General features: G+C 41.7%; 1 protein-coding gene across 1 annotated transcript; it reads left to right on the top strand.

Annotated features, from left to right (window-relative positions):
• The first annotated feature begins 16,225 nt into the window (after nt 1–16,225).
• Nucleotides 16,226–53,650, top strand: CPZ (carboxypeptidase Z). The gene is made up of 11 exons (XM_074903748.1): nt 16,226–16,313; nt 28,358–28,381; nt 30,661–31,035; nt 31,826–32,038; nt 34,927–35,123; nt 36,087–36,248; nt 43,076–43,234; nt 47,283–47,418; nt 48,477–48,616; nt 51,272–51,371; nt 53,180–53,650. The coding sequence occupies exons 1-11, from the start codon at nt 16,226–16,228 to the stop codon at nt 53,533–53,535; spliced, it is 1,950 nt and encodes a 649-aa protein (XP_074759849.1). The 3' UTR covers nt 53,536–53,650.
• The last annotated feature ends 18,439 nt before the right edge of the window (nt 53,651–72,089 follow it).

Genomic DNA, 72,089 nt, shown 5'->3' with positions numbered 1-72,089 from the left:
TGTCTAGGTAAAATGCATTTAAAAAAAAAAAAAAACCAAAATTCAAACTGAAGAAAACTACCCTGTAGTGAGCGGGATAGTGACTATGTCACCTGGAGGGCATATTTTCTGTTGTATTTAAGGCTTTTTTTCCTGAAATATTTATGTGTACTTGTGCATGCAGAATGAACAAGCAACGGTGTGTCTATCTCAAAAGCACGTAGCATATTTCAGGATTGTGAAGTGCAAATGGCTTGTTCAGTCTGGTTCTGGACGACACCTGGTTTGTGGGAAGTGTTAATTACACAAGTAAATTAGAGGTTCTGCTTTTTATTTTTGGAAAGCAGGTCCAATTAATATTTAATGGCTCAGCTGGAGACACAGCAGAGATGACCTTAAGAAAGGTTGTAAATATATTAATATCTTTCTGTGCCAGAAGCTTGAGAGAGCAAAATGTCACCTGGCATAGTATACACAACCAGCTCCTTCTCTGAGCTGGAGCTGCTTTTCCCTGTGGCTCATAAATGTGACACAGGCCAAATAATTGGTCCCACTTCTGCATATTCCTGGTGCTTCTCCCTTTAACAGCAGGTTTTCCTTGCCAGGACATGAGAGTGTGTGATGCAAACTAGGTGCTTCTGTTCTTTTCTGTAAGTGAGCAATGCATGAACCATGAGTTGCTCCCAGCCAGGCTCCTCATACATTCTCTATGCAAATGAAACATATTGCAAAGCACTTACGTTAGATGTCATAGGGTCCATATGGTTAAAGGTATTTTTGAGTGTTGAGAACTACCGATCATTCCAGTCCACTCACACCACTTTTTTTAACCAGATGCCTTCAGAAATGTTATAAACTTAACTGAAGCATCTTCATTTCTGAGTCCAATCCACTAACACAGTTGTGCAAGTTGCTGAGCAGCCCACTGTGGACAGTAAAGACTCTCCGAACAAAATCCAAAAACGCTCCCTTTGGGACATAACCAGAGTTATTTGTTGTGCATGTTTCATCCATTTCACTGCATCCTGCTGTTTAGACATGCCATACACAGGTTTGTATTCACAATTTTGGAGCAAACTATTCAGCATATGTTCAAGTTTCCAAGTTTCCTTTCCTAAACCAAATGGATTGAAATCGTGAAACACTTTCCAAGAAGACCCCTGTTCCTCATTCCTAACCCTAGAGTAGTTTACTTAACTCACATTCTCAATTTGATTTTTTTTTTCAGCTGAAGTCTTAGCACTCTAATTGTATTTCAGTGAAGCCTGACCTTAAGTGGCAGACTCATTACCACCTTATTTTCAGTTTTATAATTCCTGTCTTTACCACTCTGTTCGCTTGCTTGCAGTTGTCAGCCCTGACACACATTTTCAGAAAGTTTTATCGAAACCCATTAAATTGCTCAGTGGCCTTGCATAGGACTGGAGGTTTGGTTTGTGCGTACATCCTCAAGAGAATATTTAATCATGCTTTAGATCTTCTGTTTCATATTTGTCCTTAGTCGTGGTAAACCAAAATGTCGACTGGTGATACTTGACCTTTGTTTTACAAATTACTTCCAATCACTTCTTATAGGTGCATAGCTCAGACTGGTTTTCAGTTTGAAATCTGGCTTTTCAGCTAATCAGACTCTTACTGTTGTCGTTGATGATGAAGCCTGCTTTAAACATTTCAAATATCTTTTGGGCTCCCCACACAGTAGTCTGAATACTTGATTATCTTTTTTTTTTCTTACTACCTTGCTGGAAGCCAGTGAAATACTAGAACTGCTTTTCCCAGGAGACTGGAGGCACAGACAGATGAAAGACCACACAGCCAAGAAAGGATCAAATTGCATGAAACATGGTTTAGAAGATACCTGGGAATGGAAGATGCACGCTTTCATCCTGAATCTGTTCATTGATCTTTTGCTTAAAGTTTCTCAAGCGTTTAAAAATGTGCTTCTCATGATGGGCTGGGGATAACCCAGAGTTGAGTGGAGCTGTGTTTCTGGGAGCAAGCTATTTAGGATACACGAACAAGGTGTTCCTCCTCCCACCCTGAGGAGTTTGCCACAACAGCACCATGTAAAAAAGGAATGGCAGGCACCCCTTACTCATAAAACACAGCTGCACATGTTGAAACTACATCTCCCTTCTGTGCTTTTCTAGATGGAGCTTCAGTAGTCTTCTCTGGGTGTGACAACTCAGGCTGGGATCTCTCTTTTCCTTGGAGAATGTAATCTCGGCCAGGCTGGAGCTACGTAGAAAGGGGTCCTGCTGTCCTGTACAAACAAGAACTTGCGATGCTGCGCATGAGAGAGCACGGACTTGGTGCACATGATGATGACATTTAGTGGGTAGGGCACTTACTGCAAAGGGGGAGATGATACTCCTGTTCCTCTTCTGAGAGCTGCTTATATCCAATCTGTGTATTCACAGAATCACAGAATCATCTAGGCTGGAAAGGACCCTGGAGATCATCTAGTCCAACCGTTCACCTAGCACAGTTCCCACCTACAGCATATCCTTAATTATATTACATCTCACTCATTTTGTGTGCTGGGTTTGTGTGTGTGGTGGGGCTGTTTGGTAGCAGGGAGAGGGCTACAACAATGGCCCCTTGTGAGAGGCTTCTTGAAGCTCCCCTGGCTCCAAGTTGGACCCACTTCTGGCCAGAGCCAAATCTAATTAGAGATGGTGGCTGCACCTCTGTGATAATGTATTTAAGAAGGGGAATCTGGGAGGAGGATCTGGAGTTGTGAGTAGAACATCTGTGTGAACACTGAGGTCAATAGAAGAAAGAAAGGGGGGGGGGGGGGGGGGGGGGGGAAGAGACTCCCCTGCAGCCTGGGGCGAGAAGACAGAGCCACATCTCTGCTGCCCATGGATGTCCACAGTGGAGCAGATGCCCATCTGCAGCCCATGGAAGACCCACACTGGAGCAGGTGGCTGTGCCCAAAGAAGGCCAGGACGCTGTGGGAAGGCCTTGCTGTTGTAGTTTGATGCTGGGAGGACTGCAACATGTGGAAGAGATCCATGCTGGAACAACATGGGAAGCACTGTGGCCCATGAGAAGGGCTCATGTCAGAGAGAGTTCATGGAGGACTGTGTCCCATAAGAGGAACACCACACTGGAGAAGGGGAAGAATGCAAGGAGTCGCTCTGAGGAGGAAGGAGCAGTGGAACTGACCTCACTCCCCCATTCCCTGCCCCCTGTGCTGCTGGGGAAAGGAGGCAGAGATATTGGGAGCAAAGCTGAGCCAGGAAGAAGGAAGGAGGGGGGGGATGTGTTTTTAAGATGTGGTAATGCTTCTCACTGTCCTACTCTGTTAAATGTTATTCTGGTTAATGTTCAAATTCAATTGATGCTCTTTTTCTTCCCTTAATGAATCTGTCTTTTGCTGTGACCATATGGATGAATCATCCCTCTTCATCTTTATCTTGATTCCTGAGTCTTTTGCTTTATTCTTTCCTTCCCATTCCTGAGAGGGGAAGATGAGGAGGGGGAGGGTGTAAGCAGCAGCATAGTGCTGTTTCCCTCTGGGCTCAAACCACATTTTGGTAGTGAGCAGAGCCATAACTGAAGGGAAAAATATTTTAAGGGTAAGATACTGGCTTCACTAACTTCAGGTGGAGGTAAGTCAAGATTTGACTTGAAGGTTTTCATCAATAGTCCAAGTTGGAATTAGCAGAAATCTTTCTGAAAGACCATTTAAGACTAGCTCAGTTAAGAAGTCTACTCACTGAATGAATCACATGTAAAAAAAAATTAAATCCTTGTATTCTTGTATATCCTAGCAAAACACATTAATGGCACTGAATGGAAATGTAATCTAAGAGGTGTAAATTTTTCTTTCAGTGATAATATTCAGACTTGGACTCTGCTGATGAGGTTAAGCAGGCTGAAAATGGTATGGGGATAGAGGAAGCTGCACTCTAGTCCTCTGACAGTTGCTTACGCCTCTAAGTCCTGTCTTTTCCTAAGCTTTCTCATGTCTCTCTGTGTATACCCCTGCTGTCCTCTGATGGATACCTGTGGCATGCTGAGCATCTACAGTCACTCCAGCCAACTGAATTTGGCACTTATAAGCTCCCTTCTAGACCCAGAGAAGCACTGTGGCTGGTTCTGAAAAGTGAATCAAACCCATGGTTTGTTCCTTCCTTTTTAAAAATCCTGTTTATTCTTGTTATTAATAAATTCCCATCTACTCTTTTATTCTAATCTCTGGATTTAGAACTGAACAGACACATTTACTCTGTGTCTCTGCTAGCCTGTGCTCCTTTTGCAGCTGCTGAAAGCTCAGTCAATGCCCATGCTTCCTCCACCTTCACCACCTTTTAAAGTCTCTGCCTGCCCTCTGGTTTCTCATGTCACCTGAAAGCCAGGCTATTCTTCTTTCCTTGACGCATTCCCTCAGGCTTCTGTGGTGGCATTTCCACTCTTTTTTTTTTTTTTTTTTTTTTTTTTTTGTGGTTTTGGTTTTCTGGGGGGGGGGGGTGTGTTGTTTTTTAACTGGTTTTCCACCGACAGTCTTCTCAGTTTTTAACTTTGTGCAGCTGAACAAGATTGTAACATCATGCATTTTAAATAAACTAGAAAGAGAGCTGTGCCCCTCACTTTTTTGTGCCTGACAAAGCAGGAAAAGAAATGAAACCAAGAATCTTACTGAATCTATTTGTCCCTTGGGACTATAGTTTACCAATTTCTGCAGTTGGTGGCACACAGAGTAGTAATATGAAGACTGTCACATTTTCACTTTCAGATAAAATTACCAGATATCCATTTATGGCTGAATCAAGGTGTTAGGCATTAATTCCTCATCAAAATAAAATTCTTATTTTTAGAGTTTCAAGAAAACTTCCCATCTACTGTTTCAATAAGCCTCATGAAGAGAAGATTGGATGGAAATGCAACTTACCCAATGTGGATGCATAGTGGGTTTCTCTGGGCTTGTTCTGCACTGGCTGAATGTCTGTTCTTGCCCTGGCAGCTCATAGCCTCTACTTCCCATGCCAATGGTCTCAGATTCAGCCCTTAGAGTGGCAGACACCTTTTGACTTTCAACTGTACATTATATGAACCTGCAAAAAAGACGATAAATGGATCCAAGGACCTTTTACCTTGCAATTTCCCATACTGCTGCTGCATTGATTTGATGAGTCTTGAGGGTAGCTGTTGCTTGGCAACTTGAAGCTAAACAGGTCCAACATCAGTTGGAGTATGTAAATGGCTTGCTCTGAGTTAGTGAGGTTTCTTGACATCCTGACTTCATCACAGAGGAAAGCTGGAGGTTAGACTTGCCTCCTGGTGCAATGTAGTTTACTTCAAGGAGAAAGGAGGAGCTATTGAGAGCTGTTTCTATAACACAATAATCTGTAGGAAAATGGAAAAATTCAGATCCTTCAGGGATTTCTCTGGATATCTGTGTTCCAAAGGTGTCCTGCTCAGAAGTGGTTCAAAGGAAGGCCCTGACTAATCAACATTTGGACAAGCAAAGTTAATCTTTTTGATGAGCTACCTATTCTTTTTTGTTCCTTAATCATAGTAAAAGAGTAGAGGGTAACTCAGTGAAATGAAGAGTTGAAGAAAATTAGAAAAATACAAATCCCCACTTGTCACGGGGAGCTCACTTTGCAGTAGCTCAGGGAGCTAATAACATGGCTAGGGTGACTGATGACAGCTTTTGAGCTGCTAAGGATCTCGTCCTGAGCCTTGTAGGCTGAAGAAACTTATCCCATAGAGATTAGTTTGATATGTGGATGATAAGGCATTTCTCCTATCTGTACAAAACTTAGCACTTCTGGATCAGTTCTTTAACCAGAGCAATATCGTAATATCAGTAGCACTAGATAACTTTATGCTGGAAGAGGTTTTAATCCAAAATGCTGGCTTTTTTGAAAAATAGGGAGAAAGATTTGACTAACTGGTGGAACTGTTCTCAGAGTTTTGCCCATGGCTGGTATTGTTCCCAGAGTTTAGCCTGTGGCTACTAGTTAAGATCCTACAGACTTTCTGTTACTCACCCTGACTGCCCTGTTCTTATTCTCTTAACCGTTCACAACTGTGGCTTGGCCTGTCCTACACAACTTCTTATTTCCAGACTCCTGAATATCCAATTAGTCATTATTTGGCCATGGAAAAAAAAACATATTTAGCAGCTCAAATTATTTTTCACAATGAGTCAATGCTTAAGCCCCCATCTTATTTGTTACCTCCCTCCAAATCCCTTCCAATTTTTTAATGCCTTTCCTGAGATAAAAACACTCATGCTTTTAATGTCATTGGATACACAATAACATGACAGAAGGGTGGCACATAGCAGTGCTGTGCGAGACTCTAGCTCTCTAGCTGAACACTGGAACAAATCATACGAGGCATCTCTGAACCAGTGACCCCAACACTGACGACTTTCTTACAAACACCTTAGGGAGCTAAGATGCTGCATGTGAGTCTGGCACAGGGTATGCCCATATGGACTTGGATAAAGCTGGGAGAAGAGCCTCGAGGTCAGCTTGTTCTCTGTAGAGCAGGCAGGCTGTTTGCGATGCCTCTGCAGGGCTGAGTATCATGCTGCTGAATATGCTGGCTGCATGGCATTTTGCATGATCCCAAGGAAGGCCCCCATCCTGGTCTCTCCATATCCAGCACCTTTGGTCTTTGTCCTTTGTGGGCAATTCAGCATATCTTCAATCTGAGCACGGCAAGTGGAGCTTGCCTGAGTGCCACAGGCTAGAGATAATGTCTTCCAAAGATTATGTGAAAAATTGGGCCTTATAATATTTGGACTCTGTAGTTTCCACTGATAGTTTGCAAATTTTCTGAAAGAAGAAAATAAATACTGACCTAAAATTCCTTACCTGTTAAAAGACACTCTATTTAGAGGTAATTTAGGCTGTGCCGCTCTAAAGACTTGGAAGCTTGATATAGAGAACAGATTTTAAGACACTTAAATATGATCACAGCCCAGATATTTAGTCAGATGTGGATCGTCAACATACTGATATGTAATTTTAAAGTGCCTAAATATCTTTAAAAACATCCAGTTTTAACTAGTGTAACAGTCTATTTTCCCTGGCTTTCAGTGAGGCTTGGGTCTTGATTTGGCTCGGAAGTTAATTTCTGAAAGTGAAGTTGAAAACTTCAGCTCTCTCATGCCGATATCACCTGAAATGGCTACTGCTCCTTGCTATCTGAGTTTAACACTCAGGTTTCTGGGAAGTGTCAGCCTTGGAGGGCCTGATTTTTCTGGAGAGTGTTGAGGATCTGCCTTCAAGGAATTGGGGTCCCTTAAGTATTTTCCCTGCCGGGTGTCTACAAACAAAAGCACTCAAAGTCACTTTTCCAAAATGTTTCCCAGCACCTCTGTGAATGTGCAAAGCAAACCCTAGAGGAGTCCTTTTGAATGTTTTGGCATTAATGTTCTGTGAGACAGGGAGAAGAGATGAAGTAAAATGAGTCTCAAAATAGGACTGTCAAGTTCTTTTCTGGTAGAGCTTACATTAATTTTTAATACTCCATCTGTGATCAGAAGAAAAGAAAGACCTTTAGTTCTCAGCACAGATCTTTTTTGAGCACACTTATTTTTCCTTGTAGCAGTTATATATTCAGTTCTATGATTCACCGACTTATTTGTATTATTTTTCTTGCTTTATGGGAATCAGGCAGAGTCACCTTTGGGCCTCATCTTGAACAAAAAACACAAAATACATTACCAGTAACCCCTTAGCAGTAATCCTGCTTTGCTACTTTACAGGTGGGAGTAATAAGAGGCAGCCTTTGAGAGGATAACAAGGTCCTCATATCAGTTCTATCTTTTTAATGAATAAGCTGAAATAATATTGTGTGCTTATAGCAGGGTTTGGTGATCAGTGCATGTTAATTTGGACACGTTCTCCTGGATACAGAATCATATTTATTACTGTTGTCCCTTTGTGGTCTCATTCTACCATCTGGTGCCAGGTTCCCTTCCAGTTTTTTGTATCACTTGTGCCTTTGATCATGGCTGAGTTTTAACTAGACATAATTTTCTCCTGTCTTCAAAAGAAACTTCCTGAGTGGCTTAATTTCTTACTGATTAGCCCAAGAAGCACAGAGATCACATGAAGAGCGTGCAAAAAGAAAGACATGTATTCAGTTGAATCTTTCTGAGATGGTAGGGCCTTCTGCTTTAATTGCATTCCTCTGCAAAGTGAGGTTGGATGGGGCTGTGAGCAACCTGAGCTAGTTGAGGATGTCATAGCTCATTGCTGGGTGGTTGGTCTACTTGGCCTTTAAAGGTCCCTTCCAGTCCAAACCATTCTATGATTCTATGACAGGATCAGTTCAGTGGATCACCTGGAATTGGTATAAGGAACTAATTTTGTGGGTCATTGACTTAGTTAATCTGTGACAAATTTGAAGATGAAAAGAGAGTTTAAATATCACTGGTAGTGTTTGGATTGAATTTAAATGATTTAAATATTTTTCAAGAGCTGCAATTATTATTTTTTTTTTACATGTATTATATACAACCAAGGAGGAAAGAAATATCTGTGATTCTAATATTAATAGGGGGGAAAAATAACCCCACTCACTTAATGCTTGCTTTTGTTTCCAGCATATGAGGAAAAACTGGGGGAAAAGAAGTTGGCAAAACATGCCAAAATTACAAAAAATAAAAAGAAAATAATTATAGTCCAATTTTGGAGCCTTTGCAGGAAATTTAATTTTTGGAGTATGTCTGGACTGAGTTGCTCTGGGTAGGTCTGCCAGAACATTATTCCTCCTCCCTTCATGAGCTGGTACAAATATGGACTTGTTCAATAATGGTAAAAAATAACTGCTAGAGGCTATAGGGAATTTGTGAAGTATTTGAGACATGTAGAAAGTTGCAGTCCATGACCCATTCAAGGTTAAACTCTTAGGGTAGAGTGTGGGAAAACAGGAAAACTCTTGTTTGTGTGGTATTTTTTCTCTACTCTTAGTCTCTCCATCAAATTTCTGGTACTCAGTGTTTGTGTATGGTAGTTCCTAAAGCTGGTTTAATCTTGTGGGTCATAAGGGGAACAAACTTAAAGTTGAGATAAAAGGCACTGCTGAAAAAATTATCTGTGAGAAAATTAAAAGCTCACCAAGCATCATGTAGATGGTCCCAGAAGGCACAGAGAAACATCTGAAAATATCTGCTCCTCTTAACAAGTGTAGAGCTCAGAACAATCTGTCTACAGTAAAACAGGCATTTCTCTTATCCACATGAAAGTCAATTTGTTTATTTGTTTAGCAAACAAATGTGTTTTCCTCTTTTAACTTAGCACTGAGAAGCTGAAAGAGAAGCCCTCATGGGCCTTTCTCAGGTATCTGCTCTTGTATGAAGCACAGTCAGGGCATAGCGAGATAAAGTCTTGCAAAGATAGGTAGAATAGTTGGAATTTTTTTTAAAGAGTTGCTATTGCTTTGTAGGAAGTTGTTCATTCATTCTCTGTCTGTCCTGAGAGCAGCTCCTCTCCTCTGCCCTGTTCTGCAGAAACTAAAAGAGAAAAAAAAAAAAAAAAGGGGGGGGGATTTCTGATTTCTGATGTGCAAATGAAAATATCTCCTGGATTAGTTTAAACTACTGTAAAGTTCAAAATCTACACCTGCTGACTTTATCCTGGAGCAGATGTGATGTGCTACCATACACCATTCTGCCAGCTTCACTAGCAGCTAGTCAGGGAGAGAATAACAAGCCATGAAGTAGCATTCTGATCTGCTCTCTGTCTGTCCTTCAGAAAACAGTTATCTAGACATCACCGCTGCTGTTCATTTTTCAACCTCCTATCAGTAGCGTCAAAACAAAAAGAACCAGGTAATGAAAACCAGTCTGAGTCTGATGTATCCCTCTAAATTTCTCTGACAATAGGAAGAATCATGAGAATGCAAGCAAGTTAAATGTACTGTATTTAATCCTACTTTGAGCACCTGCCAAAGACACAAACCAGTTTTGGTATTTAGTCCTGTCTGAGGATTTCTGGATTGTTGCTGTACTGTGGACTGTCAGCTAACAGAAAGGTCTGATCAGAAAAGAGGTAGTCAACAGTATAAGAGCTAGTAAAATTACTTAACTTGATTGCAGTGATTCAAGTGCAAATGATTAAACCCAGCTGATGCTGCTACATCTGCTCATCGCTTGGATTTGTTTGTTCATTTTTAAGATTCTTTTAGAACTGGGGTGAATAGATCATATTTAAGCCTAAGCCAGAACTTGATGTTAACTCCCTGGGAAGCCTGAAAGATTTACTAAAACCCAGAAATGAAAAGATAGAGGTGGGGAAGTCCCTCTATGCTCATATGCCTTTAATGTTTTTAGGCTTTGGTCATGCACCTGTCCAATACCTGTTAGTAGTCCCATTTGGTATAGTCAGTGTTAACACACAACAAACATGAGAAAGGCAAGTAATTTATACACAGTACTAATAATGGTCTGGAAAATAGCCAAACAGGGTAGAAATGCTGATGCCTGGAGATATTGTATGAGAGGGAGGAGCATACGTAAGCTACAGTCCCCCTCAGAAAGCTGCAGGTCTACAGGGGACCCCATGGGAACAACCGTGCACAGGGGAATGGACAAAGCTTCACAGAAAGACACTGTAAAACCTGGGATCAAGTTCCTTGGAAAGGAGGCAAAGAACAGGCAATCTAAAGTACGAATATATGAAATAATCCTTCCAGACCTTCTGTTCTCCATGCCTTATGGCATGCAACCATGGAAACATTTATAGATGGTGGTGATAAACTGATAAATTTTGATAACCTTTGTTGCTAATTACCTTAATGTCATTCTTATGCTCCCATCTACCTTATGATGTAAATTTTTGACCTTGGTACCATATAGACGTATTGATCAATGTAAAAGGTCTGTGGAAGCTGAGAAACAAAGCAGTTTGGAGCTTTTTGGATGACAGCTGTTGGGGTTTTTTTGTTGCTGCAGTGGAGCTTGTTAAGGATGTGATGCTTGTGGGTGCCAGATCGAGGAGATCAGGACCTGGGGATTCCTCCTTCCTGGGTGTGCTCTGATGGCCAGGGGTGTCTGTCCCAGACATGCGGGTTCAGCTACTGCTGGATGAGTCCCACAGTGGCACACACACACAGACACACACATACACACACACTTGTATACTCATGCATGATGCCAGACAAGCCCTGCCTTTACCAACAACACTCATATGAATATAAGTACAGAGATCCCAGACCTCTTGCCCCTCCTTGGCTGTTCAGCATAGAGGTTCACTAGTGAAAACACACATGTTCCCACTCTCTCTGGGTTCACACATACGCTCACACTGACAGACCCCTCAAATATCAGCACAAACTCTCAGGTCATGTCTGCATGCCAGACCCCTTGCAGAGCCGCTGACTGAGATCTTGAGTCTTTCCAGATGCAAATCTCCTCCTACTTGCCTGCTAATCCAGACTAAAGTTTACTAACAAACTATGTATGCACACACACAGACATAGGGTTATATTCACTCTGGAAATCTAAACACATCTAGGTCTCTTCAGCTGCTGACACTCAGACATCGCAGCTTACACCTTGGTCTCTCCAGCTGTTGGCATTTTGACCTTCCAGCACTCACAACTAGGGCACAGAGGGAGATTACATAGGGGTAAAAAAGTGTTAAGAAATGATTTAATATGAAAATAGACTAGATTGCAGGGACCAAGCACAGGACTCAGATGAGCATATTGCCTGGCAGCCTGCCTGCATGCAGACGTTCCTTTTAAGCCCCTCCTCTCTGATTTTCCTACTCTTGTGTCTCCCTGATCCACTCTGGTCCTTCCCATAAGCAGGCCATAATAAGTTTTTTATGGTCCCTGAAGTCACTTCTAATATCCCATAGTATTAATGATAATCACATTTCATGTTTCTTATCAGTGACGAAGTTCAGGCTGACCCTCTTCAAGGCTGTGCCCAAATTTTTGCTTTAACAGCCCATCAGTCACTGACCAATATGTTCCTTGTTAATGTCTCCTTCATCACTTGATCATTAATTCCTGAGTGTTTGTGCATTTAATTTATCACCTTCCTTGTTACTTGTTTAATCTGTTATAGTGAATAGTCAGATAACTTACTGAACCAAGTGCTACTTCATTGTGCATACCTGTGCAGAGCTTACTCAGCAGTGTGTTGGTGTGTACAGGAGCCATAGAGCACACCATACCCCAGGTGTTGCAGGGGGTGAGCTAACCCAGAGCCAGGCCAGTTCTCCCATTCTCATGTTTGGAAAAAACCTGGATGTGCACACCTTGGGTGTGGGTAATCTCTGACAGCAATGCCAAAAGCCTCTATCCCTCCTCCTGCCTAATACTTCCCCTTGACCCTTTAAAGAAGTCAAGAAAAATCAAAATGGAAAAAGAAGAGCTTTAAAGGGCTCCTAGGCCTCCTGGCATTGGCAGTTAAGGTATGGGGCAGGATATAGCCTTGGAAGCACAAAGAGTGGGTAGAGTTCTTCTCCTATTATCCGAGATGGTGACCCCTTAAAGCCGCTCTGTAGCTCTAGACAATGTCATAAAGAAACCCAGGGTGAACTGCAGGAGTGCCAGAGGGTACCACACTGCAGCCATGTGTAAAGACAGTAGCTCTGGTCCTGGAAAGCCTGCACTGAGGCCAAGGAGTCCTGACCCTTGGCAAGGCTCATTAGGCTGAGCGCATTGCTATGATGATGAGACACAATGTTCTTTTTGTTTCAGAGCTCATCCAAGGTAATCACTAAGTTGTACTCTTACTGAAGGCAGAGAAAATATTGTCTCCATTTAGAAACACAGAATTATAGAATGGCTTGTGTTGGAAGGGCCTTGTTTCTCTTATCTCACAGGGACCTTAAAGATGATCTAGTCCCAACCCCCTTGCCATGGGCAGGGACACCTTCCACTAGCCCAGGTTGCTCAAAGTCCCGTCCAACCTGGCCTTGAACACTGCCAGGGAGGGGGCAGCCACAACCTCTCTGGGGAACCTGTTCCAGTGTCTCACCACTCTCACAATGAAGAATTTCTTCCCTACATCTAATCTGAATCACCCTCTCTCAGTTTATAGCCATTACCCCTTGTCCTATCACTACATGCCTTTGTAAAAATTCCCTCTGTGTCTTGGAACAGTCAGTGTTAGGATAATGGTTGGACTAGATGATCTTCAAAGTCTTTTCCAACCTAGATAATTCTGTGATTCTGTGAATTCCTGTAGCCCCCTTTAAGTACTGGAAGGCTGCTATAAGGTCTCCCTGGAGCCTTCTCCAGGCTGAACAACTCCAACTCTTTCTCAGACTGTCCTCTAAGGGAGGTGCTCCAGCCCCCTGTTCATCTTTGTGGCCTCCTCTGGACCCACTCCAAGCGTCTGTGTCTTTCTTATGTTGATGCCCCCAGATCTGAACACAGCACTGCAGGTGGGGTCTCATGAGAGTGGAGTAGAGGGGGAGAATCCCCTCCCTCGCCCTGCTGGCCACACTTCTCTTGAGGCAGCCCAGGATAGGTTGGCTTTGTAGACTGTGAGCACATATTGCCAGCTTATAGGCAGTTTTTCATCCACCGAGACCCCCAAGTCCTTCTCTGCAAGCTGTTTTCAATGCACTCATGACCCAGACTGTATCTGTGGTTGGAATTGCCCTGACCCAGGTATAGGACCTTGCACTTGGCCTGTTGAACTTCATGAAGTTTGCACAGGCCCACATCTCAAGCCTAATTTGGGTCTGATTAATATGATATAATGGCCCAAAAGCTGGTTGAGCTGGGGTGTGTGTGTGGAAAACAATGCATATACAAGCTATAAATAATACTAGATGGCTACAATAATCTTGAGAACAAGAAATTATATAATGTGTACTAAAACGTTTTAATTCAGGGAAATAACAAATGGACATTCCCAAATGACACCATATCGGTATTCACAGTGTGATGGGACTTAGTCTCATTATTATTTGAGATAAAGCATGGAGCACAGTAGGAATGTGGAGTATCACAGTAGGGCTGACAGTGATGGTGAAAGCAGGTGTCGGTGGTTTGCAGAATGTTTTGGGGAATCCTCATAAAGTGGACTTACATTTTAAAATATGTGGTCCTAAAGTATTCGGCATCTAAACTGGTGCTGGTGGCCTGAAGCACAGCGGAGGACAGCAAACACTCATGAGGACTTAGTGCTTAGGCTGAAGGATGGGAAATCAAGTGAGAAATCACAGTCAGAAACAAAAAAAATGCCAACAAGAAAAGAACAGAAAAGGGGAAATCTGAAGGGATTACAGCTACTGCAGGATTAATTCTGCAGCTGAGCTCAGCTCAAAAAGCATTGTGATGTATGAGAGAGATGTCACTCTGTACTCTTAAGGGCTGCAGAAAATTACAATAAAGACATCAGCATTTCCAAGGACTGGGGGTCAGCTTCCAAGGGCTGGGGGTATAATCTCTGCAGCCTTTTTTGCTGTAAGGAATTTAGCCACATCACTTAGATTAGATCTGGGCAGCCTTATTCTTTAGCTTTAACACAAAACACAGTGCCCAGGCACAGAGCAAGCCTTGGGCTTGGACACACCCTGAGCTGTACCTGAGCACGCTGGTCATGAACGTGTCAGGCTGGTGTTCAGAGCAGCCACCCGCAGGCTGCCAGGGAGCTGGGCAGAAGGTGAAGTACTCCTGCATTTGGAGACCACGCTTTCAGAGCTGTGTTGGTCTTTTTTTTTTTTTTTTTTTTTTTTTTTTTTTTTTTTTTTTTAGAGAGAGTGTCCAGAAATGCTGCTGTGTGATCAGGGCAGAAAAAAGGCAGCTGAATAATATTCTTGTCCTTAGAACTCTGTTCTTTGAAGCCCAATGGGCTTCAGAGCTCTTTATTCCCAGGGCAGACTCCATAGTCTCTGGATCTAGTAGGAAATCCTGGAGGCAAGAAAAGCCACCCTCTCTCTAAGAGCATGGTAGCAGAGGATGTACTTTACTGCTGAGCTTCCCAATCCATCTAGCAGCGTAACCTCTTCCAAATATGATGAGATATCAATTACTTTTTGAGATGCATACAGCTTTCTCCTGCCCCGTCAGCCTCTTCAGTGTGTTTCCCTGTAGGGCGTTTATTTGATTACATTATCATATAGCGCCATAACTCCCTACTGATCTCTCTGATGGTGATCAGCAGGAGTCAGTGTGCTCTGACTGTAAGGACAGATTCTCTGATGTGTAAGCAGGTACCTGTCCTCAAAGGAACATGCACTGCCTGGAAAGATAGGATGCTTTGCTATGTTTTGGTCTCTATTTTTGAAGAAAAATTCCTTCTTCATTTGAAGAAAATATCCTCCAGGATATTTTTTGACATGTAGATAAGAAATGAGGAGTTCACATCCTACCTAAGGCAAGCTTCTCCACCGTACCTGTTGCACAGAGATAAAAACACACAATGCATATTTCTCTGAAAAAAATAAAACCAAACTAAAAAAAAAAAAAATAAAAAATATCAATTTAAGATAAACTTAAATAGATTTACCATCCAGTTAAAGCCTGTATTGCTGTTCTGGGATCTTATCTATATTTTTGTGAAGGTTGGTGTTTGTTTTTTTTAAGAATAGACAGAAAAGACACGTATCCCTCCAAAATTGCTTCTGTAAATTGGATCTTAAGTAAAATGCCCAGGAGGACCATGTGGAGGGGGGATCCTGCTTGCTATTTTGTGGGTTCCCATTCTCACTGTGCTGGAGAGGATGCAGCTTGGAGTCCCGTCACTGTCATGTTGTGTTTTAAACTGGCAGTTAAGTGGGTTATGAAATACCATTCTTTGGGAGGAAAGTTGCTTTCGATTCTTTGCTCTTCTCTCTTTCACCCCTGCTCTCTCCAGGCAGTCGCTCCCGGCTTCAGCAAGACACACTTTAACCAAGCTCCCATGTCCCTTAGGAAAACTGCTGCATGAAGACTAGAGGCGTCGGACCCGTGGCTGAGGAGCAGGCAGGCGCATCCCTGCAGGGACACCCCCCCCCCTCTTTGCTCGAACTGTTTATGAAATTGTAAACCAGGCTGCAAGAATGAGACGGTTGGGAGGCAGAGGGGAGGGGGAGCTCATTCCTCCTCCCTCTCTGTTTCAAAGCCTTTTGCTTTCCAAGCTCAAATGCTAGCTGAAATCTGACGCCTGGACTGCATATACTGTGAGATGTGGGCATGCCCTTGCAGTGCACTGATTTCCTCTGCAGCTTGGACAGCCAGAGCCGCGCTGAGGCTCTGAGTGAGGAGCTGCTCCATCAGGCAGCGAGTGCCACATCACTGTGCTGCTTGTGCAAGGGGCTCCAGCATGGTCCTGAGGCTCCTGCTCCTCCTTGGCGGGCTGCTTAGGGCCACCGAGCCAGCACCCCGCTGTGAAACCGGCCAGGAAACCCTAGGTAAGGCTAACCACCCCAAAAGTCCCCCTTCTTCTCTCCTTCCTTCTGGAGATGAGCAGAGTAAGGGGCTCCAGCTTTGAGGCGAGGGTGGCAGGACCTGTCAGTCTCCCCTAGAGACGAGGGGATCAGCTCTTTGGAAGTCACAGACTGGCAGCGATGAAACTGGGGTTGTGCTTGGGAAGTGTGGATAGGAAGGCAGGAGGTGGTGTGGCTCTGCAACAGAAAAAACAAGACTGTGATGTAAGGGAACAGTGTTTCACCATCACTGTCTTTTAAGGCCATGTGTAGACGTGTCTTTCTGTCAGTTTAGAGTTTCCAGTCAGTAGGATCCCCCTCGCTGGGGAATGCAGAGGATTTGCCCCATCTCTGGCCTTGCCTTCTAGGAATGTGTTAGATTGCAAGAAGATGAACTTTTGACCTTCTGTGTGCTTTTCTGCTTAAGAAAAACCCTTCTCCTTACATTTAGCTTTGGGCCACTTATTTCAAGTCCAAAGTATGAGAAGATTTATTAGGATCTGGCAGCTGTAGGGTGTGTTTTAGCTTGCTATAAGCAATATGGAATTTGTATGAGTTGATTGGCTGGAAAAGCACATTTACCCACTAGAATAATGGTTAGGTAGGAAAATGCTGCTAAATGAATTGAAAGATTTTGATTCAGTATCCAGTTGACTAATAAAAATATTAACAGTATCTTTCAAAAATATGTGGTGTTTTTATCAAGGGGGCTTAATTCAAATTTCATTTATATGGGGACAGTGGAGAGGTGAAATACAGTGTAGTGACAAGGTCTGTTCCAGGAAAGCTACTTTCAGAGGGTTCAAACTCAAAATGATTCAGAAAAATATTTATTTCATGGGAATACAGGAAGGAATAAGTTAACCTGAAACTGACCTTAATGTTACCCAAGGAAATTCAGCTATATTTCAGTGCTTAAATATAAGCCATAGACTGTAACTGTCATTGAGCTGCTATACAATGCAGTCCATGGGCTGTGTACTGCATATAATTTGAGAGTGCTGTTCCCACGAACATCAAAGTGAGGTCTACCGCAGCCTAAAGGGATTTTATTTTTGGATAAAGCTGCACAAAGAGAAGTGTTGTAGACTATTTACAGCCAATTACAGGAAGAGGCTGTGTGGTTTGCAGCATGCCTTTTCTCTGTGAGGTATGATTCTGTTCCAGCTGAGCAAAATTTTGCCATGAGGTATTGATCCTAGCAACCACAAATGTATGATCATTGAAGGGTAACTCTGCTGTGGCAGAATTTTTTGTGTGTGTTGGCAACTGTGCTGCCTTTAGGGGAGGGCTTGAGGAAAGGCAGGTGATGGTAATACACCTCGCATGTGGTGGGACTGGACTGCTGAATTTGGCCCTAGAGGGAGGGCTAGTGGTAAGAAAAGCGAGTTGTCAATGTCACTATATGGTGTGCAACATGAGGAAGAGGCATGCTTCACACTGGAGGGATGTTGGACCAGGGAATAAAGTAGCAGCTTAGACACTGAGAGACCTGCCAGATTTCTCAAGGGTCTTCCTTTTCTAAAGGGGAGATAAAGGCCATGTCAGGCCACATGAAAAGAAAGGGGATTGCAGTGCTGCACATGTTCACAAATAGACCTTGCAAGAGTCTCCTCTCAACTTCCAGGGCATAGGTTATGTCTTCAGCTGTAGCAGTGGGAGTTTCTCCCCTGCTTTGGGATCCCTTGTGCAGATCTCGGTGGATCTCAGCAGCCAGACCTGCAATGCCCTGCAGGAGGAGAGAAGGGCAGCAGGAACCAGTGCCACTGCCTGACTCCTCTCAAGGCTGGAGCTGCTTTCTGCAGGCTGCCTGGCCTTCTTCATGATATTTGATTTGCTGTGACTCATTTGACGCTTTATTTTTTAATAAGAAACCAAAATGAAACTCGGTTTACAATACCAAGATCCTTACAAAATGCTTTGTGTTCTTCTGTTTAGAAAAATAAGGAAATCATTACTGTCATCCAGCCCCACAATACGGCACAGGCATCACATAGGGTGTGGGGAGCTTTTTGAGCAGCAGCTGGGAACCATGGCACTGAGAGGGCAGATCCCTTTTCCCCAGCCGTGCCCTGTACCCCTGGGGAGCCAGTAAGTCACTGTCTCCCCCAGTGATAAGATGCTACCTTGCCCCATTGTGAGGCAGAAGTTTCAGACCCCTGTGAGTTTTACTGGCCTCTTAGCCTGTAGTTTGGGTGAGAATAGTACAGTTTAGCATGTTTCCCCTGAAAGGTGGACAGCCTTTGTAGAAGGAGCTAATAGCACAGGTTCCTGTTTTATCTGAGTTGTGCATGTCTCTGCTGCTGACTGATGTATTTCAGCGGTAATTAGTTAAATGCAGCACTTTGCCATCACTGACAGCAAAAATAAAAACAAAGGAGAAGCAGTCTGAAGTCACATGCCCTGAAATACCAAAAAGCAGTGACTTTCCTTGCAACTGGGGCCAGCTCTACCACTGAGATGCTGCCAGGGGTCAGGCTAAGGCTGCAATATAACAGCGATAAAACCTTTCCTGACCACTCATATTCCAAGAGCGCCTTACAGGGGACTTCTGGGGCAGAGGTACGCCAGTGCTCAAGTGTGTGTGCGCGGCCCCCGGGCTTACGGGGCGAGCAGGGAGGCGACCGCCGAGCGCTCGCCGCGGCTCGGGTACCGCGGCCGGCCCGGGGCCGCGCCGCCGCCTGTGGTGCCACCGTGTGGGCTGCTCAGCTGGTACAGACGGCTCCGGGGAGACACCGCACCTGGGCTGGCTTTAAAGGCAAAAGGGATGCCTGAGCCTTTTGCCAGCCCCCTCTCCCCGTCCGAGCATTTGAAAGGTGTTTCGGGTAGGTGGCATAGCCCGGCAGGTGTCACTGCTGAGGACCGGAGCTGTTTGATCGGGAGCTGTGGAGGTGGGAGAGCAGATGGAGAAGGGCTCGCGGCACAGCCCTGGCTGGCACGCTTGTCACCCGTGGGCCTCCACTCCCAAGCACCTTGATGCTTCCCGTCATCCTGGCTCACTCTGCTCCTGAGCCAGACGATCCCTCATCCTGAGGGTCTCTGAGTTTAACCACTGGAGATGGGAGGGAGTGGAAAGGTGTAAGGAAGAGACCTGAAGAGGGAAAACCAGCAGGGTGGGAGGCAGGGGACAGGTACTGTAATTCTTCTGGAGCCCAGAACAGATTTGGTGGCACTGGTTCCTCTCTAAGCTATGGCACTGAGTAATACTGATTGTCTTCTGGAAAGTCAGACTGACAGAGACAGTGGCTTCACAAATAGATGCTATACCTTCTCCCTCTCCTTCTCTGACATTCCCATCTCCATAGCATGCCATGGTTTTTGCTAAGTGAAAGGGAAAAAGGGAAAAGCCGTTTCCTCTCATGAGCTTCATGTTGGCCCCAGCTTCATGGGACCTGAGCATAGTTCACCTGCTGTGGACATTTCTAATGCTTGTTTCTGGGTGAAACCCATGTCTGTGTGCACACACAGGCTGAGCCTCTCCAGCTCCTGCTGCTCTCATGAGTGTGACTGCACTGGGTGACCTGGCTGGGGTCTGCTCCTCTGCCCCAGGGCCAGTGGTGCCAGCTGGGCCCTTCATCCCGCTGTGGCTGGCACGGGCAGGCACAGACGTGGAGTGTGGCCACAGTACTACACCGTCATGTGTCGGAAAGCCCAAGCTGTAGGAATCTTGTCTGCTGCACCCAAGATGGATGTGTCCAAGGCTTGTCAAAACAAAAAAAAAAAATAATGCAGAACTAGCATCTACATCATGCACACTCACAAGATGAGAAATTCCAGCTCTTGTAAAGCAGGTTGTCATCACCGAGTCATGTGAGCCACTCTGGATTCCTGCCACTGACTCTAGTATTTCTACTCAATTATTATTTTAGCAACACTGATCTTCAGCTACATTTAACATGGGAAATGGGATCAGAAACAGCCACTTATGTGAGAAAAGTAAGTTTATATTGAAAATATAATACACAGGTATATCCTTTTACTGTTGACATCATTTATGCATTATTTTAATCTGGAGGCAAAATGCTCTTCAGAATACTTGTTCAGACACTTTTAAAGTGTGGGTGTGTAAATACATAGAAGTCAAAACTTGAACAAAAACCTCACTGCCCTAAGGCACAGCTATGCTTTTAGCAAGACTTAGTAACACTAATGGTTGTTCCCATTTAACATTTCTAGACATTGCCTTTCCCTTCACACAGTCAATTAGTGGCTGTTTGGAGGTTCTGGCTGGCTGATAGCTACTGTGGTGCCCTTTAGGCTGCCCAGGCCCAGTGAAAGCCATCCCCTACTCAAGCCTGGACCAAATGTTGGATAAATGTTACAGGTGCCATTGTCAGGGGGGCTGAGCGTGGAAGTACCATGCAGAAGTTATCTATCATGTTGTGAACATGGTGTTTGAGACTGGTGGACCATATCCTGGTCTCTTTGCCAGGCTTTTTTGACCCAGGGCTTTTATGATTGCTGAAACTTGTCTGGACAGAGTCACCCTCCCCATTGGATGCAGCTGCCACAGATCAATGGCATTTAAGGACTTAGGGTTGCTCTGCCCACTGCAGAAACAAAACTGAAATTTGAACCCCTTTGTTTATGCTATTGTAACTCCATTGATTTAATTGGCACTATTTCAGTCCTACAGGGTTATAATAGGACACCCTTATCTAGGAGACAATATGAGATTAAGGCACAGATTTAAGTCAAGGCTGCTGAATTAACTGACAATCTTTTGTAGCATAAGAATGTCACATTTGGCTAAATTGACTACAGAACCAGATATGATGTCAATTAAAATAGTTCTCATACATCTAAACTAATGAAAAGACAGTTATGCTAGGGAGCTGTATAGACTGCTTGTAAAGTGGATGGAATAATGTTTTGGCAAATGTTCTGGAGGGTTGTACTACCAAAGATAAAACCATCAATTTTTCAGACATCATCCTTCGTCCTATGGCATTCAACAGTGTTGAACTTACTCAGAGGTAAGCTTCTGACTCTGTGGTAAGCTGTTGGCCAAAGCACTTAGTACTGAATCATTAGACAGTGGGAACTGAGCTAGAGAGAGTAGAATATGGTCACAGAGTAGAGCTATGGAGGCATCACAGCTCCAGATCACCAGACTAATAAGTGTTTTCACCCTTCTCCAGTCACAATGACAAAAATTTGATCCTTTAGATGATAGCTGTAGAGATTTCCTGACCTATTCTATCTTCTCACCCCAGCTGTTGTTTTAACTACAGTATCACCCAGATCTGAGCTGATTTCCCCTTCCTTCACTGTATAGACACGGAGAGATGGTCTCTATATGCCTCCAGATCATCTTGGTGTACAGCAAACGCATGTTCAGTAACAGACCAGCCTCATGTGCAGCCCAGCAAGTCTTCAGCCAATCTGGAAAATGCTGGGCCATTTTGATGTCATTATCTGTTGCATTTTGTTCTCCTAATCAGTAAGTTTTCCCTCATAACTTGGAAAAGATGTCAGCTGAGGCTAAAAAAGGGTATTTTGTGGTTTTTTGTTTGGGGAATTATGCTTCTGTTGAGGATTTTCAGCTGGGAGGAGTCCCTGGAGCTTACTGGCCAGAGACACAGCTGGGGTGATACTGGAGATCCTGTCACTAGAGACACCACGTCAGGCAGTGGGGACAGACAATGCAGACAGAAATACTCTTTGTCAATTCTTTTAGACTCCTACAACTGCAGCCCTGTTTGAGTTGCATCTGGACAATTAGAAACCAGGGAGAATTACTGGTCACCACTGAGGCTGGCTTTGAGCCTCTGCTGAGTGGCAGGTCTTGGTGTGCATCAGCACAGATTTTGACCTGTGGTCTGCAGGTTGCATGAACTCTCATCACCCATGAGAAAGCTTCACAGTCTTCTTGCAGGCCCCAGAGCAGTTGTGTGAGAGAAACAGCCCTGGAAGAGCTGACTGCAGTGTCATTGCTGTGGGAACACCTTCAGTAATTCAATGAAAACGGGTTTTTAACTGAATGCCAGGCAGCAGGTGGGTTAGAAAGAAGGGTGATTAATAACGAATACTGGCTTGCATCTTCCTGCTGTGATCTTGCTCTGCAAAGTGAAGGCAGATTAGGCATTAATCTCTTTCAGCTGCTTTCAGGCTTCTTCATGTGAGGGAGCTGGGCTAAACCAGGGCTTGTCTCACTGCCTTCACTCGGGCTCCTGCATTCTGCCGGTTTGCAAACACATTGCTCCCCTGGGGCAGTTACAGCAATTGCTGGAGCGGAGGATTATTAACAGGAATTCAGTCCTTTACTCACGAAACCTTTAATGTATCCAGAAAAAGGAGTTAACCACGTGGACTGCTTTTTGCAATCACTCCTCTCCCCTCCCATTTTCCTGGAATTCCTTCTCTGTGGCTGGGGATCGTTACTTCTGCCCCTGCATGTATGCCTTAGATATGTAGCTGCTTTCTCTCCTGGGCTTTCTGGCTGGACCATTTTTCCCCTTACCAAGCTACTCAGCTGCCTCATTCCCCTGCCCCCTTCTCCACTCCTCCTGGCAATTCTGATCCATTATAGTATTCTATAACAGATCTTGTCTTGCTCTTGCCCTCATGCTGTTGCAGGAGCTGGCTCCTGAGGCAGCTGTGCTTTTCCTTTTGCAGGTGCTGTTGCAATATTTTCGCGAAATGCCACAGCCCAGGAGTGTTTGCATATTACCACTGATATTAAATTTTGTCTCTTCAGAGTTTCAAACAGATTATAATTGCAAAGACCAACTCGATGAACCGTGTAGAACCACAAGGAGAGTTATACTAATATGATCAGAAATGGAAATGCTTTGTTTGAAAAAGCAGAGGTTTTGACTATAAACAGACTAAAATGGACACATATGTCTTCCAGTTTAAAACAGCATTGTAGGAAACTCAGAAAGCTAGTAGGGGGTGTGCTGGTCTGTACAAGATAAATTATCTAATCTTGTTTGATCTGTCAGTCATAACAATGCAATTGTGTAAGTCTCACTGAATGATTTAGATATTTTGAATTTAAGACTGGCTCTTGGGCTTATTCCATATCCTCAAGCGCACAAGTCTCCTGTTGGCTTTGCTCTCGAAAATGTAAGCAGCCAAGCCATGGCACTGAAAGTAGCTGTTGAGCTCTATTGTCTGGGTTAGGGTTAATCACAGCAGCTTGCTTCTTTCAGTGCTGAATCATCAAGGGGAAAAAATGTAATCTTGGCAGTAAAATATGTATGTGCTGCATTGTAGATTTTCAGGCTTGCCTTTGCAAATTAAAACCAGAAGCGTATATTATAGAGAGGGCTCAGAAAGCTTGAAATGGCTTTTCTCCTCTTCAATAAGTTATTTTATTCGTAATCTTAAATAGAAGCTGTGCTACTGAAAGGACTTTTGTAGCTCTGGTGGAATAGCTAGAGTACAAAAATAAACATTAAAAACTGAAAAGGCTGTTCTGGGTCAGGAAGAAAAAGGTCTCTCTGTACCAACCTGTCTGTGGATGGGACTACGAGAGGAGGCGGCACTGTCTTCCTCAGAGCCCAGGGAAGTCTCTGGTCAGAAAATGGAAAAGGTTTAGGGTCTCTGAAGCGCACAAGAAGCCGCGACTGAAGCCTGACAAATTAATCTGGAGATCTGAGTAACTGTCTATGTACCATTGCCTGTCATTCTTCTTATGAAAAAGAGAAAGGGAGTGGCCGAACTCTTCTGGCTTTGCCCAAACTTTGAGAAAACGAGCTAATACGGGTGGGAACAGGGATTTGCTGGTTATTTCTCTGTGCAGACCCAGACTCGTGGGTGCAGGGCTCCAGGAGCAGAGTGTGCAGCTGCATCTTGGGAGCTGGCCTTGGAGAGCTTCCTGCCGCCTGCTCTCCAGGCAGGCAAGCTCTGGCCCAGCTACGTGCATCCACACTTATTTATATAAGTACACATGCAGAGAATTATCTTTGGCCCTTGCAGAGCCGCACCCTCCAAAACATATGCAAGCGTTGGCATTAGGAAACACATGAAGAGTCCAAACACCACATCAGCACACACACATTTAAGGCTCACTACAAAGCAAGGTATAAAACAGACCTTTTCGCTCTTGTTTTTATGTATGTTAACTCCTGATAACCTGAAGACTCAAGCTGGTTCACTCCTGGGTGTTTACAAGACAGAATTGTGGCTGATGTATGGATTATATGGCCGTTTGCATGGGGCTGTAGTGGGGAGAGGTGTTAGAGTTTGGGCAGAGCTGGCTTCTGAAACAGCAGAAGCTGCATAGATGTCTGTCAGAGAGACAGAGAGAAAACAGCATGGTGTGCTGCAAAAATGTGAGGCTTAGATCTAGGTTTAGGACCGAGGAGGAGAGAGTCAGTTTTGCTAGTGAATGAGTGAGTCTTGGTAGATCTGAGTTTGTGAGATACATCCTGGGCCAAAAGCAGTGGAAAAGCTTTATCCTTTGTTGAAGAATCACTCCTGCTTATCATATGCTGAGATGAGCAACTTCGGTTGTCATGGGAAAGGTTTATATGGATTTGGGTTCCTCATCTAAAAAAGAAATCTAGCCTTTTCTGTCAGTGTCTCTGTTAATGAGTTATAGCCATGTTGTTAGATTGCCTCTCCCTATAAGTATGGTAAAAATAACAAAGCGTAGAGGCCAGGGAGCAAACAGTCTGAAACCAGAGCTGTCTTTACCTCTCCTGTGCTAACATCTACTCCTGCTCACAAAACAATCCAGTCCTCTTGTGAACCCAGCTACAGCATATGACTTAGCGAAATTTCTCATGTCTCTTCCATCAGTGATCCATTGCTTCCAAACCTCTCCTTCTGTCCAGCTGGGCAGAAAGAGGCATCTGCTAAATGCAGCAAGAGTGCTGCTGCTCGGGGAGACAGAGCAGTGGGAAGGAGCAGCACCATGCCCAGACTCTGCCTGATGCATTTTCCCTTTGGTTTCCTCTGCTTGTTCCAGCATGTTGCTAGAATACCTTTTTGCTCCAGCTGAATAAGCAGAATATTGAGACACCATTGAGAACAGGTTTGTGCCACGTATCAAACTGACAGATGGCTATAGCACTCCTGCACAGTAATAGTGGCCTGGGAGATAGTGTGTGCCTCAGTTTCATTATGTGATCAGTGCATGTTGGGGAGACAAACAAAAAGGACATTTGTAGCTTGGTCATGGAGCCAGGGAAATGCCTCTTACTTTTGAGGAAACATGAGCAGCTGCAGAAAGATCATTCATACTCCCCAAATGAACCCATGAAGAACTGCACTCAGCACACACAACCCTCTAGTCTAAAGTAACAGCTACAATACAGTCATTTTCTGCAGAAGGAAAAAAAAAAAAAAAGTGTCAAATATTTTTTATCCAGCCTTCAAGGCAGCAAACATTGCTAACAACCCTGGTGATAACCAGAGATAGTGTCACTCTGCTTCTTGGGACATGGCTGAACTCAAGCCAGCCCCATCCACACCAAGTTTTCCCCTCTGTATGGAACATGTGGCTGGCTCCAGACTTGTGTCCAAGGCATCACAAGTTGAGAGTGTGATGGCGTTAGGATATAAGACTACCCAGATTCACAGAGCTAGCAACATCCAGTTTTATCAGCAGGGTTAATTGCTGGAGGTCTTACTAACTAGACCACTCCTTTCTCTTTCCCAGCTGGCATTGTACAAAATGCTATTCCTTGATTATCCCCAGGTGTAAAACTACATGTAGTATCTGGCTGAGATGCAGCTTTTTTAGAAATGCTTCAACCTTAAATAAATAACTCACTGAGGGGATTGTGCCCAACTGAGGGAAACATTGAAATCTTATAAATGAAAGGTACTGTTGATGAACCAGGTATTGTTTATTGCTATTAGCATAATGTACCAAGCCCAGAAAGAAGTTTCTATGGATGTAATTTTTTCCAGCTTTCTGCTGATGTTGGAGATATGGGCTGTTTCTGCTAGTTCTGATCCCTCATTTGTTTTATGAGCTAATGTGGATCAATGACAATTCATAATATAAAACCAGACTCATTTCCAATTAAATGTCTCCCTCCAAGATAAAATTCCAGGGTTACTTTTTTTCTCATTATAATGGTTTTATTTTGGCTAAAGAGTGATCAACTCATTAGCAACACATATGCAGATGATTACATTTAAACAAATAAGCCAGGAGTAGAAGTTTAAACTTTCCTTGGTAGGAAAAAAAAAGAAAACAATTAATTTGGCCTTACAAGGACAAATAGTTCACTGAGCAAGAAGCTAGATGCCTGCCCCCCCAGTAAGAATTAGAAGAAATAGTAACATAGCTAGATCCCAAATACATCACAAGGAAAGCAGACCTGATGGTGTTTAAAAAGTTTGCACATAGTGGCTTAGCTCCTATGAGGCCCCGCTGAAAACAGCTCCAATACCTTGGTAGCAATATTTTTCTTCAGTTGCCAGTATCAGAGAAGGGCAATATAGAATCATTTGCTACAGGAGGAAAAGAGGCCTCTCCTGGGTCATCAAACCACCTTCCTTCAAAATCAAGAGAGCTTTGTTTATTTGACCTAGTAAATAGAAAGCTAAGGGGATCTGATTGCTCTCTGAAAACACAGGATGAAGGCATGCGTCAGGGAGCACAGGGAGCTATTTAAGCTGAAGGACAGTGCTGGCACAACAACACATGGATATGAACAGGCCACGAATACTTTTAGGCAGGAAATTAAAAGGCAATTTCTAGCCATTAGAGAAGTGAGCTTTTGGAAAGCTTTCCCATGAGAGTAGATGGGAAGGGAAATAATTAGTTTTAAGATGTTATTAAAAGGATTATAAAATGCAGTTGCTAGAGATAGAATGAAGTAGGATGGGGAAGAAATACATTCCCTCATATCTACCAAAGGCTTAATTGCTTTACAAGAAAGGTATGGACAGTATTATGTGGGACTAATAGATTTGTTAGGGGGAGATCCATAAGGCATCTAGCTATGTATAGAAGGACTCACATGGACTTTTAGATTGAACCAGGTTACTAAAGAACTATGTTTTCATTAGTGAAATTTCCTAGGCAGCTAACTTACAGTTTTTAAGCATGCATAGAAATATTGTCAAGTTGTCAGGGCTGGGTAGCTCAATGTCTTTTTCAAACATAGGCCTGATTTCTTACACGACCACACTTCAGATTTATTAACAAGTCCTCCTTTCTTAAAGTGGATTAAAGACTGCCTGGTCAGTGTGCTTGTCTGGTGATGCCCTGCACCTGATCCCTGCAGTCTGTCCTGTCTTCTTATTAAACTCTATTTCCAACTCATTGCTTGGGTGAGGGTCTCTCTTTTTTTGTGTGTGGATGGTGGTGTATGGGGCTCCAAATTCCAGTGACTGGTGTGAGACCACGGGTCAGAGGGGCTTGTGACACCAGGGTGAAGCACTTGGAGGACTGGAGTCCATGTGCCTTGTGTCTGTATGTCAGTGTGTGCAATTGCTAGCAAACACCAAGCTGGACTAGCAGTGGACAGGACAAAAGATTTGGTAGCTGAGTATTTGAGCAGCTGTGATCCTGGGCTGGATACAGAAGATACTGAAGGGTCTCAGAGTTGGCTACTGGGGGAACCAGGAGGTCCAAGCCAGCTACTGGGGAGACCACTGTGTCTGAGGCTTGGCTTACCAGTGAGACCCTAGGTCTGGGCCAGGTACCAGAGACGCCAGCATGTGTGTCAGCACATGAGGCAACTGGGAGATCAGTGGATTGAGGACCCAGGTGCTGGGTAAACTGAGCCTAGCTACTGGGATTCCAGTGAGTCTAAGCTAAGCTACTGGAGAGATCTCTACCTTTACCTCTTTTCCATCAATGGTCTTTCATCCTGATTAGCCAGAAAGGGGAACAAGATGATGTTTTTGGTGCTGTTGTGTTTGCCTTGACTGTGTTTTTCTGTGTGTGTATAGGTAATATGTGCCTATTGGGAATACGTGCTTGTCCCTAGTGTGGCTGGACCTCAGGTCACAGGGCTGCAGCAGCTTCTTTGGGGCTACCAGATCGGACAGTTTCTAACATGAGGGAGGTACTACGGATACCTGCCCCATAATGATTTTTGTTTGTTTGTTTGCAGGTCAATGCCAAACTGTACAGAAAGGTATGATGCGACTTTGCTCGCTGTCCTTGGAGAATCTCGAAACCTTAAGTATTTCTTCATTATTTCCTAACAAGTTTTCTAATGTTGGTGCTATAGTCTAGAGAGATGTTCTATTTCACACAAGGTAGGATTTTGCTGCTGTGACAATGGTATTTGTTACCAGCCAGAGACATTAGCAAGAGAAGGAGGCTCAAATATAGGCCCATTACTGTAATAGCCAGTAATTTTATGAAGAGACATCTCTCTATTACTCCCTTTTCACCTCTGAGTGGGTTGAAGTTATTACCAATATTTATCCTTCCTAAACCCTCTTAACCTGATTTCTTAAAATGTATTAGGTTTATGATAATATACGTGTAAGCACATTTATGGGCCTGCTTCAAGTCCCAGAATAACTTTTGATTTCTGTGAGCATTTTCAATCAAACTTCATAAAAGGGCTGCAGTTTCAGAGATATTAAAGTCTTACAAATTTTGTGGGGCCAAGCAAGGAGAGATATCTTACTGATACCTTCCCCGCTAAAGGAAAAAATCTATATGATCTCACACCTGAGAATCCATATGAAAAACCAAGGACAAGTGAGAGAGTGATATTACGAATACACTTTATTCAGGAATCTGAGTTTTTCCTGTGTTAGACACCAGCAAATTCGCACCTTGATGGAGGATTTTTCTCTCTTATGAATCCTCTGGCATTTAATAAACTCAAACTTAATTTAAATCAGATAAGATTTAATTGGAGATTAAATTTAAGAGGCATGAATTTGATGGATGGGCCACTCAGTGGATAAGGAACTGGCTGGATGGTCGCACTCAAAGAGTTGCAGTCAACGGCTCAATGTCCAAGTGGAGAGCATTGACAAGTGGTGTTCCTCAAGGGTCGGTGTTGGGACCAGTGCTGTTTAACATCTTTGTTGGTGGCATGGACAGTGGGACCGAGCGCACCCTCAGTGAGTTTACTAATGACACCAAGCTGTGTGGTGCAGTCAACACACTGGAGGGAAGGGATGTGTCATCCAGAGGGACCTGGACAGGCTGGAGAAGGGGTCTGTGCAAACCTCATGAAGTTCAACAAGGCCAAGTGCAAGGTCCTGCACATGGGTTGGGGCAATCCCAAGCACAAACAGGCTGGGTAGAGAATGGATTGAGAGTAGCCCTGCAGAGAAGGACTTGAGGCTGTTGGTTGATGAGAAGCTCAACATGACCTGACATGTGCACTCACAGCCCAGAAAGCCACCTGTATCCTGGGCTGCATCAAAAGAAGCATGGCCAGCAGGTCGAGGGAGGGGATTCTCCCCCTCTACTCCACTTTCCTGAGACCCCACCTGGAGTACCATGTCCAGCTCTGGAACCCCCAACATAAGAAGGACATGGACCTGCTGAGCAGGTCCAGAGGAGGCCACAATCAGGGGGGCTGGAGCACCTCCCTGATGAGGACAGGCTGAGAGAGTTGGGGTTGTTCAGCCTGAAGAAAAGAAGGCTCCAGGGAGACCTTAAGCAGAATTCCAATACCTAAAGGGGGCCTACAGGAAAGGCACATTTTACGAGGGCATGTAGTGATAGGGCAAGGGGTAAAGGTTTTAAACTTCAAGAGGGTAGATTTATGTTAGATGTAAGGAAGAAATTCTTCCCTGTGAGGGTGGTGAGACACTGGCACAGGCTGCCCAGAGAAGCTGTGGCTGCCCCCTCCCTGGCAGTGCTCAAGGCCAGGTTGGACGGGGCTTTGGGCAACCTGGTCTAGTGGAAGGTGTCCCTGCCCGTGGCAGGGGGGTTGGAACTAGATGATTTTTAAGGTCTCTTCCAAACCAAACCATTTTGTGATTCTATGAGACAGCCTTTCCTTCGAAAACCAGGCTTTATTAATTTTGGTGGTTTCCAAGCTATTTATTAAATGAAATCCCATGTAGGCTTGGTACTCCAGTGTTTTCTGGCCAGGGATTTGTCTTTTCATTGCTGTTCAGGTATTGAATTAACAAAATAAATCTTATTTAAGGACAGTGCTTATCAATCAGATAATCCCATCAATTTGTCAGATACTATTTGAATTCTGAATGACATCTACTTGCATCAAACTCTTTCCAATCAATCTCCAGACCAAGCATACTTTCCATCATCTTTAAGTGGTTTTAGACATCAGATTTGAGAATATTGCAAACTGCCTCCAGTCTATCTGTGAACAAAAAAAAATGTTAATTGAATGTGTTATTTGTTATATTGTCTTTGAACTATTCAGTGTCAGTAAAGCAAATTATTTTTCATATGTTCATCCCCTTTTCATAGCAAAATGCGTGGACATTGCCTTAAGTTCTTGTACTGATGTTGCCTATACTCAAATGATGTATCCTAATTTTCTGGATCAGAAGTCTCGAGAAGTGATTGAGTACAGCTCCGAGTACATCCTCATCAGTGTGCTGCACAACTTGCTCCAGGGAGAATGCAATCCAGACCTGAGGCTCCTGGGCTGCTCAGTGCTGGCCCCGCAGTGCGAAAAGGACAAGGTTATAAAGCCCTGCAGGCATGTTTGTGAAAACCTGAAAAAAAATTGCCTCCCTGCCTTTGATGCAATAGACATGGCTTGGCCCTATTTCTTAGACTGTGACCGCTTTTTTGCTGGGGAAGAAGAAGGATGTTTTGACCCGCTGGCAAAGCTGCGAGGTAAGGAAGGAAGCTCTGCTGACACATCTCACTCATCTAGATGGGAAGGATCTCATGTCACTCAGCTTGACATGTCTATGGCACAGAACCTCTCCACTTGTCATCTCAGCTTGTCGTCTTTATAAACACCTGTAAGGTGTGATTCATTTTGTTCCATCTATTTTACACACTTAATTAAACTGTGCTCAAGCATCTGTTTCTCTCCCTCATATACAAAGCTCATCAAGACAGGCAGCTCAGAGCTAGATGTTTAGACTACCAATATGCATTTAGATAAACCCTGCCCTGCGTGATAGCTGTCTGTATATTTGAAATATTTTATTTAAAACCTGAAACTTTAATGAACTCATAAATTCATGACTACTTGACAAACTTAACAGCTCATTAAAATAATCTCATTAATGATTGTCACAGATTTTTGTTTGGATAAAGAAGATCCAGATAGCTGAAGACAGATGAATGTTATAAAAAATGAATTTGATTCACCAGATTCAAAGGGAAAAATCTGTACATTTTGTGACTCAAATGCGCTAAGCATGCCAAAAGACAAATTATAACTGGAGGTTGCACAAAGTATTTGTCAGCGTGCATATACTTTAGTATGATTTTGCAAACAAAATATGCCACAGTAAACACTGTAGGATGTGCTACATAGATTTAGGGTTTTGTTTGTGGCTGTATTTTTTGCAATTCTACTACTGGAAAAGGTATTTTTCAGAAAAGTTTATGCATTCATACAATCCTCTGAGCACCATGGTTTTAAACACTGTGTTACAATTTTTCTTTGCAGGAGAAGTAGATGTTGAGGAAGATTTGCCTTCAGACTTGCCAGGAACTTTCATTCAGTTCAAACACCATTCATATTCCCAAATGGTGAGCATGTTGAAGAAGACTGCTTCTAAATGCTCCCATATTGCAACAACTTACAGCATAGGTCGCAGTTTTGAAGGGAAGGATCTTTTTGTGATTGAGTTTTCAACCAAGCCTGGACACCATGAACTGCGTGAGTTTATCATTGTTGATCAGGTTGCTTGAGGGGAGTGTTGACCTGGACTGGGAGCCCAGAGAGTCGTAGAGGTTCTGTGATCCCCTCATATTAAATTAAGGTGAAATGACACCAGACAACCAGTTAAAATGTTTTACTTGCAGTAGAAATAGCTTAAACTTGGAAAAGGATAATAAGCAATGTGGTCTCTTTTAAATCTGTAAGAAAGAAAAGAAAAGAAAAGAAGAAAAAGAAGAGAAAGAGAGTCAAAGAAATCCCATCACCAGTTCCATTGTTGTCTCAGGTTCAGTAATCTCGGGTGGTGGGTGCACACACACAGCAGTTTTCTGTCACCTTTTAAGTTCATTTTATCAGCTGATTAGCATACTAGACAATGAGAGACAGGTATTCCACAAACTCATTTCCATGAGAGATGAGGGAAAAGGTGGACCATGGGTTCTGCACATGCACTGAGGGGGGAAGGGGTGCACCAATCCCCTTTTCCAATTGAGTCAGTGGTTGTGCCCCCCCCCCCCCCCCCTCTTTGTTGGCAGTGTCAGTTATCAGTCCCTGTCACCTCTTTGGGCTTGCACAACAGAACCAGTGATTAATGGTCCTAGTGCTTGATAACAAACATTTGGTCTCACTGTGTTTCCCACCTTTGAGGCTTATCTAAGGAGTCTGACAATACAATGCAAGGGAGTGGGGATATGCATCCTTTGAGACACTCTGTGCTTCCTTGGGTGATATTCCTTAGACTAATCACAAAGGCCACAGCTTGTCCTTGAGGTTTTCTGTGCCAATGAATGTTTGAGGCATTACTTCCTTCAGTTCTTTACAGGGGAGTCCAGATTACCCAAGTGAAAACAGGTCCTTTTGATGGGGTATTTCTTAAACAGTAAAAAGCATTGATTCAAAAACATTTCTCCTCCTTTGTGTTCCTGAATTACAGCAATAGCTGGTGATTCGCTGTAGCAGTTACAGCCCGGTTGCAATTTCCTAACTTTATGAACTCCATTTATGGCCGTGGTTGAAGTTCCTTGTTTCTGGATGTATGATTGTGTACTTGGTTGCAGTCATATGGCTATTGTTTATTTGTGCCCAGTGTACAAAGAACTTTTGATAGTTTTCTGTTACTGACCTGCCCTGTCCATCATCTACCACTTCCTCAGTCTCCTTTTATTTATCACTGTACCATCAGACCTTACACATTTTCTACAAGTAATGCCTGTCCCTAGTCTAAACATAGTCCTTCACATCCTAAAATACATACAATTTGTGAGAAGGCATCAGATACAGAAGGACATTGACATCTAAAAAGGGTAATGCATCACAGAAAACAAACCTGAACAGAGATTCAAGTCAGTGCAATACCTGTCAGTGTAACAGGTCAGTGCTACCAGGAATTTATGTTATCATAGCACCTGAATACCTCTAGGATGTGAGTCTTCACAACTTTTCTGCAAAGGGGAACAGTGCTAATCTCTGTTTTGTAGATTCATCACTGCAAAAGCAAAGGTCAGATTTTTCAATATTCTAAATTCTTCAAATTGCATATAATTTTCTTGGGGAGTATTAGATATTACTTGCCATTTACCAGCTCCCAGCTCAAATATAGTACCCGACACAATCTGGCAGACTACATTCCAAGAGCCTCAGGTTGCTTCTCATCAGACTAGCTCCAGCATGAAAGCAAACTCAGCTGTGTAGCAGAACTGAACTACATCTGACTTAATACTTATATTGAGATTATCATCTCAGGTCAAGCTACTGTGTCCTCTGTGTGCTATGCTGCAGGGGAGGCAGAGAAGACAGTGCAGACTGGTGTTAGCTTTGTTTACTTTCGGCCACACTGCCTTGGATGGTGTAGAGGTATTTTGTGGTGCCTTTCAACTTGATCAAGGTCCCAGTAGACATTTTTAACAGAGCAAAGATGTACAGTTCTATTTCCTGGCCTGTCATCCTTCCTCTCTTCTGTAAAGAAAAGAAGTTTCAGGTGTCTTTTTAAACTGATTTGCCAGGAAAACACAAAACCTATGAATCAGGCTTTTAAATTAAAACTGATATGGCATGATGAAAGATGGCAGTTTAACACATTACCTAGCATTTTCTCCTAAGTCTGTTGCCTCATGCTGCTCAGGACAGCATAAAAGAGGGTAGAAATAGCTCTAGAGCTGGCAATATTGCCAGCCCGAACAAGCTGGCCTAATAGCTCTGTGTGAGCCCTCCGCCAGTGCTTAGTGCTCAAGGCTGGCTGGGATCAAAGATGAAGATGAAGGGATAAACAGGAAAGGGTGTCTCCGAAGTGCATCTATTTTCTACTTTCCTTTAGTCTCTAAGGATGGAAAGTGAGAGAATAACTGCAGGGAATTGTGAAGTTATATGTTTCTAATAGTCTTATTCTAAGGCTATTTAGCCTAAAAGCCACTTTTTATGCACGACCTAATTTCTGTTCCAAAAAGAGGGGTAATATATAATATTACACATCTGCAGGTCGTTTTTAGGATCTGTGACAATATAAGGCACTGAAGCTGCCCGAGGTAAGTGAGAGTGCCAGGGGTGTATTTTGTTCCTTTCCAGCCATGGCTTGACATTTTTGTTTGCAGCATTCTTTATTCACAGTTAATGATGAGTCCAGCAAATGCTCAGAGCAATGATTGCCTCTTATGGTTTGGAATCCTAAAAGTATGGAAACACTTTATTTCACACTATTTAAATTGTCACTGAACTGACTTGTAATGGAGGGAAATTCACCTGTAATTGGTGTGCTATTTACAGGAATGTATGCATTAAATTAGTGTAAATAAAGCTTTCTGACTCCTCAGTAAACTATTTGGGTTACTCTGCTTTTGGAAGCCATCCAGGTATAATCAAATTAAAGCATCTCATTACTTCATATTCCACAGTCAAGCCAGAATTTAAGTACATTGGCAATATGCATGGAAATGAAGTTGTGGGGAAGGAACTGCTGATATACCTCTCACAGTATCTGTGTTCGGAGTATCTTCTCGGCAACCCTCGCATCCAGACCTTGATTAATAATACCAGAATTCATCTCCTACCTTCTCTCAACCCTGATGGTTATGAACTGGCTGCAGAAGAGGTAAGACTTTTTATAAGGAAATCTTGAGGACTTCATGCTTCTAAAATTCCCCATGAGAAAGGACAGACTGGGAGGGGAGTGTCACATATGGGAGGGAGTGTTAATAATCAGCAGCCAGAATCCCAGCCTGGTTTGGTGGTAGGTTGCTTTCCAAGCATGATGTGAACAGAGCTAAGAGGAAATCAGAGAGTGTTTGTAAATTTTGCTGCCTGCATGCAATGACGTGGGAATGACTGTGTTACTTTTTCACACATTTACCACTCTCTGCTATTAGTTCTAGAACAAAATGACCACTGAATCACTGTAATGACTGTTAAATTATTTTTGTAAAGAAGAGTGGTTTAATACTGTGGAATAGATGTTCTTCCTCTTTTAGAAAAGCAGGTATAATAAAATGTGAACATTTTCTGTACTGTCACTCTTTCATAATGTATGGCAGCTTTTGAGATCAGCTGATGTCTGAAGGAGACCTGTGAAAACAAAACTTTTATTATGTGTTACCTGATATTCTTCTTTTCACCTCACTTTTATCAATAGTACCATTAGCATGAAAATAGGAACTTGTTGTTGTTGCTCATGTGGTGACCTTTGTGTGTTGTATGAGTCTGGGATTAATGCCTTCTGCCTGATCCTGTCTTGGAGCACCAGCTGTATTTTCTTTTTCTCCTCCTCTAACCCACTCTGCATGCTGCTCTGTGCTGAGTAAGAAGCTGCTGTGTTCTTCTTATGAGTCACATCACTGGTGAGTGAAATGCTTCCTGCATGCTACTAGTGTGTTAGTTTTCATGGGATAAAAAATTATTAAGTGTGGGTTTTTTAACAGTATAGACTTTACTTCTTTTAAAAACTTTAGACTTCTTTTAAAACTTTATCTTGACTAAAATGTCATTTGAAACAATTTCCACAAAGTGGTATTTTACAATATGAAGCTGTTCTGACGTTGGCTTCTACATTACAAATTAGGGAGCTGGTTACAATGGATGGGTCATTGGACGACAGACAGCTCAGAACTTGGACCTGAACAGAAATTTCCCTGATTTGACATCTGAAGCTTACAGAAGAGCTGGGATTCGTGGGGCCCGCCTTGACCACATCCCCATTCCACAATCCTACTGGTGGGGTAAGGTATGAATTACAGATTTTATAAATCACATATACTACTGAGCAACTCAGAATTTAAGAAACTGAGATTGCTCGGTTTGAAGTTATTCTCTGGTAATCAGATTTTATAAGTAGGATAAACTGATCAGGTTCAAAATTGGCATGGAAAACCATGGTGTAGGTCTGGCCAGAGGCAGGTGTCACAAATCATTGGCAAAATTTGTGAATAATTTGGGTTTTGCTATTTTATATTAAGCATAATGACTGTTAGGAGGGGGTCACAGTGTGTAATGATTCATCATCAGTGATTTAAATTGGTAAGATGTTAAAGACTTCATGGATTTGGGTCTCGTTGCACTAAACTCTGCACAGGTTTGATGCAGTAGTAGTTTCTGCTTTGGAAAACATATAAAGGCTTCATGTAAAGTTGTGTGGCATCAGCTTCCACAAAAAGGATGTTTATAAACGAATGTAACCAGCTGGAGCAATGGAAACAGCCTGTCAAGCTGCAGTGGTGCTGGAAGGGAGAGTTGCTGCTGTTTCCAGTTCCAGGGAGAAGGATGGAGGCAGCACTGCAGGGCCTCGCATTCATGAAGCTTCACATTATGTGATGTCCAGGGATGCAAAGCTTAGTCCTACTGGTGTTGCTGGAAGCCCAGCAGCCTCCAACACTAGCAAGTCGCAATGGAACTTATTTCCCCCTGGAAGAAGAAACACAGGAAGCCAAATCAGTAGTTCTGCCATTGAAAGCTTTGCTTTTCTTCTGCTTTTAGACTTGTTTTATTCTAATTCAATTTTTATTGCTAGCACAAAGCCTTAAACAGGTGAGGAACAAGGCTGTTTCAGCAGCTGGTTTATTAACAGAAGATTTGAGAGACCATACTTCATTTTTATACTCTGCTGCAGGTGTTCTCATATGAGGCCAGGTCTAAATCTTAAAGGCATCTCTGATGTTGTCCCAGTGTTTTGGTACCCTATTTCACAGTGAAATCTGAATAAAAACACCTTGCTTCCTCAAGATAATGTACATACAAAGATGCAAAGTTGTGAGAAGCTCAGTAATGCACACTGTATTATGCCACTGATTTTTGATACAACTACTGTCAAGAAGTTTGTTCTCTTTCATGCATGTAATCATACAGATCCCAGATCATGTCACTGAATTTCTACATGAGAATAAGGTCACATGCTTAATTGTTTCCAACTTTTGACTGAATAATGATAGATACCAGTGAGCTGGTAAATGCGAGTACAGAGCCTCAGATGGGAAAGAAGGGTTGAGAGCATGTGGAGCAGAGCCTGAGGTCAAATGAAAACAGCTGGAAAAAAGGGGATTTTAGTAGAAAAGTCTAGAAAGATAACAGTTTTGATTCATCCCACTTGTGTATAGTAGTTTTCACAGCTGTACATCTAACAACAGCGTGTAGATATCAAACTGAAATTTTTCTTCAACAAATGAATGGTATATGACTGAATATGGAGAATCTCAGAAGTAGGATTAGTCCCAGCCTTGCAGATACCTGACGTGGAAGCACGTTGTTTGCAGAGGCGACCTGAGCACTGCAGGTGTGAGCTCTGAGCTGGATCCACTACAGAGTATTACCTGGTCTCCAAGGGGATTTGCTTTTCCCCATAGGATTGAGGCTTGGAGACATCCCTGTTCTCTTTTTAGGAAACCCTCTTCCTCATCCTCTAAAGTCGTGACTTCAGCTGGATATGCCTGTGTTTCACAGCAGCTCTCTGAAGATGGCTCACTTTAGTTCAGTATCTGTCATCCTGTTCCCACAGGGCAAGACAAAATCAGTTTAGTCAGGAACTTGCCATCTTTTGTAACTTAAAGTAATGTTTACTCAGAAGAAAATGCAAAATCGAAAATACCTAATAAACCATTACAAGAATGTATATATGCTTCTAGCTTGCTGGGAGTCACTGGTGCTATTTCAGACGCCCTTGCAGAGCCCAACTCTCTTGGTCACAGCTTCTCACTGGGTTCCTTATTTGAGAGCAAGTGGTGTCTTGCTCTCAACCTTTTCAAGGCTGGCCATTCAGCACAACCGCAGGTCTGTTACCTGCTGGGCTTTTTGACCCACATCAGTGTATGTGCTTTCCTGGGGGAGATGCTTGCCGGGAGATGTTTCCTGTCTTAGGAACATGAACTCGCAGCCACTTACTTCAGTTCTTGGCAAGGTTATATAGCTCAGCCACCAAGCACTGCCACCAGCCCGTCCACAGAGATATGGCTGATGAGTCAGTGTCGGCAACATCTCACTTACCAGGCAGAGTGCTTTCTTTGCATGGCCTTTTGCAGAATCAGTAGTGAAGGTCCCAGTCTCCTGGGAGCACTTTCATGGGCTGTATTGTCTCCTGAGCTACATGCAGAGAAGCTACAGGAGCTCCTGGCATTCCTAAAAAAAAGTTATTGAAAATGCCTTTGGTTTTCCATAGAGGTATCCAGAAAAGTTGCTTTTGCCCTTTCAGACTGGACCTAGTGGCTGTGCAGCAGACTTTGAGGTATGAAGGAAAGGATGGAGATCTTCTTCCAGCCATGTGCTCTTTCTCTCTCTGCATCCAGAGTTGCAGGATTAAAGGCTCAAGCACCACTGAGGAAGGAGAAACTTGTCTTTGGCTCCTCTTTGTGACAGTGAGCGGTGCAAGCTGTGAGCTTGTCTTACACTGTGCAGTTCAGAGTCCCTGTAACTCTCTGGACTTCTGTCTCTAACATTCCCTCTCCCTCCCCAAGTTCTACTTCTGCTCTTGTCCTTCTGATGGTCTTTGGGATGGTCAGTGGTAGGCAGACACTTGCAGACATAATTTTTCTGACCATGTATTTAGCTTTCTTAGATGCTGTGTAGCATCATAGCAGTTTATAGAGGGCTGGATGGAGACAGCCTAACATTTTTTCCACAGTTACCCCCCTGCTGTGGCCAGATCTGGCCCAGCTGCAGTGTGCTGGTCACCCTGGGGTGTCTGTCACCACAGACAAGGGACCAGGAAGTCATGGCACACAACCATCCTCTGTCTGAGCTCTGCCTCAGTGGGTGCAGACCTGGGGCTATAAATACATCCCTTCTCCCGTTTTTGAAGAAGAAATTGAAATAAGGTGGTGGTCCAATGATTCATTCCTCAAAGAACCAAACCTCAGGGAAGTTCCCCAAAGTGGGTCCTGACCTTAACAACACTCAAAGCTTCTCCAGATCCATGTGATTTGCAGAAAAAACGAGGGAACCAATTTACTTGTGGCCTGGATGGCACCACAAAATCTCCTTGCTGACTGCAATTTTACACGGTTCAGAAACCTGGCAATAAGTGGTCTCAATGCCTCGCATCTCTCTCCTCTGCTGGTGGTAATGCAGGACAGCCAAATCAGCTCCCCCATAATGAGCTTCAATTTTGTCAGGCAGATGAACCCGTGGCTATTACAGTAGTCAACTCTGTGCATGCAAGAGCATTAGATTGGATGTTTCAACACCAGCCTCTCAGCTTTCATTTCCTTAATAGTGTTTATTACTGGCCTTATTAAAGTAATTATCTGAGTATTGCAGGGCATTGTATAAAGATCAGAAAATGGAAAGCGAGTTCCCAGCCAATCCCATAAACTCAGGAGAGCTCCTGCCTCCTCCTAACCCTTGCTGCACAGTGCATTTTGTTCCCCACTATTATGAATTATTGTAATAAGTGGTCTGAGGGCTCAGACTGAGACACTTCAGGCTTCATCTGAAGTGAAGTCAGTTAAATTGGCTTGATTCAAACAGAATTTGCAAGTCTGTGCCAGTGGAGGCTGGCATAGTCTTTAGGAAAATGAGTCTGGTTGCTTCTAAAAGGGAAAAAAGAAATCTTTGAGAGCCATGGAGACAGTGACTAATTGCAGTATAATTGACAGAAATGAGATTCAGGTTTGAAAAAGGTAGTGACTATTCTCTGTACTTACGCAGAATTGTTCTTGTGAGGTGGATACTTTAAAACTGATCTCCTCTGACTAAAAAGTAAGAGCCCTAGTGAAAAAAAAAATCAAAACCCACAAAACCCACATTAAAGGAAAAGCCTATGAAAGGCCAGAATGACACAGATAGCATCTGATATCATCCAGTGGAGCTGAACCAGGATGTGCACATTTCAAAGCCTTAATCACTGTACATGATGTCACTGAAATGCTATTAGGATAGAAATAGTGACATTGAAATTCCTGATTTTCCACAACATTCGCTTCGATAAGACCTTGGCTCTGTGACACAGCAGTGTCTCATGGCTTATGCAGGTATCTAGTGAGCGAGTTGGCTAATTAGGAGGAGGGACTGAATTTAGGAGCTCTCTAAAGAAAACTGTGCATTTCACCCTTGCCCACTGAATTGAAGAAACAACCTAAAAATCTTACTGAGGCCTGAGATTGCTATTTGAAAGCAGAGCTGATTCTAGTGTCAGGCATGCCCTCTCTGGCTGGGCACTGGGAGCTGGGGCAGCTGCAGGCAGGGCAGGGACCTGCTGAGATTTTGGGGCAGCATCCTCTTGGGCAGTGCTGGTGCTACAGGGCTTGGAGGGTGCGGGCTTGGTGCCAGGTCCTCAGCCAACCCGTGAAGCCCCAGACAGGAATCCATGGGGCAGGCAGTGCCACTCACAGCCCCTTACAAGACACTTGATGTCTTCCACTCCTCAATATGAATGGGCTCAAAGGATGAACAAAACACTTCCAGGGTTCAAGTCAGAGTGGCTCATTCAGTTCCAAATTCCCTTGGGATAAAGGTCAAACCCAGGGCACAGTACAAAGACCAGAAAAGCAAATACTTTGACTGTTGTGGGTATTCTTTGGACACTCTCAGGTTCCTTGTCACAAAGTTGGTGAACTGTTTATTGTCCCACCTCTGTGCTGTATGAGTGGGTGTGTGAGACTGCAAAGAGTGCACAGCATTTTTCCTTTCTTTTTAGAGTGCTCTTATCTTCCTTTTAAAAAATGTTTTACAGGTCATGCCCTTCCTGGAAAATCTGTGTCTAATCTTCCCAGTTATGCAAAAAACCTTGGTTAAGTTTCTGGTGTGCAAAGTGCATTCTGTGCATTCCTGAGTTTGTCAGACTTTACTCATTACATCACATCTTATGTTTAAATTGCCTCTTTATAATACTGAGGTTGAAAGGGTTGTGAGATAGAGATTCAGCAGCTGCCACTAGGTTGACATACAAAATGGACCTGGCCTGTTTCTCCTGAGGACAAGTGGCACAATTTGACTTGTGTCCATACGCTAACCACAAGCTACTAATCTAATGATTCACCTCACAGTGGTGGAAACCCTCCGGTTCTTTTTTCTTCCCAAGTACAAGGCACAGCCTTTTCAAATAGCACAGCTGCAGTGACTGGAAGCACTAGTTCAGCTCAACAGCTACAGCATGGCATTTTAAGGAACCTGAAAACTAGGAGGACTCAATTAATAAGTGAAGGGAAGTAGCCTCCTGAGTAGGTCAGGAATGGGCAGACTGATATCTTCTTGTATTGTTCCAGGTAAAATTGTATTTAGATATGACTTTTTCCTGAGATGGTTTGCTTTCTGCCTCATTACTGGGAGCTGTAATACATCCATGGTGTGCCTTTGCTTCACAGTGCTTTTCTCTGCTCCATACCTAAGTTTGTGCTACTCCTTGCATCCCCAAAGCTGTGATCTACCAATAGGAGAATAGGAACTGATCCAGACAAACCAGGAAAACTGTTATTGCAAACCTACTGTATAGGTCTTTAGGGTTTTTCTTTGTTTTGTTTGTTTTGTGTTTTTTTTTTTTTTCCTGCACATGTCTGACCTGATTCACTGTTACTAGTCATTAGCCACTCAGATCCTGGCTGGCTGATTTTCTAACAGCTGATGGAATCAAAGGTGTTATACAATGTTAGCAGTCCCATATAGATGCTGGGCTAAGTCTATCATAACAGATCTTGCCCATTTTTTTTTTTAAACCTGCATATCTGCACTTGTGCAGAGCAGAGTCCAGATTAGCAGCCTCTGCCCTCACCCACTTTTCCCCCGGTAGCTTCACAAACTGAGAACAGAACCTCACCTCCTCAAAGAGCACTGGCCTGTGTCTGGGCTTGCAGGGACCGGCCACCAGATGACACTGTTACCCCTAAGAATTAACACCGGAGCAGGTCCGTGAAATTACTGCTCAGTAAAAGGGATGAAGGAGCCACCTGCATGCGGGAGGGAGATGGGTACCACAGCATCTTTGGGAGTCCGGTGCCCACACCCTCGGCCACCATTACTGAGCGTGGACTGCCAAAAAGACAAATTTTGTGACTTATTTGCAGCAGTTCATGGCAGGTAAACTGCAGCCATTGCGGTACTTTATGTACATTAGTTTTCATTTATTGCAGATAGCAAATGAGACAGTGTATTTCCAACAAGTGCTAAGAATTACAAACTGATCCCTGTATTCCGGTTTATCCATCCAAAGTCAATCCTGCTGATTCAGAAATTAAATCAGATAAGGAGTTTGTTTTGCAAGTAATTGTACAATGCCACATTTTTTCAAGCCTAAAATGCTGCCATCATCACTTTGAACTGCTGAAAATGTCACTGTAATAAAAAAGTTAATTCTTCTGTCAAAGCTTTTTTTTTTTTCTTTTTTTTTTTTTTTTTTCAGTTTTTCCATGGTGAACAGTGTGTCTCCTTTGTTCCCTGGAGCAAACTGCTGCTCTCTCCAGCAAACTGCTGCTCTCTCCACATTAACTTCTGGGATGGAAGAGCCAAAAAGCTTCAGCATTCTCCCTTCTGACACAGTCCCTTTTCCGTGGGCTTCACCCTGCTCAGGATCAGATCCCTTTGGAGCTGCATGACTACTCACAGCTTTTTTTTTTTTTTTCTGTTGGATTTCAGGTGGCTCCTGAGACAAAAGCAGTCATGAAGTGGTTGAGGTCTATCCCATTTGTGCTCTCTGCCAGCCTCCATGGGGGTGAACTGGTTGTGACCTATCCTTATGACTATTCAAGGCATCCTATGGAAGAAAAAATGTTCTCCCCTACACCTGATGAGAAGGTAATTCTTTTTTTTTCCAGAGTGAACATATTGGTGTGCTTTCCATGTGTGAAACTATGGAAACTTTTTTTTTAACAAGTAACAAACTTTGATTTATTTAGATCGTATACATGTCTGTGTATGGATGCATGTATGTATTAAAAATGCAATAAATCACAGAATTATCAAGGTTGGAAAAAACCTTGAAGATCATCTAGTCCAACCATTAACCTAACACTGATGTTCTCAGCTACACCATATCCCTCAGTGCTATGTCGGCCTGACTCAAACACCTCCAGGGATGGGGACTCTACCACTTTCCTGGGAAATTACATTTTTATATATAATGCAGGTATATAAACATATATATAATATGATTTTTACACTTATTTAATGTGCTTTAAAATATAGGATCATTTACACACTATTAGCTGGACCTGTAAAGATTTACCCTTGTTTTGTGAGGCCAAACATTGATTTCACACATCACAGGTTAGGAAACACCAGGTTTTTACTATTTAAAGGGTGTAGGCTGTGATATTTTTACCACTCATTTTCAGAAGAAAGGGAACAAGCCTGACTAGAAGTATTATTTTCCACTGAAATCTGCAGGAAAAAAAAAAAAAAAAAAAAAAAAAAAAAAAGACTCACTGCCATATGGTGGCAGCCTTGTAACATTTATTCCAGGTCAGATGAACAGGAATGGTTTTCCCCTCATCCCTGGAAAGTTCCCCATTTGAGACTCACTGTAAATATCTGTGAAATTTTTTGCCATCTTTCCTATTTTCCTTTGGTTTCCTCAATCTAGTATTCATTGCCAATATACCCACTAGATGAACATCTAGTTTTTCAGCCTTCTATCATAAGTTAAAAATGTCCCTGGCCTCTTAAGAAAAAGTGGTTCTTTATATAATGAATAGCAGTTAAAAACAGTCAGAAGTTGATCTTTGACTTGAAGCACCCGTTATCTTTGAGCAAATCTCTGGGCTGACTTCTAAAGTGACAGTTGTCACCAGCATGTATTAAATATTTAAATATTTATGATGATTCAATATTTTCTGTATCAATCCATTTCTTCTGAGCTGTACGATGCCTACTATGTGTGTATGACAATGATTTAGCAGTGAAATAAACCAGGCACTACACAGTAAAAAGCCCATGTAAGAAATTGATGGGTGGCAATGAAAGCTAAGGTAGCTCTTGGTGAGGACTAGGGGAAATCATAAACATGTGCACTTATATCCCATCACCTGGGCTAGGGATGTCCTGATCTGCACGTGTGGGATGGAAGGACAGCAGTCCCTCCATCATCTCCAGTCAGGGACAGCATGTGCATTTTGAACAAAATGATGCAGTCACATGGACAACCTGCTCCATCCCAATGCAGTGCACGGCGGGGCAAGCCCTAATGGTTTGCGACAGTGTAAGACAGAGGACCTCAAGCCAGTGACTGCTGCGTAGTCAGTGGCTGCAAAGCCTGGGAAGTTAGCTACAACCTTGGAAGTTTAAAACATACAGAGGAGGGTTGAGGTTGTCCTGAATTAAAACCAATTTTTTGAATGAGTCAGCACAGGAACCTTAACAACACTATCAGTATCACTTTGAATTTTGCCCAGAAAGTTGCAAAACCTGTACCTGTGAAGTGACCCGCTTTTAAGTAATGTCATCTGCAGCTGTTTCTGCCAGGGAACCTGCATCCTGAAATACAGCAGCTTACTTAGCTGCCGTACATTAGCCATAACCCTTGTTCTGACCACTGACCTGTCGAATTGCTGTGCAAGGGGAAATGAGGCAAATTTACACCCTTGACTGCAGGACAGGGTGAAATGCTGCAGTGCAGATAATGGCCAGAAATTAAGTCAAATATGTGAAGTACATGCAGACCAGGTTTCCTTGTTTGAAAATGCATCTGGAAGCTGCCACCTCCCTGTGTCCCTCATGGTGTATATGCAGTAGCATGAGGATCCTCTTGGCATCTGCTCCAAGACACTGCAGATTTCAAGCCTCTTTAGCCTGCACAGCAGCCTGGGCTGGTACATGCTGAGACCAAGGAGTCTCAAAGATGGACCATGTTCTTACACTCACATTCTTGCATCTGATTCAGCCCACCTAATCCAGAACTTTCCCATTTCTTGGCTTTTGTGGAGACGGATGTTTTTAGCAGGCTCCTGTTTACATAAGAATCTGCACTGATGCCTGTGCTCATGGGAGCAGAAAGGTGTACACCAGGTCAAGTTCACTTCCTTTGGTGAATGGAAACACTCTGTTCCCACCCTCTGAAAAAGCCAGCCTGTGACAATCTGTGGGGTAAAAGTGCTGACCAAGGTGACAGCACTGACCTCTTTTTACAAAGTGAGCCTCATGCTTCCACAGTCACGAGGATTCCTCTGTGGTTTTTGCCCTTTTGTTCCACCATATTGCACCTAAATATCTAAGTCTCTTTGAGGTCCATGACTAGTCATACATTTGCTGCTGAGTGATAACAAATGTATTGCTATCTGAACACATTTTATTTTTAAAAAAAAAAAAAAGTTTAACTTTTTTTATAATCAAGTTCACTTGGTTTTGGATTTCTTATTTTTTGTTCTCACTACCACCCATCTTCATTCATTTGCACTACTGGCCCAGCAAAAGTCTGGTGCATCTTGGTGTGAAACAAGAGAAGAAGGACTTGGTCACTGGAAATAAAACATCTACAAATGTTTTTGGGAAAGGTGAAGAACATACTCCTAAGTCACATAGGCACCTTCTAAACTTTTAGCAAATATCTTCCACAGAAGGTTCAGAACTGGGACGCAATTTCTTGTAGTAATTAGATAGTGAGTCTGGCCCCAAACTATTGGCAGTAAAAGTTCTGCTTAACATATACAATTAACATCCATTTCTTTCCAGCAGAACTTTGAAGAAGGCTGAATTGTCTGGGATGAGCAATACTTAGACACATAGATAAAAACTCAGGGGAGATGTAAAAGCACATCTTTACACTTACATAACACTCTATTTCCACCTTTCCTTTGTCACATACCTGATCCCATAGCTGACTCAGCTTGTAGCATTAGAAACATTTGTAAATATTAGATCAAAGTTGTGTGCTGGGTCATTTTGGTCTTTATCCTTAAAGTTTCAGGATCACTTCTAAAAATAGGATTTTAGCCACACAACTTCTTGCAGATGTTTTCTTAAGCAATGAAACTCAGGATGCTGAGTAGTAGGATCTAGTAGCACCTGATAATTTCTGTAGTTTCAATGTTGAAATCTGAAATTATGCCTTCTGTAGATGGGACTCAAATAGATAAAAAAGAGAGGGGGTATTTCTGTACAAAGTTGGGATAAACATTGGAGAAAACCAGCAGGAACCTGATTGAAAGAAATGTTTTCTGCAGTTTCTGATGTTTCTTCTGTCTTCACTACATGTACCTGTGACTTTTCCTTTCTGGTTGGTGAGTCCTCTGCTCTTCATTAGTATCAAAACTCTTAGGAAATCAGTGGTGACATCCTCCATCACCACATCCTTTCCCTCACTTTTTAGGAATGGTTTCTGCCCCACAAAGAAGCAACTGTCATTGAGATCAAACTGGCAGGTTGTCCTGTGTGAGTGATAAGTGCAAAGCAAATTGATGCTGTCTGTTTTAAACATCAGCTGCCAATGTGAACGTCTGGTTGGGCTGAGGCTGTTGTAGGTCTTTTTGAAAGGGTAAAAATAGTAAGAGCTAAAACATAACAGGGAGAGCTAATTTCAGCTTTAAAACCTAGGACATGAAGTACAACCAAACAAGCCCTCTACTACTGCCCCAGATGGTAGGTTGAAGCCAAGTATCACAAAATCCATTGGTATTTAATGTTTTCTCTAGCTAAATGTATTGGATTGCAGAGAAAAACCTTGGAGATGAAGACAAGTGAAAATTTCCTGGCAGAATATCCTTGCATGGAGTTTCACCGCCTCAATCAGCCTCAAGGATGTAGGGTGGCTCATTGTGTGGTCTGGGCTCGCAACAGCAATAGTTACTAGCAGCAATGACAGTGTTTATGGTTTGTAAAAGCAAATGTATTTCAAACCCTTTTGCTACAGATGTTTAAAATGCTGGCTAAAGCCTACGCAGATGCACATCCAGTCATCTCGGACCGATCTGAACTTCGTTGTGGTGGAAATTTTGTAAAACGTGGAGGTATTATAAATGGTGCTGAGTGGTACAGCTTCACTGGAGGTAAAACCACTTTACCATCATATCAAGTGAGGTAAAACCTCTATATGACCTTTATGAGACACAAGGGTTTGAAAGAGATAATTTTATTCATTTCAGTTTGCTTTAGGCCAAACCCCTGCAAAACATAACTTGTAAGGGATTTAAGTAGAAAAACGTACATTGGTAACGTTTATATTCTGATACCATGGGATGTATTCAGCCCTGATATGACCTGAGCAAAGTTAACAAGCTATACAAGGGTCAAATTTGTTATTGCATATAGTATTCTAGTTTTCAACTCTAGAAATAAATGCTTAATGTTATGCTCTCATTCTTTAGTGGCATGAGTTTGAATCCATCTTGCAGACTATGCAAGTGCTGCTTTTTCAGTCTGTTTAAATAAACTGTTTTTCAGGGAAAACTACAACAAACATCCCATTCATTTGTTGCTTATTTGATTTCTCCAGTAATAGTAATTAGTTTTTGTCAGGATTTCTGAAATACTGGCATGGATAAAATATCAGCATTCATATATTTTCAGCAGTGCTTCAGTTGTGTTTTCAGACAGGACTCAGCTGAATCCCTAGAATTATGTTGAAACTAGGCATTTAGAAAGCTTTGGGGCACGAGTGAGAATTAGGTTTAAATATCTTTGGCTTACATTCTTCTGAAAATTATATCCAATGTCTTTTGTACAGAAACAGTTTTGAACATACTAATGGCAAAAGGTCATCTCTTTGCTGGTGACCCTTGACAATCACCTCTGATACAGCTGATTATCCAATTACCATGATTAACCAATCCTTATCTTTCTATCATTGCTTCTTGGTCAGGTGAATAATATTTTAAAATGCTGCTTTTTCACCTGAAAAAAAGTGTCATTTGTTAATTCATAGTTGAAACGAATTGTAGAATTTGGAATTTGTTGAATACTTTTTATATTATTAGCCATGCACACTCTTTACAATATATTAATCCACACCCACAGGGACTGCATTCAGCTGACTTCAAGAGCAAAGCTCCAGTTAAGAATTACATGGCTTGTTCATGATCTCTCCTATTTCTTTTTAAACCTATAGGTATGGCAGATTTTAATTACCTTCACACAAATTGCTTTGAAGTTACTGTGGAGGTAGGATGTGAAAAGTTTCCTTTGGAGGAAGAGCTCTTTACAATCTGGCATGAAAACAGAGATGCCCTTCTGAATTACATGGAAATGGTATGGCTCTGCTTTCATGGACCTTCATTCTTTGTCAATATTCGTTTCTTTACTGTTTCCCCTGTTAGTCATCGAGATAGCACCAAATCAATCATCACACTCCAACAGGGGCCCCAGTGCCTCAGTTTGTCTGGCTGGACACATGGATAATATTTTGCCTATATTGCAGGAGGGATGGAGATTGAGGACTCTAAATGCCTTGAAAACAGTGAAAAAGGGAATTGTCTGTAAATACTTTGTGCAACATTATAAATCAACTGTCAAAAATTTAATGCTTGAGAAAACCTGCATATTCAGAAAAATATGAATAAACCATTCTTTTGAAGAATAAACCAACAAGATCTGCTTCCCAGAGAGCTTTCTGGAACTTTTCCCTTTCCATATTCCATGTTTGTGGCCCAAACCCTACTGCATGGCAGCAGGAGATTTAGGTTCAGCTAAAATGGGGAGGTTCTAAGTATCTTACTAGAAATGAAGTTTCCACACTTTCCAGCTTGATTTCTTTATGAAAGTAGTTTAAAAAGTCTGAAGCCTGATCTTCTAAAGGAACAACTGTATGTCTGTGAGCATTAAAACATGCCATTTAAAAGTAATTTTTAATAATAAGGTTAAACTCAGCAAAAACAAATACCTCACTGACAATAAGTAAGTGAACGCAGAAACAGAAGTTGCTCATCTTTGTCTCAGCCATTAGTAGATTATCTTTCTGTCATTCCTTATTTTGATAGAGTACGCAGTAATTTAAAATTGTTAGGAGTGTTTTTATGGCCTTTCTAAGCAACCTCTTGCTACTTGTGGTAAGTATTATCATTCAATAAAGTCTACAGTACAGACCACCAAACTCATTTCATTTTACAGCTGTCTGATGAAAATGAGTTTTAGTGAATCCAAATGGAGCTGGGTTAAATCCATATATATTGCTATTGAAGTCTTCAAGATGTAAAGATTTTTATGGTGTGAGATACTGTAGAAGTCTATGATGGAAAAGCTTTTTGAGTAAATGCAGAACAGTAAGAAAAATAACTTTGTAGATAAGGATGACTGAATTACTCCTGATAAGGATTAAGTCTGCCATAACCAATTCAAACTTTTCTTATTCTGATATATACCAGGCTGTTTGGTGTGTGTACAAATCTACTTGGCTTAACGTGCAGAAGTAGAATTCATTTTCATGAACACTGATCTCTTCTCCCCATCAGACGTGATATCAAAACACTCTCCCAAACTTATGTGGCACAGACTTGAGGCAAAGCAAAAAATAGTATATTTACTAAAGGAATACAAATCAACATCATTAAAGAAATTTCAATTTTGTCATTTTTATCCTGTCATATTGTAATTACAGAATTACTAGTGAAGTTGGATGAGGTCATACTACTTTGAGTATGTCTACACTGTAAATTAAATTTGGGTCTGAGATGACTCTTCTGACCAGATTTATCCACTATCCATATGATAAATCCTCAAGTCCATGCTGAAAAGAAAATTGCTGTGATTCATCATCATAGTTCTTAAGGGACAGTTTTCAAATCCTTATACTGAGTTGTTCCTAAACCCTCCAGTGAATATTTCCACTCAGTATGGAACGCTGTTTAACGAGAGCCATGACAAGACAGCCTCACCTTAAATAAAAAACTGCTGTCTCTAGACTAGATCTTTTTTCCAGCTTCACCTTAAGGATTAATGTAAAGTTGGATATTTTAATGTTTATTTGTAAACATCTCTATATTCCAAGAGAAAAACAATTCTTTTTCCCTTGTTTTGATGCTTTGCTCTTATTTTCTGTTCTTCTTTTGTGACAAAGGCTAATGGGCAGGGAAAAATTAGAGCAAGAGAAAGAAGGAGGGGTGGAAGTGAAGTAAAGAACACCTCACACTGATTATAGCGGTTCAGGGGAAAATTGAAATAGAAGTACTTTTCATTTAAAAAGGTCATATAGAGTTTCCAATAAAAAATGTTTTCATTTCAGAATGTTGCAAAAAAAGAACCTCAAGAGGTTTAGTGTTTAAATACCTGGATTTATTTCCAGTTTTGTATTGTGTTATTGAACTTCAAATATAGTGAGCTGTTTGTGCACCTCCTTCTGTGACAGAATTCACATTGCTCTTTAGTTTGCCACCAAGCATGTTTCCCATCAGCTCAGGCAGCTCGGTTCTGTACTTGTAGAGAAGGGAAAAAGGATATTATACACACTGCTATCATGACACTCTGACATGTAGTGAAGTGTAGACAGCAGAGTGATGATGAGTCCCAAATAGATAAGTGATGCCTTCTCATTGTGTATAGAGCATCAGATTGTTTTTTAAAGCCTTAACTTCTAATTTCTTTGTGGTTCTGGGTCTAGGGCAGACATTCAGAAATGGTCTTTAAATATTGTTGTCAGATCACGAGGTGGCAATGATCTGTGCAGAGAAGGGTCTCTCAATGCAGAGCCACATACCTAGCCCAAAAAACCCTCTTGTTCAGTTATCCCTTTTCCTCAGCCACCTTGGATCTCCCAAAATAGAGGATGTGATCTGAAGGGACATTAGCCTGAGCCTAGAGCCTCTATAATGGGTTGAACCTCTTGAAAGTTGTTTCCTCTCTTCCTTGTAGAAGATGACAAGGAGGTACTGTAATAAATTACTACCTTGTAACGTTGCTTTGCTTTGCCAGGTTCATCGGGGGATAAAAGGAATTGTGTCTGATAAGTTCGGCAACCCAATAAAAAATGCTCGTATTTCTGTCAGGGGCATCCAGCATGATGTCACCACAGGTAATATTTTTAGTTTGAGCTTTTTCCTGGGGCAATGTAGCACTGAGACCTTAACCTGCAAAAGTCTTGTTGTATTTAGAAATGGTGCTTTAATAGAGAATTGAAGGCTCAGCTATGGGTTTCTAGAATAACAAAAGAGAATACATGTCAGACTGGCTGCTGAGTCTGTCATGTCCCTGGACTGAGATAGTCTTTGTTGTTACAACTTCCACCTGGAACTGTCTGCTGTCCGTCAAAGCCAATGTGTCTTCCGTGAGATTCAGAAATACGCCTTTATGTTTCCTGTTAGCAGGAATATGGCAGTGGCCCTGCTCAGAGGCTGTAACTCAGCATGGGGAGGTGCGGAGCCCTTTAGAATAAGTTAGTTGAAATATTGTGATCATAAGGTGTAGACCTTAGAGTAGAATCCACACTGACTTTAACTGGAATAACTTCAATGACTGAAGGCCATGCAATGTTTTTTGTTCATGTGGAAAGGCATAAATTTCTGCAACTTTTGGGAAATAGTTATATCAAATGCAAAAAACGAGAACGTTGAATTATGTTCCCTTTATACCTGTCACCAGCTGGTAAACAAGTATTGAGGCATAAGCAACTGTTAATTTTCACAGTCATAAAGTTCTGAGCTTTTAGGCTCTCACTGAAATCAATGCTCTCATTTTATTATTGATTTCACTGAGAACAGGATAGGCCATAGAAGTGCAAAACAGAAGACATGAATGGTAACATTTTGCTCTAATGATAGTTGTTGAATCAATTCGTAAAGCCAGAATGGTTTATAATGTAGTGGATGCTTTCCAGCTTTCAAAAAAACTAACATTAGAGGGGATACAATAGTGGGGATGATGCAGATTCTTGAGGCTGGTGGGAGACTCTGGCATGAATTAGGGTCTTTTTCAAACTTCTTCCCAGACAATGGCTTTCCATTGGCAGTGGACCTTTAAAGAATTAAGAATTAAATAAAAAATGTGTTTAAATTGAAGGAAAAAGGAGTATTTGTTCTTGAGTTAGGTGGGGATAAGAATGTCATATGATTAAAAGGTCTTTTAATTTCAGTGTTAAAAATTACTGAAAAATTCCATGAGAAAATAACATTAATGCGACATTAACTGAGCTAAGAAATTTGCCATTAAAAATAAAGGAAACATAAAATGTAGAATAAATATTCTGTTTTAAAACTCCCTGCTTTTGCCTGCAGGCTCTAACCTTCAGCTGGAGGAAATTTACACCCATTTTACACTAATGGCAATTTATACCAGCTGCTGCTCTGACTCCATAGTCTTACGTGCTATAATGTCTGCAAAGTAATTGAATGTAATATAATAAAAGCAGGGATTTCTTAGCTCCTTAGACATTATATATATATATATATATATATATATATATATATATATATATATGTATATATATATATATTGCAGCCTGGATTCTGCTTTCACTTTCTTATATTTCACATAGTTTTAAATTCATTTGATGTCTTTGGAGTTATTTCTCTTACCCCGGGAAAGCAGCATGAAGGAAAGATTCCCTTCCCTGTGATACAGGCACAGCAGTGACTGACATTTTGTATGTGAATTTTACTCCATTAGCTCCCAAAGGCCAGATTTTCACAGGTTGAGTCTCTTTCTGTCATTCAGGAGTTTACATCTGAACTTTTTTCAAAATCTGAATCAAAATCTGAGATCCTTTCAAAACCTGCCCCCTAAATACTTGTGCTATCTGTGCATGCACGTATATGTGAGTATGTAACTGTAAGGGATGGAAGGCTAAAAATTTAGCTGTTTTGTTGTGTCTTTACCTTTCCTAAGCTGCTGATGGAGACTACTGGCGACTCCTGCCTCCAGGAACATACATAATCAGCGCCCAAGCGGCGGGATACAGCCGGGTGATGAAGAGGGTCACCCTTCCTGCCAAGATGAAACGGGCTGGGCGAGTCGACTTTGTATTGCGACCTGTTGAGGCTTGGCCCAACAAGCTCCTCCGGCGCTCGATGGAAGACATGTATGACCCATATGACCCACTGGAACTTTTTGACCCTCATGCCCAGCATGGGCAGCCCGAGGCTCGAGGTGGGTCGCCGCCGGGCAGGGAGAAGCCCTGGTGGTGGTCTTACTTCAGCTCTCTAGACCTGCATAAACCTCTGTGGCTGCTCAAGCAACACTGAAGGGCATCATGGTGCTCTGATCAGCTCATTCTGCTGCCCTTCCACCCAACTCCAGATGCTCTCACTGCTCTTGGCAATATTTAAATCTGTTTCATTTGAAAATACGATGTTAATTCAATCACGCTTACTTCTTTTGTTTTCTCTTCACACACAACTGAGTATATTCAAGTGTTTTTATATATTAAAAACAGTGGTGCACACCCATTCAAACACCAGGTTTTATGCATTTTTTTCCTTGGTAATGCTCTGTACTTCTGCCCATGTAGTTAATCATCACATTCATTATTTATTAGGTTCTAAGTACCTGCAGGAAAATATTCCTGATCCTTTAATGCATTTTTGTACATGTCTCAATGCATTAATGACTATATACTAAAAACAACTTACAGAAACATTCAGAAAAGTCTTCTCTTTCCTCTTTTTACATTATTTTAGCATATTAAGTTCAGTTCAGTAACTATTCTAATACAGCTCAATGGGTTTTGTAAAATTCATTATGTGATATTAGCACTGATTTCAAACAGAAAAAGAAAATCATTAGGAATTAGGAATTTGGAAATAAATCTGCATCTGAGGAAGTAACATGCTCAGTAGGATGGGCTGCTCATAGGCAGTTTAGTATCAATAATAACATTTTCTGAAGTACATTTTTTAAGTTATTCATGAATAGGCCCATCAAATCAAGAAAAATGCTTGGAAATTAAACTCTGTTCCAAGGAGTCTGAGTATCCAGTCTTTATAATGCTTGAATGTTGATATAATTTGAACAGTTTTTAATCTGTTAAGCAAATAGATCTTTTATCTATTTCAACAAAATACTCAAATATACTGCTGGAAATACACACATCCTACAACATAGAAAAATACATGAGAGAATTTGTGAGGTATTTAAGTTGAACTGTGATGTATTACACTAAGGTCATGAACATCAGGCATTGTTTTGAGTCAATAGACTTGTTAATTAAACTTGTAGACACCAAAGAAATAATTAATTTCTTTTCAAATTGGGTAAAACCAGGTGAATAAAGGTCTTGCAAGATGCTGTCATCTCTCAAACATCAGATATAATTTTTTTTAGGGTGATTCAAAAAAATATCCTTAATTTTGATGAAACACACAGGCCCACACTACTTTTTAGCTTGAACTTGTTAAAGAACTCTATATACTCACAGTGTTTCTTCATCAAAATGCTGGAGTGAGTAAATAGGGTGATTGTTTGGAGCTGATGTACTTACTGCAGGATCTGCTGTATTAGCTGTCTGGATTGTCCTTTGATTTCTAAAAACATTTTTGCTCATCTCAGGTAAAGAAGCCCACATTGCACGAATCCTTTAGTCCATGTGCACACATCTCATACTATAATTGCCTAAGAAGACCCAAGAGATGTATGATCTTAATTCTGCAACCAGATGCTGCACATGTCTAAGTACCTTATTCCCAGTTGTAATCTGATTGAAGTTAGGAGTCTGTTATTCATATGCTTGAATGTCTGCAGGTCTGGAGACTATGTAAAACAATTTCATAGCACTAACAAAAAGTAATTATATGGGAGTGAATGTACGACATGACCAGGCTTGCCAAGTTAAAGAAACTCTGAATCCTAAACATGCCAAAGATAAGCAAGTAATAGATACACCTCCAGACTTTATTTCCAGTAATAGGTATTACTACTGTTTTCTGTGGTCATTTTTTTTTTCAAAGCCACCATCCTGTGAGAACAGTGGTAAAGCTAAAAATACCAGAACAATATGCCAAACTTCTGGCTATTAGCTGCTCATTTTTGCACATAATGTCTTGCACACTTTGAAAGATGTTTTCTGTTAAGTATTTCCTAGATTCTTGCAGGACTATTTAGATTTTTTTCAAGTAATCACAGTAAACACAAGCCCACTGAAATGCAAAACGAATGACTGTGCAGAAAATCCAGTTCTTTTCTGAGTCCCAAGTTGAAATAGCAGATGGCAGTCAAGACTTGAGAAAGATTATTTTCTGGGAAGATTGTAAAGATGTGTTATGTTTGAGAGAGTTACAAAAACTAGTATTCTATACTACTATACCACTAATGTGAAATCGATATGATAGAGCAAGAGTAGCCTCCCTGTGTTTCTCTACATCATCCATAAAAAGAGGTGTCCAGCAGAGAGAACGTTAAGATCAGACTTCTGCTAGTTCACAGGCAACAGCCTGTATAGATGGAGTGTATTAAAGTGCATTGAAGCAACTATGAAGCTAATTCCCTGGGTGGCTCTCAAAAATTCATCTGAGTTTAGACTAGATGTAGGACATCTTTATTGGTGCATTGAGGGAAAGAAAGGGAAGGAAGGAAGGAAGGAAGGAAGGAAGGAAGGAAGGAAGGAAGGAAGGAAGGAAGGAAGGAAGGAAGGAAGGAAGGAAGGAAGGAAGAGAGAGAAAGAGAGAGAGAGAAAGAGAAAGAGAAAAAGAGAGAGAGAGAAAGAGAGAAAGAGAGAGAAAGAGAGAAAGAAAGAAAGAAAGAAAGAAAGAAAGAAAGAAAGAAAGAAAGAAAGAAAGAAAGAAAGAAAGAAAGAAAGAAGAAACCAGACAAATAACAGTGCAACCAAAATTGGTATCACCTTTCTATTTTTATTTGAGAATAACATAGATTCAGTTCTACATTTATCTGGGAGAGAAAGTATTGGCTTGAATTTGTATCCTGGACTGGATTATGTAAATCTTCTTCAATATTTACTTCAATCAACAAAACACCCCAAAACAACACTCCACACCACCACCACCACCCCCCAACTACAATATGGTTAAAAGGATTGTAAGTGGTGGTGAAATTTAAGCAGCTGTAGGCAGCTCTGTAATTAATACAGGAAAATGAACACAGTGATCAGCTCTCTCATTCAGCTCTCTGGAATATGCTCATGTGCAGATTTTAATGGAACGTAAATTTAGGAGCATATTAAATTTCTCTGAATAGGAAGAGGGTTTGAAATTCTTCAATGAAACATGCCTACCTACAGCTGAAGCTGAAGTAACATAGGAAAAGAGTGAAAACCAACCAAAGTTCCCTGGCAGTCTCCATCATGCTTAAAGCATGCCTTATGAAATGGGCTTGGCCTTTTTCCAGTGCTGCTTTGGAGAGTGACAGGTTCAGCAGCCAGCCAGTGCTGTCAGGAATTATAGTGTGTGTTCATGAGACTCCCTCTCCTTTTAAGTCAGAGTCTACATAATTTTTTTCAATTACCTTCCAACCACATATTGAACAGTATTGATGTATGCTTTTGTAACATCCTCCTTAATAATTAATTTCCTAGTCTCCTTATTTGTTTCAGAAGGGATCTTCTCTACCATGGAGCCAAAATTTTTCTGCTCAAAGCAATCACATTAATAAATGTTGTGACCTGCCAACTGTCCAGACCTCATCGCTTTGCCAGCAATTAATCTTCCCAACAAGTCAAAGCATGCAAATATGACTAACAACATTACAAACATAAAGAGCAAAGAGAAAGGTCTGCTTATGTCATATGTGCAATTTCTCTTTCATTCCTATGGCAGAAGAAAGTCAAAAACACATATAAAAAGTATCAGGACATAAATCACAAGCTGTGTGCATGAATTATAAGAAGATTTGAGTCTGTTTATTCCATTCATAAAAACTTTTTAGATCAAAAATAAAAATAATAAACAAAGGCAGAAAAGTTTGCAGCTGTTGACATTTTCGTCTCCTGTAACAAAATGATGTTCCAGTCTTGGGCCACCCACATACAGGAAGAAGCTTCTTTATTTTCCTAAAGATAGAAAAGAAGAGGAAGATTTCTTAAGCTAAGTGCCTGAAAACAAAACTTTAAGTGTCAAAATCACTGACTAATAGAAGCTCTTCCTGCTATCATTTATCATAGTGTTTATATAGTTCTCCTTTTCATGCCTCAGTTTATCAGTGAAAGGGAAGCACTCCAAAACAATATTGCAGTCTGTTTTGAAGTCCTGCAAACCAGCTGTTGAGCAGAGTTTGCCAAGCCAGTGACATTTCTTTGTGTCCATCACTCTAGTATTGCACTGCAATTCAAAAACAAGCCAGAGATGTCTTAGCAGTTACGAAAGCCGCCATCAAAGTAAGACAAGACTGTATGTCTCTGTGGTGATGCCTGCAGACAGACTGGGAGATCTCCGTGATGGGATGGCATCCTCCCCCCAGCAGTGAAGCGCTGAAGGTTCAGCCTTCAGGAGATGAGGAACAACAGGTAACTGAGCTGTTCAGTGTCTTGGATGGAAGTGTGAGCCGAAGATGATACACGTTTTTACAAAGGTCCTGTCAGAGGTACTCTCACACTGTCTTCCTTCACTGTGCAAGATTTGTCTTTTGAAGCTACCACAATGTAAAAGGAGTGATGGGGAGGTTGTAGTATACTTGCCCTGCTTTGTCTTCACAGCATGGCAGAGGAGGGATCCCATTTGACATTTGTCTTGTCTGACATTGTGTAGTCTCAAATTGTGCTGCCGGAGGGCTTCACATTGGCTTCCTTGATGGGGCAGCCAGACATCTGTGAATGCTGCTCCCAGCCATCCATCATGTGCAGGGGATGCCAGAAGAACGGTTCCTCTGTAGGGGCTTTTTGGTGGCCATGTTGCTTCTGGCTCCAGGTCTACATCAGTGAGGTGTGATGAATGGGGGATTTCCCCCAAGTTTGGCAGCTCCTCCTGGCTCCCAGGGGCCACTAGTGTCACACTGGTACAGCAGCACTAGTGTTGGTGTGGCCATGGTGGTATAAGGGAAGAGGCTGAGCACCTCTGCAGCACACTGTCAGTAAGCATCTCATAGTAATACCAGGACTGACCCAGACTGCCTTTATAGGAAGAGCTTGGAGGCATAACAGCACTTTCCATCCCATTCAAACATGTTAATAGCATATAAGGCCAGATGGAAAGGTGTAGTCATATCACTGAACAGGCAAATAATTTTATAAATGTCAGAATTTTTGCCAGGTGCTTGCTACTGCAGCATCTGTGTGGAACTGGATTATAGAAAGGAATGTAGCATTTTATAAATATTTTTATAAATTTACATATATGTCTTTGAAATACATCTATAATTTCAGTGTATAGGTCCTAACTTCAAAAGGATGCAAGAACAACAACAAAAACCAATCAGTATAGATCCGTAACTAAACTTTGTTTTCAGAAATTATTTTGATATATGGGAGAAGAGATGTAGAAGTTCAATATTTCTCTAAGTGTTTATATCACCTTCTAACAATAGACTTAAAAGAATAATGATAGTGAATGCTGATATTGGTTTTAATTTCCTTCTTTCAAAATGGAATTTAAATATTTTTATGCACTCAGTAATGTAATGCACATGCATCCCTTTCAGCTTTCTTTTTCTGCCACAAGATACATAATCTTTATTTTCATGCAATTAGTACTGCCATTGCTCTATGCTGGATCTGATTAAGCATTTTTAGGATTTCTTTTTGTTTAAAAAATAGTAATTCAATGAAACTGACAAGAAAGAGGCAGTGGAAAATTCCTTTCTGATGAAGTCAGGATATTTAACTTTTCATGATTCACACTGAAGCACAGTTCTGAAATATCAGTTTCCTGCAGGATGGAAACTTCATTTTACAGCTTGCACCCACTTGCGTTTTGAGGGAGACCTTTCTAATTTCTATTCCTTCCCTTTTAGGAACTGTGATTTATTATGTAAAGAACAGGCTTGTTCTTTTCTACCTTGTTAGTAATTGTTCTACCTTGTTAGTATTTTTATCCAATTGAATAATTGGATAAAAGTCTTAAATTACAGTATTTGATTTGTTTTACTCTTTTAGGGAAAGGTTTTGGTTTTTTTCCTGCCCTAATGTAAAAGCTGTTAATTTCTCATTATGAATTCACTGAGCAGCCTCAGACTATTCAATGTAATACATGCTATGTAATACATGCTGGGTACCACCATTCATCCTACACCTACATCTATAAAAATACCAACAGTGTTGCAATAATTAGAAACTAAACCTTAAACAGTTTAAGGGGTAAATTTACAAGAAACTTTAAGAACATAATTGTAAATTTTGGCCCGGAATTTCAATAAGAGCTCAAAATCTCTGCCTAACTTTGAAGGCTTTGCGTTTCCTAGCTTACAGCCAGAGATGTGCTGTAGCTACTTGAGCTTTGCTGCTTGGCACACACAGCACTGCCCTCTCTGTAGCAGAGCAACCATCATGACCCTTTCACACCACATCATGTGAACATGTCAAATTATTATAGTTTTGTCTGCTGCTTCCTTCTGCTGCTGAGCCCAAGCAGGTAAGCCAGGCTCTACATCACATTATCCATACAGGGCGGTGACTGCCCCACACTCAGGGGCCTCCTTTATGTCACTGACTTTGAAGACGGGTAGTTCAGCTCCACAGAGGTGTGCTCCTGCTCCTGATTCTCCTCTGCAACTTTCTTCCTTGGTTTTAATGCTATTCCTGATTGCATTCAATAAAACAATGCTGGTGGTGCCTTTGTGATACCATATTTAAGAAAAGGTAAAAAATGTGCAGCAGCTGTGAAAGAGAGGTGAGAATATGTTGGAGAAACAGCCCTGCAGACACCCGGGTCAGGGAATAAGAAGGGGGGAGGCGGTGGTTCAGGTGTCAGAGCAGAAATTCCCCGGCAGCCCGTGGTGCAGCCCATGGCGCAGCCCATGGTGCAGCCCATGGTGAGGCAGCTGTGCCCTGCACCCAGGGAGGGTAACGGGGGAGCAGAGACCCACCTGCAGCCCAGGGACAACTCTGAGCCAGAGCAGGTGAGTATGCCCTGAGGGAATCTGTGATCCCGTGGAGAACCCATGCAGGAGCAGTTCCTGGCAGGATCTGTGACCCCATGCAGAGGAGCCTGTCCAGGATCGGGTTTTCTGACAGGACCTGGGGGTGTTGATTGACAGCCAGCTGAACAGGAGCCAGCAGTGTGCCCAGGGGGCCAAGAAGGCCAATGGCATCCTGGCTTGTGTCAGCAATAGCGTGGCCAGCAGGGACAGGGAAGGGATCTTACCCCTGTACTCGGCACTGGTGAGGCCGCCCCTCGATTCCTGTGTTCAGTTTTGGGCCCCTCACTACAAAAAGGACATTGAATGACTCGAGCGTGTCCAGAGAAGGGCAACGGAGCTGGTGCAGGGTCTGGAGCACAGGTCGTATGAGGAGCGGCTGAGGGAACTGGGGGTGTTTAGTCTGGAGAAGAGGAGGCTGAGGGGAGACCTCATCGCCCTCTACAGCTCCCTGACAGGAGGGTGCAGAGAGCTGGGGATGAGTCTCTTTAACCAAGTAACAAGCAACAGGACAAGAGTGAATGGCCTCTAGTTGCACCAGGGAAAGTTTAGACTAGATGTCAGGAAGTATTTCTTTCCAGAACAGGTTGTTGGGTGTTGGAATGGGCTGCCCAGGTTGGTGGTGGAGTCCCCATCCCTGGAGGAGTTTAAGAGTCAGGTCAACATAGCGCTGAGGGATCTGGGGTAGTTGGGAACTGTCAGTGCTAGGTGAACGGTTGGACTGGATGATCTTCAAGATCCTTTCCAACCTAGATGATTCTGTGACCTGTGGCCCTATGGGGGACCCACGCTGGAGCAGTCTGCTACCTTGTGAGAAGGACCCATACTGAAGCAGATCCTGAAGGACTGTATCTTGTGGGAGGGACCCCACACTGGAGTAAGGGAACAATGTAAGAAAAAGGAGCACCAGAGATGAAGTGTTACAGACGGACCACAACCTCCATTCCCCATCCCCCTGAACTGCTCAGGGAGGAGGAGTAGAAGAGTCAGGAGTGAAGCTGACCCTGGGAGGAAGGAAGGTGGGGGGAAGGTGGTTTTAGTTTCATTTTTCTTTCTCACTATCCTACTCTATTTTTAATTAACAATCAATTAAATTAATCTTCCCCAAGTCAAGTCTGTTTTGCCTATGACAGTAATTGGTGTCCTCATCTCAACGCACAAACTTTTGAATCTTATTTTTCTTCCCCTGCCTTGCTGAGATGGGGGAGTGAGAGAGCAGCATGGTGGGCATTTGGCAGCCAGCCAGGATTAATCCATTACATAATCTGCATTGAGAGACATATTGTGATCAGGTATTTAACATGGGTTTTGAATTCCCCTAAACATCAGGGCCTTAAATAAAAATATGTTGTAATGACGAGGGCAAAATATGCTTGTGAATCTACATAGATAAGCAGGCCTGAGATGTCTCTTAACAAGTTGCAGTCCTTTCAACAAACTGGCTGCAGAAAAAACTAAGAGATTGTTTGAGATTATGCGTGGAGGTGATGATAGAGTGAGGATTAGGTCTTACGACTTCTTGGATTCTTCAACCACACGGAAACCAATGGCAGTTCTTCTAGCATGTATTTCCATTAACTTTTGCTTGGCTATCGGTGGCTAGTAGGCTAGCTGAAACAGCCCTGTGCTTGTTCTTCATTCAGGGACATCCACAGCTTACTATAGCCTGCTCTCAGCTGCACACTGGTATTTGTTTAGGTGCAATAGCAGTGATCCATTTAAAAATGAGAATTTCTATTAAAGCTACACATGTAACAGCTAATGCAGATGATAGCAATGACATGATTAAGGAGTAGGCTGGTGAAACCCATGTAAGCTAGATTAATAAAAAATTACTTCAGAATTCACTGCTTTATTCATCTTTAACAGGAATAAAGATAACATTTGTCATCAGAAAATAAAGCTTCATAGATAAAAATCACAGACAAGTATGCAGCAATATATTGTAGAAAGCAATGTACTGCTAACAAACAAAATTAAGACAGCATAGCTCTTACACTGACGTTAAGTAGCATTTTATGTCTGTAATAATATTTCAGCTAAATATATTTTGAAACATATAACCCAGTATTCAAATTAACATTATTATGTCATACCTTGGATGTCTTGGTTGACCTTAATTTCAGTCACAAATGTAGTTATAAAATAGCCCATACATCTACAAAAAAATCAGAAACTGCCCTATAGAAGGAGTAAATGTCTGGGAGATAGATCACGTACATGTACAAAGAAAGGAATACAGACAACATATTTTTATACATTAATATAATCCAGGGAGAAGGTGACTTCTAAAAACAGTAGCTTTTGTGTTGAAGAACTGGATGGTATGACTGTTACTCAGCCTTGGAGAATATCTCCTCTGTGAATCCAGAGAAAGTGATACCCAGTCTAATCATAAATAATCTACAAACATCAAGGAGAAATTAAGAAACTGGACTGCACAGGAGTTAGTGTGAAGGATTATCAGACATGGATAAGGCTTGTTTTATTATCCCTGCTGATCAGCCTTTCTTACAAGAGCCAAGTTGGCACAGACTTTTTATCCAGGCTGGCTTGTTTTGACCATAAGAAGCCAGGGCAAGTGATCTGTTGACCAAGGACACGGTGACCTTTTTGGGTGGTGTGAACAGGCAAGGAAGGTGGTGAGGACTTCAGCTGGTACAGCTGCCTCACAAGGGGAGTGGAAGAACTATCCCAAAGACTAGCAGAGCTATTTCCCTGGGGAAAGAAGAAAAACCACACTTCTGCAATTATATGACTGCATTCCCAGGAAAGCTCTTGCTGGACTAACTGGAAGTCATACCCACCACTGAGATAGTCCAACCAGTAGCGAGAAATGCAGGAAACACTGGTCTGGATCAGAACAGTGGTCACCTCCGTGTGGTGCTCCCTGAGTCGGGCGTCTAGTCCTCCCCAGACAGGTTAGACAAGCCATGTCCAGGGAGCCTTCACCTTTAAAGAAGTTTCTTCTGAACATTAACAACTTTAGGCAGGGCCTGAGTTAGGCAGACAAAGGTTGTGTGATGTGGCTGCATTTGGTTCAGAATTCTAGTGCTGCAAAGTGCTTCTGCATGCAACCTCAGCCACATTCCCCAAGTATAGATGCTTAAATTGAGCTGGTATGTTACCAGCACTTTAGGAAAAGCAGAGTAAAGCAAGGTAGTTTGTCTGTGCATAACTGGACAAATAAAACAACCTCTTGACAGGACTCAGCTCTGGGATGGCTTCATGTCCTGCTGCCAGGACTGGGACAGCAGTGAGGCAGGTCCCCAGGTGTCTCTGCAGCCCTGTGCCCATGATACAAGTCCTCCTTAGACTTTAAGAAATGCCATTGGCCTTTATTAACCCACAACATGTTTTATTCTTTTTTTCACCTATACAAACAATCCTCTAAATGAAAAACTAGATTGGAAAAGGGATTTTATATTTATTAAATTTAAAATGACACAAACCAGCACTCCAAAATTTAGAATGCTCATTTGGAACATCTCTTATTTTATACACACACACTCATACATACATATATACACACGTGCACACACACATACACAGAGATGTATTTTTATATAATGCATGTATAAACAATACTGGCTTATAAGTTACATAATGTATTCTTTTGTATTTCTATCAAAAATATATTTGAGCCATTAGGAATAAAAAGGTTATACTGACTTTACTTAAATTGGTTCTGATTTTTGAAGACTTGATAATATGTCTGGTTTCAAGTTGAATAATAATGGCTTCAAAAGCAGGTGGATCACAAAACCTAAGGTATTTTTTTCATTAATTTTTTAACAGCTAAATTGAATGGAACATTGATGTGCCCAATATATGAATATGTGAGTTTTCTGTCAAAAATTAGCACTGTACAAGTGATTTTGTCAATTCTGCTGCTTTTATTAATGTAAAATACCAAACTTAGGCAGTTCACAAGATGCAATCCTTCAGTAAAAGAATTACTAATTAAATCAAAGGTAAGATCTGAGCAGGTTAAAGCAGCAGTACGACTAGTGGTTAGGGCTACCAGGAAGCAAACAAAACAGAGAGACATGACAGCTAAAATGACACTGTTTTGTGGCTAATGCAATGCTCAAGGAGATTCTCCTGCTCTCCAGTAAGTAACCAGGAAATCAGAAGTTTGTTTTGGCAAAATTTCTATTTTTTCACTAATGTTAAGAAAGGAATGGAGAAAGGAGAAAACTGAATGCAGATCAATCTGTGTCTAGCAAATAAATCACTGCAGTCGGTTGAAATGACTAAGAAAACATTTGTCCTATTTGTTTAGAGGACATGTGAAAACTCATTTCTGACCAGAAGGCCATTTCATTTTAGGCATAGGAATTGGACAGGTCCAGATTTTAAAATCTCAGAACCCTTGCTCAGCTACTCCAATCTGTGTACCAAAAGCATGCAGGTTACTTTGCTTCTGATGTTAACAATGCCCACTTAAATGTCTACTTGTCAGCTTACTCAAAAGCATCAGTCATGACATGCTCAGGGGTACAGCTCCTATTTCAGTCTCTGCTGGAATTCACAAATTGGATTTTTCTCTGACTACCTTCCCTGAAAGGCTTGGTCCAGTCAGCACTCATGTTGCTCATCCGAAAAACTCCAGTGGCTGTGTCAACTTGCATCTAAAACCCAGCTAGAGAAGGCAGAGCCTTCAATAGCCCAGTGTTTACAGTATAACTGCTACATCTTCAGCTCTTCCCTCTAAAAAAAAGTGCTTTGGTCCCATATTTTTCATCTAACTGGGCCAATTTCTGATCACTAAGCTGTTCTGGGTAAGCTACCTGATACTTCTTAAACTGTTTTATAAATATGTTTTCAATAAAAACGACAAAAGTACAGAACGTTATATCACGGTTATGCTCCCTGTTTTCAGAAAATGTTCACTCTTATGAAAGTGTGTTGAATACACTTACAGACTGGAAACGTGGAGAGGTGGAGTACCTGTGTAGGGCTTCATCTCACTAGATTTTAATGTAAATGTACTACACAATCAAGATAATATCTCTAAGCTCTATTTATTGCTAATGAAGGGAATTGCGCACTTTCAAGTCATTATCTAGCTAACCTAGAGGTCTACTTCATGGCTGCTTTGAAATAGGACGGATTGTCCCAAAATTCCAGGTATTTCTCTCCATTGGCTCTGAGGTGATTACCTTAGATGCCATTTTCATACCAACTACAGCTGGGTCCCAAGTTTCCAACATAGGGGCAATTTCTGCCTCAATTCTTGGCACACAGAGAAACGTGTGTAGGTTACTGGAGAACTTTACTGACTAATAAATTAATAAATCTGTAGTCTTCAAATACCCTGGGGTTAGGTGATGTTTGAGAATCTCATCCTTTAAAGATACTGGCATATTCTACCAGGACCATTTTTATATCACTTTATCATGTAGAAACTTATGTGTACCCAACTGCCAGTATGAAACACATATGCACTGGTAAGAGAGCACAGCTCCATCTGGTTTATGTTCAATCAAGAAACGAAGAAACAGAATGGACCTCAGTCTCTGTGACTTACTGTAATGTTTTTTTACTGTAAGTCTCAGCCCAGAATATTTCCAGGCCAGGGTGCATGTTTCCAGATTTCTTATGAAGACCCTAAATGATTGATTGGAAAAGCATTTTGGTTAAGACTTGACAGATAGAAATCTTCAGGAGACACAGGGAAAGAGCTGTAAAACCCAATCTTTTCATTGAATGACTAGTGTCTGTACAACTAAGTTTTTCTTTTAGCAGAGGTAAAGTGGTTGCTGGTTTTGCAGATACCCTTTGACAGAATCCTAAAGGCGCATCAGCTATTGTGCTTAACTTTTCTTTACACAAAAATTACCATCACAGGTTGAAAAATCAGATAGATAAATAAATCTGTTGGTGACAATTATCTGGCTTAAAATGTCTGCTCTTTGGGAGATTTTAGCCTTTAAGTTTGTGGGTACAATCACTAACACCTGTATAACTTTCTACAAAATTCCACTTTCAAGTATATCTTGTTACTGCTTGAATATCTTCAGGGAGGAAGCGAAGCTTCCCTAAATGTTGCTGTCCAGTGACACCACCCAAGCAGGTCCATACTGGTCTGTAATGCTTTTCTTGCTGCTTCTCCCTCCACTCCCCTTTCATCCAGTCTCTGCCTACTTCACTGATGGAAAACAACAGCAACATGATACACTACATTCATTCCTCTGAAAGACCTGTCTGCTCAGGGATTTCTCAGAAATTCTTCAGTACAGGAAGAAATGCAGTAATGGATAGTGGTGGAAATCTTAACTTGTGAGTTTATATAAAGGCATACAGTCTAATATATAAAACCCAGTATCTCCTTTAAACAGCTCCTTAACATATTATATAGTTGTTGGTGTCTTCATGAACTATTTAATATCAGCCATTATGTTAAACTCTTGTCAAGTATTTTGCTTCATTTTTAATCTGAGGTAGTGATTTCCATAGTTTGCAGACATTTTAATGCTCTTAGCTTTATTAAGATGATCTTGTAGTTTACTACCTAAATAACGCTAAGCCCCACTGCTGAGACTAGGAACTACTTTTGGAAACTGTGATGCAGAAATTCCTCTGGTGAAAACTGGCCACTTGCCTCTCATTGAATGTAAGTATGAATGCTTTCTTGAATAGGAATGGGCTATTTGATTTTGGCAGAGTTGACATGGAGCAGATACTGCATATTGGCCCCTAGGCTGTGAGAAGGTTTCTCAGGCTACAATAGCCTGTGTGATAAAACTTTAAGTCCTATATTTCTTTAGGGACATATCTTGGGGTGGAGTAAATGTCAAGGACTCCTGTTTTCTTCCTGCTGCTGCTAGTACCTATTAAGTTTCTGTTCTGCTGCAAAAGGGAGAAACTTGTGATGTGTCAAAAAGTGCGGGAAAAAAAGGCTTTGAAGAGCTCGATGAGGCTATGGTGAGACAATTACCAGTGCCCACATGTATCTGACTTAAAGGTAACTCGGGTAACTTATCACCACTCGACATAGTAGTGTGCTGTATATAATATATATATATGTAAAATATATATGTATATAATAGCTATACCATTAAATACATCCTCCACCCTTAATGATGATTGAAAATCTATTTGAATTGGGGGGTAAATGCAGAGATTTGAAGCTGGCATAACACAAGACAGTTTCCTTCTATTTAGTCCATGTTACAAATGCAAAAGGGTGGTGCAGGCATGCTCCTGGCAGTTTGGTTTATAAAAATAAATGTTGTGGTTAAGTGGGTGGGAAATACAATGAAGAGCTGAGAACCAAATGGGAAATGTTTCCTTGTTGAGGAATGCTTTTGCAATCTTGATTTTCTATGTGTGAAGTCAACCCTGCAGTGCGCAGACTAAGAGAAGAGACCACACAATCCTTTGGGGCATATGGGAGTAGTCATTATGAGGACTCAGAAGCATTTGCTAAGATGCCTTAATAATTGAATAAAATAACTAAGCTGCCTTATCTTGCTGAAGAATAGTTTACTTTCTTATGCTAATTACAGCAACAACACTGAGCATTTTTTTTTCCCTCATCATTTAGATTCAAACTCTTTCATCCTTCATCACCTTATGTAATTCATGCTATACAGCTAATCTCTGAAATAAGAAAAAAAATTGTACACACTTCCCTGGGGTTTCTCAAGTGTCTGGCTGGGTACATTAACATTGAGCTTGGAGTGGTGGGTCAAGGAGTTGGCTCAGTTCTTATTTCCTTAGAAAATGGTGGGGACACTGGGATGTCTACACTCACTCGACATTGTAGAGTGCAGTGCACCAGCAAAGGCAGCCAAATGTGAATGCTCTTGGCTTAACAATGTCAGTAGGAATGAGCCAGCAGAGTTTCTGCCCAAAAGCTTTCTGGTGAAAAAACAGCTTTCAGAAACAACTGTACCCCACTATAATTATACAGGTACCACTGATCTGCCTTGTCTTTAAAAATGACATAACTGTAAATATGAAGTCTGGTGCAAAAGAGATTTCCATTGAAATTTTCTTCTTTAATGACTGCAAAATGATTCCCAGATCAGCATGAGCAAAACAAATATTCTGGTGGCAGCAGAAGGTTATAACAGCACAGATGAGCAGTGGTGAGTACTCCTAACTCTGAGCACAGGAACCAAGGATGTCTGGTGTCCTATTGATTTGTGTCTCAAGGTAGAGTTCCTGAGAAGATTCCCCATGTCCAAGCAGGGCTAGGCTCACTGTAAAGTCGCCCTCTCAATGGGAGCCTTAGCAGCATTTCTTTCTTTTGAGACCTTTCTCCCTCTCTCAAATTTTGCTTGCAATTGACCAAAAGTAAGTGAAGAGTAGAGATAATTGCATGAGTACGCATGCACATGCACCCCACACCCCACCCTTCCATAAGTGTATCAAGGTCTTTTCCAACAGAAACCAGCCCAATACTCTTGCAAATGCAAACACATCTGCCTTAGACGACTAGGGTGTACTGCCATTCCCTCCTGGGTGCAAGGGTGTTCCGTTGCTGCAAATCCAATACTCCTCTAGAAGTGATGAATCCATGTGCTTTAAACTACCTTGCCAGTGATACAAATAAAAAGCCAGAATGAGCTCCTTCACTTTACAAACAGTGATAAATGCAGTAGAAGCCACTTTATATATATATGATAAATATGATAAATTGCATGCCCAATTAATTGTGATGATTGCCTAGGGGGCAAAACCCAACCCAAGTCAGTCTGGTGACTCCAAAGAACAGACTAATGGCACCCTTCAGTGAGCACTGGAGAGTCTGTTCCCATGCCTTTCCTGCAGTTATTGGTAGCTGAATCACAACAGTTAACTAGGATGTATTTGCTTGTACCAGCTTTGCCCCAATTTGACCTTTTCTTCATTCTGCATTGGTTAAATGAATCAATATTATCTTAATTCCTTTTGTCCTCCCAGTAGCCGTGCGTGGTTATACCTTGGACTTTAAATGCAATTAATGAAATATTAAATAAGCGCAATGGGCTTCGTTATCCTTCAGAGTTGCAGGTGGGAATTGGGAGGAAACACATTAAAGGTAAAGGAGTTACCTGAACATTAAGTCAGCATAGATCTGAAAGCTGTGCTTCATAAATCTATGTACAGAGCCTGTGAATCATGGCCACTGGAAGCAGGGTTGTACCAGTTTGAGCAAAAGAATAGTTTTAAGATTATTTTGCTAAATCAGTGACAAAAGACCATGCAGACATAGCTCTTTCAGTTTTAAAACAGTAAATGACTTCACAGGGCAGAGTCAGGTCCCAGATGTGCCATTTGCCTGTTTGTGGTTTGTTTACTTTATACACGATTAGGTTTAGCACTCATCTTGGTTCCTTTTACATAATGATGTTACGATAACCATGTAATAAATGGGTTTAGTTTTTAGCAGATAAATGAGATGCAAAAAGAGAGAGAGCAATATCTGATGTTTAAATAGAAATTCTTCTAAGATGCCCAGTAGAGGCCAAGCTTTATTTTATTATATTTAATCTATAATTTAACATATATAATATTTAGCATTAACTTACAGTGATAATAAAGGTGGTTCACAGACGATTCCTGGGATGTTAATGAGTGGGTGAAATAAATCCTTTTGTCTATTTGTTTCTTCACACATTTTTTTTTTTTCTTCTCAGATATTAATTTCCAAAACTTCGCAAAATTTCAGCAGAAAGTAGATATAAGATGGCACATGATTAATATACACAAAAATATTTCACTTTATTTAGAGAGAAGTTGAAGGATCTCCTGGAAATCTCATGAAAAGTGTTTTCTTGAAGATCTTTCCATTTTTCCTATTTCTGCAAGCATCTGAGTGCTTATACTCTTGCCCCTTCTTATTTAGAAAGTTAACCTCTCTGCAAAAGCAACTAGAGTTTGAGCAGAAACATATGGAGAAAATACGTGTTGTTCTTCTGATTCCATGAAAAATTATGAAGTGGAGGTGAAGAATGTGAGCTTAGTGGGGGAAGAGGAGGTCAATGAGAAATTTGTCCCTGTTTCAAATATTTTCCCATCATAGACTAGATTGGGCAACGTTCTTCCCAGGTCAGGATCATAGAAATGTGTCTCTAGTGATTTGACTTTGGCCTCTCTGGGGGTGGATTTCTGCTGGGAATTCTGGTAGTTCTTAGAAATGTTTTAAATTGCAAATGTTCAGATAAAGAACTCCATACATTCACAAAAACCAAGTTCTACTGACTTCTGTAGCAATGCACAAAGCTGATGTCTGCTATTAAGAAAGTGCTTTACAGGAATAATTCTGAAGTGGAGTTACGCATTATTAACGGAGACAGATCTGATGGTGAAGCAAACCGCATTTGGCAGCAAGAACATTTACTAAAAATGTCATTAAAGAATTTAGGCTGTATGCTACCAAGTATTTTGTAACTCCCTCCACTGACTTCTTGGCCTCTCTTTTTCTTTCATGTCTGGTAAGTAGCTTGAGGTGGTTGATGAACATTGGAACTGAGGAAGTCTGGCTTCTCACTGCTGTTTGTCTAAAGGTTTGTTGGCTTTGACACCTAAGAAGAAGGAAGCTCTACCCCAGACCATACCTCATTTTGTGCTTTTCTTTCATGTAGGTTTTATGGTGTCAAAAAAGAAGTAGGGTTTTTACTATAACTATTTCCTCAGTGGAGGTAAATTTACAGCTTTTTTCTACTAATGAGTGCCTGTTTCCACAATTTAGAAAATTTGAGATCTCTTCTAACCAATCTCTGACAAATTTGTAACAATACAAGTTGATAAATTTTGCTAAAATTTTCCACTAAATGATAAAGAAAAATGGACAATCCAGTAGGCTTTAATTTCACTTAGAATGACACCACAGGACTCATTTCTTAGAAATCACACCTATAAAAAGAGAAGCCATGTGGGATGTATTTCATCAAACACTGCATTCATCTTTGGGAAAAAATGTAGCTTACTGCTGCATCTCTTACCAGGTGACATCTCTATTTGAAATGCTGAGGCAGTGAAATGAAATAATTAGGTTTGTAATGAAATGCAGCTTCAAAGATTGGTTTACTGGGACAAGAAGTTACCACCCAGGTGATCTTTGGGACAGACTGGAAAGAGTATATAGTGCTCATTTTTATTTAAAAGTAGATTAGGTGATCCTACTGTTCTTTTGAAATTTACTGATATCACAAAACAGTGAAAGTACTTAGGGTTTTTTCTGCCATACCACTGAATGTTGGTGTCATGGTTTACCTGGCAGGCAGACAAACACCACACAGCCACTCGCTCACCCGCCCTCACACCAGGGAAAGGCAGAGAGAATTGGATGGGTAAAGGTAAGGACATTTGTATGTTGAGATAGAAACAATTTAATAATGAAAATTAGATAAGAATTTAAATAATAATTATAATAATAGTAATGATAGAATATACAAATGAGTGATGCACAATGCAATTGGTCACCACCTGCTGACCAATGCCCATCCCATTCCTGGCAAGTGATCCCAGAGGAGGGAAAATCCTGAAACCACAATCCCAGAAGAGAGAGAGAGCTTCCTGGCCAACCCTCATCTATATACTGAGCATGACATCTTATGATATGGAATATTTCATTGGCCAGTTTGGGTCCGTTGTTTTGGCTGTGCTCCTTCCCAGCTTCTTGTTCACCTGTACACTAGCTGGGCATGGGAAGTTTAAAAGACCTTGTTTTCTTAGCAAATGAAAACATCAGTGTATTATCAACATTCTTCTCATATCAAATTCTGTACTGAATCCAAAACACAGCACTATTGTAGCTGCTAAGAAGAAAAATTATCTCTATCCC

The sequence above is a fragment of the Athene noctua genome, chromosome 4 (assembly GCF_965140245.1).
Source record: "Athene noctua chromosome 4, bAthNoc1.hap1.1, whole genome shotgun sequence".
In the NCBI taxonomy this organism is placed as follows: Eukaryota; Metazoa; Chordata; class Aves; order Strigiformes; family Strigidae; genus Athene; species Athene noctua.
This window is presented reverse-complemented; position numbering and strand designations above follow the sequence as displayed.

Coding starts and splice junctions, on each gene's coding strand:
- CPZ (XM_074903748.1), top strand. CDS start 16,226: ATGGTCCTGAGGCTCCTGCTCCTCCTTGGCGGGCTGCTTAGGGCCACC. Junction 28,382..30,660: donor ATGCCAAACTGTACAGAAAG/GTATGATGCGAC, acceptor CCCTTTTCATAG/CAAAATGCGTGGACATTGCC. Junction 36,249..43,075: donor AATCCTACTGGTGGGGTAAG/GTATGAATTACA, acceptor GTTGGATTTCAG/GTGGCTCCTGAGACAAAAGC.